This window comes from Onychomys torridus, chromosome 7, assembly GCF_903995425.1.
Source record: "Onychomys torridus chromosome 7, mOncTor1.1, whole genome shotgun sequence".
NCBI classification, from domain to species: Eukaryota; Metazoa; Chordata; class Mammalia; order Rodentia; family Cricetidae; genus Onychomys; species Onychomys torridus.
Genome location: NC_050449.1, coordinates 50,265,790 through 50,335,373, shown reverse-complemented (window position 1 = coordinate 50,335,373; position 69,584 = coordinate 50,265,790). Strand labels below are relative to the sequence as shown.

At 52.6% G+C, this 69,584-nt stretch overlaps 2 protein-coding genes across 2 annotated transcripts; one reads left to right on the top strand and one right to left on the bottom strand.

Moving 5' to 3' along the window:
• Window positions 1-11,270: 11,270 nt before the first annotated feature.
• On the bottom strand, window positions 11,271-50,393 carry Cspg4 (chondroitin sulfate proteoglycan 4). Its single transcript, XM_036192985.1, has 10 exons — window positions 50,206-50,393; window positions 30,502-30,665; window positions 25,464-29,003; window positions 23,505-23,987; window positions 23,077-23,253; window positions 20,769-20,967; window positions 20,527-20,661; window positions 20,257-20,423; window positions 16,204-16,387; window positions 11,271-15,910 (listed from the first exon to the last, which is right to left on the bottom strand). The coding sequence occupies exons 1-10, from the start codon at window positions 50,291-50,293 to the stop codon at window positions 14,076-14,078; spliced, it is 6,972 nt and encodes a 2,323-aa protein (XP_036048878.1). The 5' UTR covers window positions 50,294-50,393; the 3' UTR covers window positions 11,271-14,075.
• An 11,020-nt stretch (window positions 50,394-61,413) lies between these two features.
• Window positions 61,414-64,760, top strand: Odf3l1 (outer dense fiber of sperm tails 3 like 1). Its single transcript, XM_036191828.1, has 4 exons — window positions 61,414-61,536; window positions 62,383-62,493; window positions 63,166-63,279; window positions 64,127-64,760. The coding sequence occupies exons 1-4, from the start codon at window positions 61,416-61,418 to the stop codon at window positions 64,606-64,608; spliced, it is 828 nt and encodes a 275-aa protein (XP_036047721.1). The 5' UTR covers window positions 61,414-61,415; the 3' UTR covers window positions 64,609-64,760.
• Window positions 64,761-69,584: the final 4,824 nt, after the last annotated feature.

Below are 69,584 nucleotides of genomic sequence, written 5' to 3'. Positions count from 1 at the left end.
TCACAGGAACCTTCTATGTCCCTCTTTCTCAACTGTAAGCCTGCAGTCATAGATTCCACTGCGAAAGTACCTTCCTCGCTCTTTACAGTCAGCAGGAGCATGGATGATGGACTTCCACATGGTTCCTGGTGACCACGGACGTCCATATGTCTCCGGTTGTCAGCATGGTCTCTGGTGTCAGTAAAGATTATGACAGCTACACAGCCCTCTGCCGCAGCAGCACAGGCCAAGGACATCAACATGGGCCATGGACACCAATATGGTCTCTGGCAGTTGCCTGGCTACGGATCAACATGGCCTTAGGTAGTGGCACAGACCATGGCCACATGGGCCTTCATTGACAACACAACACACAGACATCAATTCATTTATTTATTTATCCTTTTTCTTTTCTTTTTTTCTCCTTTCTTTTCCTTTCCTTCCTTCCTTCCTTTCCTTTCCTTTTTTTTTTTTTTTCCCTTGTGATACAGGGTCTCTCAATGTAGCCTGGGCTGTCCTAGAACTGGCTATGGCTATGTAGACCAGGCCTGGGCTTGAACTCAGAGATCTGCCTGCCTCTGCCTCCTGAGTGTTGGGATTAAGGACATGAACCACACCAGGCTTTAATTTAATTTTTTTTTTTTTTTTTTTTGAGTCAAGGTCTCTCTCTGCAGCCCAAGCTTGTCTGGAATTCACTATGTAGCCCAGGCTGGTCTCAAACTCATGATAATCCTGCTTCAGTCTCCCAAGTGCTAGGATTACAGACTAGTACCTCCATACCCAACTTTGTTTTATTAAATGTTATTTTTTTGACCAGAAGTGGGAGACTAGTTATATATGGATACACTGTAAGAGGGCACCCAGTTGGAAAGTAACTACAGTATAACCTGTGGCTATTTTTGTGTAGCACAGGCTGGCTTTGGGCTCCCATTTCCCTTGCTTCAGCTTTCTAAATATGGTGACATTAAATGTATGAATCACGAGGCCCAACTTGTAACGGGTTATTTTCTCTGCTTATCTTTATTTTATTTTATTGATACAAGATCACATATAGCCCAGGCAAGCCTCACACTAACTATGCAGCCAAGGATGGCTTTAAATTCTTTGCCTCTACCTTCCAAAGCACTAGGATTACTATGAAAACCTGTTTGCCCAGGTAGGAAGCAGCATGCATGGCAACTGGGTTTGTCTAGCTTATTCACTGCTGTTTCTTGTATTTAACACTGCACCTTGCTCAGAACAAATGACCCTGGACATCTGCAGGGATGTCATCTGCTCTCAAGACAGTGCGTGTGTAGGCTGTGGTTTTCATGTCTCCTGTGGTAGTGGTGTGACTCTGCACATACATATGCACTGAGCATCTGGCAGTCCTGTGAGGATGCGTGCATGGGCTCATGTGTGCTGCCATCATTGCAGCTGGTGGCTGCAACATGCCTCCTTCCTGACATCATCTCCCACACCTCCAAGCCCCAGTGACTCACACGGGTGGATTTCCCTCTTTCTTAGTCAAGCATGAGGAGGGAGGGGCGTGTGCCCTGGTTTTTCCCAGCCCACTGGAGGCCCAGGGAGCTCACCCTGCAGAACTCAAGCTTCCTTTTCTCCAGCCTCGAAGCCCAGCCTAGTTGGGCCAGCATTGGCTGAGTGGGATTTATGGACTATTTGTAGGAAGGATGGCCGTGTCCTGTCCCATCCTGCTGGCTGCTGGCTAGCTGAGCAGCAGCATTGAAGGAGGAGCAACTGAGAGCAGAGGTCTGCCCTGGGGACTCAGCCGCACCCCAACCACACCAGTCTGCATTTTTTCTTTCCAGGACAGGGTTTTTCTGGGTAGCCCTGGCTGTTATGGAACTTGCTCTGTAGACCAGGCTGGCCTCAAACTCAGAGATCCACCTGCCTCTGCCTCCCGGGTGCAAGTGCTTGGATTAAAGGCGTGTGCCACCACTCCCCACCTTCAGTTCTGCATCTTAAAGTTTTGTTGTTGTTGTTTGTTTGTTTGTTTTCCTGAGAGTTTGGCAACAGCCAAGACCCAGTCCATCACAGATGTCTTCTGGGGTCTACACCCTGTCAGACCAGGGACTACTCACAGATTTTCAGTTGGGTCTCCAAAGTTCCTATTAAGACTCAGCCTTAGGTCCAGAGAAGAGGAGAACTCACCTAGAGTCACATAGCAACTCGTTGACAGAGCTGGGCAGAGCCTAAATGCTTGAAACCTCCTTTCCGGCAGCCAAGGATATGCCTCTCAGCATGGGGTGGGCCTCTCAGCGTGGGCTTCCCAGCACGGGAAGAAGCAGCAGCATGATGCAATGGGCCAGAGGTGTCTGACGCCTGGGTCAGGACACATACCTCGGAGATCCAGGATAACTCAGGAGGTGGTGGGAGCCCTTTGTCATGGATACTGGTAGAGACAGGAAATTTGGCCTGAAGTGAAAACAAGTGTGGACGCTAGGCAGAAAGCTGGCACTGAGTTCCCCTAGACCTGGCTCCATATTCTCTGGGCCCAGTTAGGGCATCCTGAGTTAGAACAGGCGAGTGGGCTTGTACAAGTTCTTCAGGTAGAAGCCATTGGCTACGCCCTTCCTCTTTCCATTTATGAATTCAGTCCCCTGACACTGAGGTAATCTTTGAAAAAATACTATGACTTTTATTCATGCTTGTGAGGTTAGAGGACAACGTGTAGGAGTCAGGTCTCTCCTTCCACTATGTGGGTCCTAGGGATGAAACTGAGGGGGTGTTGTTGTGTGTGTGATAGATAATTACATGTTCACACGGTTGGGCTTGCCCGGCGGACCGCCTAACTATTTCCGGTGTAGAATAGCCATCTCCGGGTCAGACATCTCGCGGGACTGGGACTCTGTGGCCTTACGTGGTTGCGTAAAGCGCGTGCAGCCATGTAATCTACGCGCATGTGTGGAGTACCCACAGGAGTCCCTGTACGCATGCGCGGCCCAACCTTTAAAAAGCCGGCGCCATCTTGCATGAGTCTCTCAGCCCCCCCCCCCCCCCTCCCCTTATCTCCTCACCCACGTGTGTGTTTCACGCAGGCCTGTCACCTCTGTCCTCTTTAATAAAACTCTCCCGTGGTCTTGTCGTGTTCGGGATGTGTTCCTAGCACCGCATAAATACTAACAGTGTGTATGTGTGTATGTGTGTGGGACAACTTCAGGTTGTCTGGCTTGGTAGCAAGCATCTTTAACAGTGGTGCCATCTTGCTCTCTGGCCAATCGTGAACAGAAAAGCTGAAGCCCTCTGAGGGTGTAGGAACTTCTCTGGGGTGTCTAGGGTCTTCCATGCATGCCCACAGGCAGAGTCAAGAGCGGTCCTTTCAGCCTCAGTCTTGCCTTCTAAGAGTGTCCCACTTTCTCTGACAGACATCATAGGGGTTTGGGGGTCCTTATACTGTACTTGGGCTTTTGAAGGTATCTGTCTGGTGCATCCCTTGTCTGTCAAATTTGCCCAGGTGCCTCTCCACCAGGAAGGGAACTGCTAAGAAATGTGATCCTGGCAGTGTTTATAGACTCGAAGAGGCCCAGCTCTGCCAGTGAGTCACTGTGGTATATGGGCAAGACACTCTTCTCTGGGCAGAAGGGTGAATACAAAGGCCCGCTGGGTAGGAGAGGTAAGGGCCCCTAGCATCCGCTCTTCACCCAAGGCTGGCTTCAGTGAGTCCTTCAGAAGGGTCAGCCTTGCTGGAACAGAGGAGGCTCATGGAACCTTGAGGTTCGGCTGGAGTACATCAGAGCAGGGGAGGAGTGTGAGGGGGTCCTGGCTTGTGTTTGCGGCCTGCAGCTCTTTATGGCCTTTGTCTCAACACGGTGGGCTCCCAGGAAAGATTTGTAAACATGTTTTGCCCATAGAGTTCAGAGAAGATAGACAGTGGGTAGGAGGGATCCACTGTAAGTACCGTGTGTGTGTGTGTGTGTGTGTGTGTGTGTGTGTGTGTGTGTGTGTGATGCAAACTCTGAGGAGAAATGCAGACGGTGGTGGTTCTACCTGCCTGGGTACTGGCAGAGCTCTGGTAGCAAAGTAGCAGCTGGAGGCCTGTGGGAGACTTCCCACTGGGCTACACCTGCTCTGGCTCCGAGTGCTAGCACCTAGCCTTAATCCACCTTTTGTTTAGCAGACACCTTTTGTTTCTCTTGTTGCCCGGTGTGAATCTTGTTTTGAGAGTCTCTCAAGGACACAAGCCTATGCAAAACCTGGCTCAGGAAACGAGAAAACTGTGGTGCCTGATGAATCGAGGAATTTGCACTTGGCATTGTATTTTTGGGAGCTTCATTCAGGTTGTTTTGAACCTATGGAAATCAACTCGCTAAACTGTAAATACAGAGAAAAATAAAAATGCCCCGAGAGAAGAGAAAGCGTGTCAGTCCTGAAAAGCTAGACCCCCTGCAGCCAGGAAAGACTAGATTCACACACTAGTGCTGCGGCAGAGCCCAGTCAATACCCCTGTGGGTGCGGGAGTAAGAGAAACCAAAGTCGCTCCCTAAGTGGGAGCTTGGGGCATCTTGGAGCCAAAGGCCTCTTGGCTTGAGGTTATCTCTGTGGAAAGGCAAGTGTTATAATCCCGCAATAGCAGTTTACTGCAAACCACTATGTACCTAGAACTGGGCATGCCAGTCACTGGGGCAGACTGGACTCTACCTTGATGGGATGGACAGAATTAAACAATGTTTACTACAAGGTTAGAAGGGTTGGGCCTCTGCCCAGGCCAGTCACTCAGCAATCCGGAGGAGAGAGGAAAGAGGAGGGTCAAGTCTCCTGTACTGGGGTGTACTCCCACCCAGATAGCACATAGAATAGGAGTCACGTAGCCTGGTATTCCCTCCCAGGGCAGAAAGGATACTGAAACAGCCTCTGTTCCACTGTTTTTTTTAAATAATTTTTTTCTAAGATTTATTTATTATGTATACAGCATGTTTGACTGCAGGCCAGAAGAGGGCACCAGATCTCATTACAGATGGTTGTGAGCCACCATGTGGTTGCTGGGAACTGAATTCAGGACCTCTGGAAGAGCAGTCGATACTCTTAACCTCTGAGCCATCTCTTCAGCCTCCACTGTCTGGTTCTTGTTTATTTTTGAGATGGGATCCCACTGGGTAGCCCAGGCTGGCCTGGAACTTGAGGTCCTCCTTCCTTCATCTAAGTGCTGGGGTTACAGCATGTGCCATTATGCTTGGCTACCCACTGTGTAGGGATGGAGAACTCTAGGTGGTCCATCCCCTCCTTCCTGATAAGTTTTATCTTCCACCTCTACTGGCAACTGCTGCTCTTCCTGAAAGAGGCCTTTCCAGGCTAGCACAGACTGGTGACTTTGGCTAGACATCTCTGTCCTTTCCTTGACAGGTGGGACTAACCCGGCTGTAGAAGGCAATGTGTTTGGAGCTGCTGCAGTAGTCAGGAACTGGCCTCTGGGAGACAAGGGTGGGACTGGACTGTTTCCTGAAGGCCCTCCACCAGATCAGACCTGGTTACCAGCCAGCAATCTCTGCTCAACTTCCTTCTCTTGACCTTGGTGGAGTGCTGCCCTGAGGTTAGCACACATTTCTGAACCCTGTCATAAGATAGGGCATGTAGGGCAATCTACAAGTGTGCAGGAAGGATATATGGCAACATGAAGTGAAAGTCAAGATCTTTTGGACAGGTTTGGATGCTATGACCCCTTCCAGCCCCGCTACTAACTGTGTGACTGTGACCTGCCTTGTTCCTGTCCCTCAGTATAATGAGTTAGCTCTAGGTTGAGGAGAGGTCTTCAGTGCACCATAAACTTTACTATGCTGTGTGAATCCCAATCGCCTGTAGCCTTGTTAGGATAGAATCTCACTCAGACATCTGGGGGAAAGGCCTGGGAATCTTTGTTTCCTTTTTTTGCAGCGTTAGAGGTTGGACCTAGAGCTTTATACACCTGCTTAGGTGAAAGCTCTTTCACAGAGCGGCAGCCCAACCTGGTTCTTCATTTCCTTTAATTAATTAATTAATTTATTAATTAATTAATTTATTTATTTTGGTTTTTCAAGACAGGGTTTCTCTCTGTAGCTTTGTGCCTTTTCCTGGAACTCACTTGGTAGCCCAGGCTGGCCTCGAACTCACATAGATCCACCTGGCTCTGCCTCCCAAGTGCTGGGATTAAAGGTATGTGCCACCACCACCCGGCTATTTAAATTTTTATTTTATTTATTTATTTATTCATTCATTCATTCATTCATTCATTTATTGTTTATTCAGAGCTGAGGACCAAACCCAGGGCCTTGCACTTGCTAGGCAAGCACTCTACCACTGAGCTCAATCCCCATCCCCCATTTCCTTTATTTTTTGAGATAGGGCCTCATGTAGCCCTGGCTGGCCTCAGACTGGAACTTGGTGTGTAGCAGAGGCTGGCCTTGATCTTCTGATGCTCCTGTCTCTACCTTCCAAATGCTGAGATGACAGGCATGTGGCCATCCTTCCTGGCTTCCCTGTCCTTTATTCCTCACAAGTGCACACGCGATGCTGCTGTCCCACAGAGCACTGGAGCAGCAAAGAAGACAACCCATTTCATTTGAGCCAGAGGACCCAGAGTCCGGCTCACATGAGCCCTCTGCAAACCACCCGACAGAGCATCAGAAAGTTATCTTGGGATTAGCTTCAGTCTCTGGCTGACAGTGCTGAGGTTTGGGGACAGGAGAACTCCAGCCCCAGCCACACTTCTGTTTATGTAGAAAGTCCTTTCTTGATTACTGCTCGATTTAGCCAAGGGTTACTTCACATCTGAAGTGGAAAGGAACACGGTTCAACCCACTCATTATCTTGGTGGCCACAGGAGGCCCTCTGAGGTGGTGACGCCCTTTATGAGGACAGCAGCCATCAGTTAGAGACTATGATTCATTATACTGAGGATGGAAACATGCTCAGTTCCTGTGGCAGCGTGCTGTTTCTTCAATGGAAATGCCCAGAAGTCTGTCAGGAGAAAAGGGAGCAGACAGAGCCGGCTAGCCCTCCTATTCTGGACCTCTGACTGGCCAGCTCCACTGGCGTGAGGCGTACATCTGTCGTGGTTAGTTACTTATTGGAGTGTCTGGGACTCTTCAGGAAGGGCTAAGTGGATTCCTATTTACATCTCCCACAGCAATTTTAGCTTGTTGTGCCGAGACTTGAATAGTCTTCGGGTAACTGCAAAGTGCATAGGATAGAGCACTTACCATGAGGGGACCCAGAGCAAGATGGACTTCAGGCCAATCTCTCCTGTTTGCCAGGACTCCTGCTATGTTGTGGACAGGAAAGGACCCAACCAGAGAATCTGGAGGTCTGCTCTGGGACCATCACTCCTTTAAGATCTGTAAATTCGGGGACGTGTGGAAGATGCCGGCTGCTCTAGCCGTTGCTATTGGTCTGAGGATAGGTGGGAGTTAGAGGAGGCACTCTGTGGCTTCTTACTGGAAGATTAGTGTTCCAACTCAGTGAGCCGCACAACTGCATAGCAACCGCACTAAAAGGGCCAGCTCTTAGAGGGCCTCCTCCTTTACACTCTAAGAGGCTGTAAGGCAATAGGCCGGTTTTCCAAGTTGGGGACCCAGAGATCTGGGCCCCTGTGGCAAACCCTCCCTACATTCATGGGTTCTCTTTTCTATGATATTGGCATAGGTCCTTTAAGGACAGGATGTCTTGACCCCCTTAGCTCCTAGGCATTTGAGAGGGCCACAGGAAAAAGGTACATGCTTCCAAAGCTTGTATGCATCCTTCATGGATTGTATATTATATAGACAGGTACTGATCTCCGTGTTGTGTGTCCAAGTGTTATGAGAAAACCCATGTTCAAATAAATAACCATGTTATATATTTGAGGGTTAAGTTTTCAACAACTTAAACATGGTGCACAGGTTAGTTTCCATCTATTTCTATTTCCACAGCTTGGAAGGAACAAACTCCTTAAGGATGGGAAGGGATAGTGTAGTGCTGTGGATATCGCTCTGTGTAAATAAAATTCTGGTTGGCCAGTGGCCAGGCAGGAAGTATAGGCGGGACAAGAGAGAAGAGAATTCTGGGAAGTAGAAGGCTGGAGAGAGACACCGCCAGCCGCCGCCATGAAAAGCAACATGTAAAGACACTGGTAAGCCACAAGCCATGTGGCAAAGTATAGACTAACAGAAATGGGTTAATTTAAGATAGAAAAAGTAGATAACAAGAAGCCTGCCACAGCCATACAGTTTGTAAACAATGTAAGTTTCTTTGTGCATTCTTGGTTGGGTCTGAGCGACTGTGGGACTGGCGGGTAAGAGAGATTTGTCCTGACTGGGCCAGGCAGGAAAACTCTAACTACAAATGGCACCCAACGTGTTGGCAAGAATTTCCACCTAAAACCTGAGAAAAAAGATTCTAAAACAGAGCTAAAAACAGCTTCCTAACTGTCTCTCTCAAGTTAGCAGCATCCTGTGGGTTTGAGCTACTATGGCGGGTTCCTGGTGGGTGCATCTGACCTGCAGTATGGTGGGAATGAGGAGTCTGCAAGCGGCACTTTACTCTGGTGCATGGTGGATTTAGCCTTTGCTAGTTTAAAAAAAAATTTAAAAAAAAGTTTCTGGGCTATGCGCTGCTTTGATAGAACTGCTTCTTATAGTTGATAGTACACATGGCTCCAGACCCAGAGCTGGCGGTAAACTGTACCACCGCCATGTTGGGAAGCTGAGGTAGGCGGAGCCAGCAGCCACAGCGGCGTTTCAATCTTACAAAGATGGATATTACACAGAGAATCTGGTTTATGTTATCTTTTGGATTTTTAACTGCAGAAAAAGATTTGATCGTAAAAACTGTTGAGTTAAACAAATATGTAAATTTTAAAGGTACCTTGACTCTAAAATTTGGATATAAGGATATGTTGCTTTGGAAAAGAGTCTCTGCTTTTGTTTCCACAGAAAGCCAGAGGCTGTGGATTTGTTCCAGATTAAGATATATCAGGTTTGATCAGCCAAGACCACCTGAAAGGTCTCCAATGACACCATGGCCCAGATGATCCAACATCCAGAATGGTTTTAAGGCAACTGGCTCAGAGGTTCACCCTCACGGACTACTCCATAATCCTAAAATTTTCTTTGTATCCCCATAAGATACAGCGCCCACCTCCAGCAGGAAGTAGTAAGAGAAACTACGCCCACATTCCCAAAATTATCAAGCTGGCTTTGGAGATGGAATTGGCTCACTCCTTCTCTAAACCCAGACATATTGCTAAAAGAAAAGGTTAAGAGATTCTTGTGTCCCAAATCAGAAGAGCCCTCTGGTGTGGGACAGAGAAAAACCAATATTTTTCTTTAAAGTAGATTGATTATAAACACGATCTCTTTCTAAAGAAGAAAAGGGGCATATGATATAGATATAGGATGAAAGGGTAGATTAGGGAACTTACTTCTAAAGAACAACAACTTGTTTAAAATGTCTTACATTGGTTTAGATTTTAGTCTATTGATACAAACTTAATTACAAACAAAGTTAATTTTGTTACACTGTATATATATTTCTACTCTCATTTGAGGTGTTATGTTTATGCAACTCATTTAGATTGTAATGGATAATTAAGAAATACAGATCAATTAGTCTTCTATGATAGTTAAACTTATAGTCATGTTAAGTTTTCTAGGTATACATAGATATATTTCAGATAGACAGGTAATCTTCAAACACTTCAAAGGTCTACAGAATATGGCATTTAAAATATTTTAAAAATTTAGACTTTCTGGACAGTGAGACATGTCTGCTCCTGGCAGCACTGATTTACTTCAGAGAGGAGGATGGGCATTGAAGACACTTCATATGGAGTTTATCTTCACCTTGGCAAAAATAGCCATTTGGGCAAGAAACTGTTCTTGCCTGGACTGCTTGATCGACTGGACATGCAGGACCCATAGAAAGGTGACCACTGAACTTTGCTTGACAAAATGGTCCTTCAGGTTCCTGCTTTGCAGAGGAAACTGCCAGACATTCTACAGGACACTGAGAGAAGTGATCGAGAGACTCTAGCCCTGTGGGCTGAAGACAAATGCCCCAACTTTACAAAGGAACATTAGGTGACTGTCCAGGCTGCCAGCTGTCTCTGTCTACCCTGCAAGACTCCCGAAAGTTGCTTGCATCCTTCTCCCGGTTCTCAGGTAATATTATATCCTTCTGAGGCCTTTGATGTGGTTGAAGACTAGATAGTTATAATTTCCTCAGTTATGATAAAAGATACATTAGATATAAAACCTTAGACTCATAAATATAAGATAGATAGGATATCTTCTTTAATATTGTAACTATAATTCTTGCTTGATAATTGTTTTGTTATATGTAATTGTACTATGTAAAAGTTAAAACCTTCCTTTAAAAAAAAAAAAGAAAAGGGGAAGTGCTGTGGATATCGCTCTGTGTAAATAAAATTCTGGTTGGCCAGTGGCCAGGCAGGAAGTATAGGCGGGACAAGAGAGAAGAGAATTCTGGGAAGTAGAAGGCTGGAGAGAGACACCGCCAGCCGCCGCCATGAAAAGCAACATGTAAAGACACTGGTAAGCCACAAGCCATGTGGCAAAGTATAGACTAACAGAAATGGGTTAATTTAAGATAGAAAAAGTAGATAACAAGAAGCCTGCCACAGCCATACAGTTTGTAAACAATGTAAGTTTCTTTGTGCATTCTTGGTTGGGTCTGAGCGACTGTGGGACTGGCGGGTAAGAGAGATTTGTCCTGACTGGGCCAGGCAGGAAAACTAACTACAGTGTAGTTGTGTTTCTTCTTCTTCTTCTTCTTCTTCTTCTTCTTCTTCTTCTTCTTCTTCTTCTTCTTCTTCTTCTTCTTCTTCCTCTTCTCCTCCTCCTCCTCCTCCTCCTCCTCCTCCTCCTCCTCCTCCTCCTCCTCCTCCTCCTCCTCCTTCTTCTCCCTTAGTTTTACTAAAGATTGAACTTGGGGCCTTATGCTAGGCAAAGTTTTGGGGTTTTGTTGTTAAGATTTAATTTTTTGCTGGGCGGTGGTGGTACACGCCTTTAATCCCAGCACTCGGGAGGCAGAGCCAGGCGGATCTCTGTGAGTTCAAGGCCACCCTGGACTACCAAGTGAGTTCCAGGAAAGGCACAAAACTACACAGAGAAACCCTGTCTCGAAAAAAAAAAAAAAAAAAAAAAAGATTTAATTTTTTTTTAAAGTGTATGGGTGTTTTGCCTGCATGTATGTTTGTGTACCATGTGTGTGCCTGGTGCCCAAAGAAGCCAAAAAGAGGGTGGTGGATCCCCCAGAACTGTGAGTTTGTTGTGAGCAACCATGTGAGTGTTAGAAATCAAAACCTGGTCCCTTAGAAGAGCGTTCAGTGCTCTTAACCACTGAGACATCTTTCCAGCCCTGCATTCTTCCACTGACCAGTATCCCATTCTTGCTGAGTTATTTAGCAGAGTGGGATGGAACCCCCATCCTTAGGTTTTAGGAGTATATTCGAAAGGGTTAAGCACTGCCCCGTTGTGTTAGGTTCTCAGCTCAGCTGTGTAGTGAAAGAATCTCTCAGGTCCTAGCAGGGTTGCAGGCACGGTGCCTGGGCACCAGCTCACCACCTAGCCCAGGCTGGGAGTCAGCCTGTGCTGTGTCAGCCTGCGCCAGTGTCTGGGGGCAGGGCCGGGCAGGCTGTGTGAATAGAGGGTGTTGTCAGACCTCTAGGGGAAATAGGAGATGAGGGCAGATCCCGCCTGGCAGGTCTGTCACCTACATCTCTGCTTACACTTTCAGGGAGCTGGTTACTCTGGGTGGAGACTGGCCCCAGATATCAAGGCCCTGAGGATCCAGCCTTGACTTCCTGGGCGTGGCAAGGCAGAGCTGTGAGTGTGGTATAGGGACACTCTTGGTTTGGTCTTCCTAACCTGGGGATCAGAGACATGAAGTTCATAAAAGGAAAATAGTATTTGGAGCTTAAGATGTAGAGTATTTCTGGGGGCCAGAGTTAACTCCCAGGCTACAGGCCCTGGCCCTCTTCCAGGGGCCAGTGCTTTGGGGGGTTAGTGCTTTTCTGTGAGGCACCACTGAAGCCTTGCTGGGCTTCAGGGGTCTCATCTACCATTACTTGGCTGTGTAGCTCTCTGATACCCTCCCTGATTCTGTCTCCCTGTCTCTCCTATTCCTTTGGAGACCCTTATGTCAGTGATACACCTAGATTCCAAGTTTCCTGTCTGCAGCCTCTGAGGGTAGAGACTCTTGGGGGGTGGGATGGGGGGACGACAACACGGACCCAACAGATGTTATCATGCCATGAGTCAGGGTAGTCTGGGGGCAGGATGGTGAGGAGTGGGGGGGAGGCTCCTCTTCTGTCCTGGTTCCTGGCTCAAATGTTACAGATGCCGGGACACATCAAGATATCCCCCTGGTCCCCAGATGCAGGTCAGCTGCCAAAGGCTGGTTACAGTTCTTCACCTCTAACCTGCCTGTTCTTGGGCCCTAAGAAATTCTACATTCCCCCTGGAGGTCAGACACCTATTTTCTCCTTCTTGATCTCACTCTCTCTGTCAGGATCATAGGTCGCCCAGATTAGCCTCGAATTTTCTGTGTGGCCAAGAATGGTTTTGCACTCATTTCCTTACTTCCCCTTTCCAAATTCTGGGCTCACAGGCAGGTGACACCGGTTCAGCTTTGTGTTTCTTTTCTAATGACTTCAGCCCATTCTCAGGACCCGATGATCCCCTGGGCTAGACTTCGTTTCCATTACTTCCGATCTGGCATCATCCTCTTTTAGGAAGGGCCAGAGGATTCTGTCTGCCTTGTAACTCACACAATGGCCTTTCTTTTGGAGACTTGGCATTTTAGGGCCCATTGCTGGCTGAATGGTGTGCTCTAGGGCCACGCACAGGCCCATCAGCTTTCCTGGGCCAGCACTGCTTCCTGTCCTTTTAGTGAAGCACCTTGGTCCTCCTGAGGAAGGATGGAGATAGTGAAAGGTTCCACATTCAAGTCTGCATGCCCAAATCTTTCCTTTGTGCACCGTGTCCCAAGCTTTGGCATTCCCAAGCTCCCTCCACCCCCACTTTGCTGTTCCAACCCCAAGGAAAGGATGTAGGGAAGGATAGGGCTGTGGAGGCCAAAACCCAGGCTAAAGTCTACGGCTGGGAGCATTTATTTTTATTTTTATTTTCCCTGAAGTTCCCTGTAGAGTAAGGGCTTTGGTCCCATCTCAACAAACAGCCCATCTGCCTGTACAGGTGAGAGTGGAGGACTTTGGGAAGGCCCCAGGAGGTGGAAATTCAAGAGCTTGCCCAGATCTGTCCATCCCCACCCCCATGAAGCTAGGCCACGTGGCCTGCCTGCCCCAGGGGAGTGAGGCTGCCATGGATAAAAGCCCAGTGCACACACACAAACAATGCACAGCTGTCTGGAGCCTCTGAAGCACCATTTATCAAGGCTCCATGGAATCAAGTGCCCCGGTTTGCCCGCTCCCTAGTCTTGAGGGCATCATGGCCACCAGAGTGGCTTTCGCCCCAGTCCAAGCGTTGCAGATTGCTCACCAGTGCTTCAGTGCCTTACCACAGGGCTCTGTGGGTAAATGGCTTTAGACCCTTCTCCATCCCACATACTCCAGGGCTCCATCAGGCCTGGCTAGCCCAGCACCATGTTAAATAGCTTTCTTGCTTTAAATTAACCAGAGCAACCCACCCACTTTGCACCTTGAATATATTAATCTATTGACTAATATTCCTCCCCATTCAGCTTCAGGAAAACACCAGAGAGGGAGAGTTTGTTCTTCAGAGACAACAAATAGCCAGAGCTGGGGTGGAAAACCCAGGGTGCTCTCTTCTCCTGACCTTCTAGGCAGCCTGGGTCAGGTATGACTTATCTAAGGTCACAGACCCAGGACCCAGAGTTGTGACCTATCTAGGCTGTTACCCTGTTTTCCCCACAGTGAGCCGAGTTTAGCTGCCTCTCACCTTGGCCCCTGCGGTTCTCCAGGTCTAAGTGAGCAGAGGAAGGTTTCAACTCTTGACTCCACCCACTCCAGGATCTCCAGACTGTCTCCCAGCTCCCTCCACCCCTGGCATCTCAAGGTCTTTTTGGCCCTGGGGATCCTCAGGCCAGACCAGGGTACAGAAGCAGTGGGCCTGGAGGGTGGGCAGCATCTGGGCACAGGCCAGGTCTCACACCCAGTACTGGCCGTTCCTGAGGGCAGGATTGGGTGTCCGGCAAAATTGCAGTAGCTCTGGGTCAGGCTGGCCTCCTGGTGGGGGCCCCTGGCCAGGCACAGTTGTGAGTGGGATGGCTTGACCTGGCTCTACCTTTCGAAAGGTCTCTGTGTCACCAGCTAGGCCATTGCGGGGTTTGGCGGTCAACACCTGGACATCATGTTTGCCTGTCTTGTTGCGTTTGCGGAGGTAGAAGAGCAGGGGCAAGATGAGGGCCAGGAGCAGGAGGACCAGGCACACAGGGATGATGACGCTGAACATGTTGGCCTCTAGGAAGCCCAGGAAACCGCCCCTGGCCACAGTGGGCATGGGACTGGATGCTGCTGGGCCTGGCTGCCCAGTGGGTGTGTTTCTTCCTGGTTTCTCTGTGTCTGTCCGAGCAGCCTCGGGTACACTGAGCAGGGCCACACTGTAGGATTTGGCTGCATGGTAAGGTTCGGTGGCAAAGTCCAACAAGGCCACTGCAGGTGGGACACCCCTTGCCCACAGCTCCAAAGTAAGACTGTCACCCGCAGGGTCAGTGGACCTACCCTCTGGCCTGCCCACCTCTAGGGCCAGCCTTCCCTCTTCCACGTCCTGCTGAGTGAAATGTTCCACCAGCCGGTTGCTCCTAGGTTCTGTGCGGGCTTGGGACACACGGACCAGACGGCCATATCGGGGTCCTGCCAGGAGTCGGAAGTGGGGCATACTGCCTGTGCGGTTGGCCAGCTCACTGGCATCTAGCACAGTGGGGTCTAGGCGCAGGGTGGTACCCTGAGGCCATGGCCCACCTGCCCACACATGCAGCAGCGCCTGCACTGTGACATTCACAGTGGCTGATGCATTCACACCCCTGGCCAGAGCCAGGACTTTGAAGTAATCTTGAGAGGAGGAGAAGTTGGTGAAGGCAAAGACCACTTCCCCCTGGTCCACCTGCATCTGGCTGAAGGCAGAAGCAGGCTGCCCGCCCACCAGTAGCTGCCCATACAAGGGCCCCTGAGTGAGGCGGTATGCTACGTCCGGCTCCTCACGATCTGAAATCACCTGGAGTTGCTGCCGGCTCAGTGAGGAGCGCCCTAAAGCTTGGGGCACCTCCAGGGGTGCTCGCAGCTGCACCTCAATGGTGGATGGCAAGACATCCACAGCCAGGGACATGGGTATTGGGGGGCTGGCTCCATCAGACATGCTCAACTGGAAGATGCCGGCCACACTGCTCCCGTTTGCCACGAAGGCCAGCCGCCCTGCATCCACGTCAGCCTGTGTGAAGTGGGTCACAGGCCCTGTGTTGTCCCCAACGAGGCTCAGGAAGCCATTGTGGGGTGCCCGCTGTACTTCATACTCAATCTCCCCTGGAGCTGAGTCTGGGTCTACTACACTCAGCTGGGCTCGAGAGACAGGGGCTCGTGAGCCCCTGGTGACACGGAGTGGAATGGAGGCCTGTGGCTGAGGGGGCCGCTCATTCACATCCCGCACGGTGATGGCAAAGGCCTCAGAGGTCTGGGGTCCTGCCACAGAAGCTCCCGTTGGCCCCTGGAGGTGGGCACGGAAGCGGAAGCCATCCTGCTGGGTGCCCCCACCACCATGGGCATATACCAGCTGTCCTGCAGCCAGCTCAGATTGCAGGAAGTGGGGCCTCCCGGCGTGGAGTGGCTCCTCGGACACCAACAACTGGCCCCGGGTGGGGAAGTGTGTGACCTGGAAGAGCACATCGTGCCGAGTGCGCTGAGAGGCTGGAACACTGGCTAGGAGGTTGGAGGCATCAAGGGACGCCACGGTGATCTTGGCCCGCTGGCCCTCAGGCACCCAGAGACCTGGGGGTGAAACATAGGCTATGAAGGTCCAGTCCACTGGAGGAAGAGCCATGAACCCTCAGAAAGAAGACCCCAGGGCAAGTCTGCCTCTCTCTCCCTTAGACCAGTAACTCCAGGATGGGGCTCATGGTCTTGGGAGAACAAGGACTGTGCCTTCTTCTGATGTCAGTGTTCCCCACACACCATCCCCGTAACTTGCTAGGTCCTGGGAAGAGGACAGAAGCTGTTATCCCTCCCTCTGTTTGAGGCATTCCTCTGCATCCTCACCCTTGCCATCCCATCATGCTATTCACCTTTGTTTCTCCAGAGGCGGCTGGGGCGCTGGGGACAGGCAGCATCAAAGGACACAATCACAGCAAGGGTGGCAGCCACATCTCTGGCAGGTGGTGAGGACAGCAGGAGACCAATGGTGTCATGGGCTTCCCAGAAGGGCTCAGGAGACATCTCATGCTCGTATAGAATACTCCTACCATTCACCTGGGGGAGACATTATGGTTGGGTGTGGTGGGTAGGCTCACTCTGGAAGCTTCCGATCAGGCTGGCAGAACCTCCCCAATATCCCAGTGCTCAGCCTTACTCTGAGTTCTGGTTGAACATGGGTCCCTCTGTGTAGCCTGCTCTCTACCTCATTGGTTCAAGGGGTCGCCATTAGGCGGTAATGTGGCAGGGTGGAGCTGGGCTCTGGAGCCAGAAGCTTAAGTTTCAGCCCCAGCTCTAGCTAGTTTCCACTTAGAGCGTGTGGGGGCGGGGAGTGTGTGTGTGTGTGTGTGTGTGTGTGTGTGTGTGTGTGTGTGTGTCCTGCCTCCTTTGCAATGGCTTCCACCCTCCTTGATTCCTGCAGACACCACTTCTATTCTGTCTCCTCTTACGCCAGCTTTCCCCGCAAATAGATCCTCTTTTTCCTTGCTAGACAACCAAGTACTTTTTTCTTTCATCTTAAAGAAAACTACTCTTGAATTGACTTTTTTGTTGTTGTTGTTGTTGTTCTTGAAAGAGGGTTTCATGCATCCTAGTCTGTCCTGGAACTTGTTAAAATGCCAGTTTTATGTGGTGGCTGATGACTGAACCCAGGGCTTCCTGTGTTCTAGGCAGGCACTCTTCCAACCGAGCTACATCCCCACACCTCAGTTCACATTTTCTGCTGGCATTTGCTACCTCCCCCTTTTCATTGTTTTTCTTTGCAGCAAAATTCCCCAAGAATAATCTCCACACACCCTCAGCCCACCCCACTGGGGATTTTGTCCCCATGATGTCACCAAATCCATTCTCTTGACGGGTACTAAGGGTTGGGTCTCAGGTCTCAGTGACTGCTGAGCATCACTTGACATAAGGAAGCTTCTGGGATGTGATGTCCTGCTTTGGGTGTCCTCATATCTCACAGACTCTGTTGGTCCTGCTCTTGTGGCATGGTCTCTGTCTTACATACTCATGCAGTCTCAGGGCCTCAAATAGCCCTTATCATGATCTCCAGGGTACTCTTGCTCTCACTGGTACCCCAGTCTCAGATTTCCACCTGTGTCTTTTGCTCCACAGAGATTTCAAGCTCCCTAGGCCCAGATGTGCTCCAGTGGCCTCACCTCCTGAGACTCCATCACCATGACAGCAGCTCTGCTGGTGAATGACTCAGGGGAAACCCCAGAGACCTCCTTGGCTCTTCCCTCCCTTGCTACCCAGGTCCTGCCTGGGTTACTGCAAGTTTCCTCTCTTGTGCCCCACCCCAGGCCTCTGTCTTTAGCCTCTCCAGAGTCCTAACACAGAGTTTCCTTCCCTTCCCTTCCCTCCCCTCCCCTTCTTCCTTCCTTCCTTCTTTCTTTTAAATTCTTTTTTTTTTTTGGTTTTCTGAGACAGGGTTTCTCTGTGTAGCTTTGCGCCTTTCCTGGAACTCACTTGGTAGACCAGGCTGGCCTCGAACTCACAGAGATTCCCCTGGCTCTGCCTCCCGAGTGCTGGGATTAAAGGCGTGTGCCACCACTGCCCGGCCTGTTTTTCTTTTGAACCAGGGTCTCACTATGTTGCTCAGGCTGGCCTTGACCTCCTGGGCTCAAGTGATTCTCCTGCCTCAGCCTCCTGAGTAGCTGGTATATGCCACTGTGCCAGACTCAGCATCTAAGCTCACTCCTGGTCCAATGCGCAGTTGCTCACTATCTGACCACAACGACTCCATCATGACCCTGTTATCTGTGAGTCCTCTACTCCCTGTCACACTGACAGCAGCACCAATTGTTGTAGGGCCTCATGTATGCTGAACACCAAGTACTATTCTTTGTTTCTATAAAGAAATCTGTTTCCTCTACCCTCTAATCAAGACATATCCTTATGCTTTATCTTTGTTTTTCCTCTTTTAGGAGACACAGAAAGATTTTGCTTTCGGCAAAACAGGAGTTGTGTAATATTAAAATGGAGACCGAGTAGGGTAGCTGTGAGCAAGCGGTCTGAGAATCCCAGAGGATCGCAGTGGGGCCATGCTGTCCACACTGGGAGCAGACCTGTGTTAAGAAAAGGGCTCTTCCTCAGGGTTTTGCTACAAGAAGGGACACAGGCCTTTGAAGAATTGGGGCATCAGGTTTGTGCAAAATTTCCTAAGGCTTCAATGCTGATTGACAACTAATGTTAAAACATTAAATGTAATGTGTATTCAAATAAAACACATCTGCGGGCCAGATGTGTCCTAAAGGACTGAAGACTGCCAGTTGAAACCTCTGGCCCGGGCTGATGGTGGGCATGGTAGGAAATGGAGACCTCCCACAAGGGGCTGTGGAGATCAATGTGACGCTTGCCTATCAGTGCTCTTGTAGGAGAATGCCTGGATGAGACCAGGGCAGACTCAGGCCAGGTGTGTAGGGATCTCCCCAGCTGTGGGAAACCATGTTCTCAGGCAAAGGGAACTGGGGTGAGCAGTCAGAAGGCTTAGTCTTGGTTTGGCTTCTTACTAGCCATGTGCCCTGCATAGTCACCTGGCTCCCAACAATATCCTTGTCTGCAAATTGAGCCCTGCCCTGGTGAGCCCAGAGTCTTGAAGGGCAATGGCACTGTCAAACCACTGCCGGCCTTCTTCAGTGGAGGAGGGTGCCTGTGCCACGTAGCCTCTTTCCCGCCTCCTTGGGTGGCACTGCCAGTCTGGCCCCCTGGTGGCCATTCAGTCTGGTCCTTCGATGTTGCTGGAGCGTGTGGGGGTGGGGGTGGGGGGGAGGGAGGGGAAACTGCTGGTGGGGGAGGGGCACTTGTGGCCTCGTCCTATTCTCCTCTTTCCTGGTCTCTGATGACAAGGCTCCCAGTGACTTAGGGCACACAGCTGCCCTAGCCTCTGGCCGAGTGTGCTGTGGGGAGCCGGTGGAAAGGGGTTATGGTAGATGCCAGGGCCCAGGAGAAGAGAGAACACAAGCCTCCTCGTAAATGACGTGACAGACCCGAGAATCTTTCTTCACCCCTAGCTAAAGTGTCTCCTCCTCCTTGGAGCTGCCGGCTGGGTGGGAGTTGCTTTCTCTCTGCCAGCTCCTCCACCTAGTTCCTTCTCAGGGGGAGCACACAACCTGAAGGGGCGGAGAGGAACTTGTGGGGCCCAGGAGGCTTCTGAGAAGAAGGGGTGCTGGAAAGAGTTCTGGGGGTGGGTCCTGCCATTTTCAAGGGCCAGGGTGAGCCCCTCTGGAAAGTTGTTGGAGCAGCACAAGGCTGCAGACGGAGGGGCAGGGTCAGCCGTGTCCTCTTGGATCCTGCTCATACAGAAATAATCAGGACCACGCCCGAGTTTCATGAGCCCACATGGCCTCTAGGTGGGAGCACCAAGTGTGTTGTTTGCCCAGAAGAGCCTGTCCTCCACCGTGGCCCGGAGGAGCTGCTCACAGTGCCTTAGACCCCGGTGAGTGATGACTGCTGGCCCCCACTGGTTAGCACAGACACAGCCCTGACCTATCAGCACCTCAGTCAGCCTCTACTTGAGGCTGGGAATTATAATTTTGATTGGTGGCCCTTGTGTGACCTAGGAACTCTGCTCTAAAGAGTGGATAACAGTGTCCTTCAGCTTGGCCCACTCTGCCTGTGACTCATCTGCTCCCAGCTTGCTCTGTTCCTCTCTGGCACCTGCCCTGAGCCCCGAGCTCAACTCTATCCCGAACTCTGTCCCACTGAAGCAAGCTCGGCCCAGCACCAGCTGCTGGAGTACCACTGCTCTTCCTTACTGTGGCCTTTTTTAGTGTCTAGAATCCAGCTGAAGCTTCCTTCTGGAGGCTTAACCCTGAACTAGGGCAGGGTCCAGAAAAGCTCAGCTGCCAGTGATGTATGTGCTCTGGCTGGCAGCCACCTGAGGTAAGTTGGGGGTCTGTGTCTTGGCTGAGGAGTGAGGCCCTTACCTCAGCCTGGGTGAAGTTCACCAAGGCCTCCTCTGCACTGCCTTGCTGGGCATGGAAGAGTCGGCCAAGCTGGGGGCCTCTTACCACCCGGTACAGCAGTTGGCGGGGGTCAGTGTCTGTGCTGGAACTGGCTCTCAGGCTCTGGCTGCTGAGTGATTGCACAGACTCTGAAAAGCACAAAGCAGCCCGTCAGCTTTTGCTAGGAGCCAAGGCCAGGGTCTTGTTGTGCTGCCCTCAATTCTGCCCCAGCTACTCAGCATGCAGACCTACCTGGACAGACAGTCAACTTCCGGCTGCCCTCCAACGAGAGAAGCACCTGCTTCTGGGCCACCACTCGGAAGAAATGTCCAGGAGACTTGTGGGCACCATCCGAGAGGTCGAAGTGGAAGCCTCCTTCCAGGGCTCCTGAGCACAAGGGGGTGGATCTGGATCCTGCTGGCCCAAGAGCTCCCAGGGTACCTTCCAGGGGGGGGGGGTGGGGGGGGGGGATGAAAAACACACTCAGCACCCACCTCTGTGCGAGAACAGCACAAGTCCGCTGTCCAGCTGGGCCTGCGTGAAGTGGTGGACCTCTGTTTCTGGGGCTGCCCTCAGCGCTATCTGTCCATTGCTGGGTTGCTGGATGGTGTAGACCAGGTCTTCCGGCCCCGAGTCATTGTCTGTGCCCCTGAGGGCTTCAGGAGGGATAGGCACAGTGGCCCCTTCCCAGATCTGGGGACACAGGCATGTGAAAGTTCTGTCCACATTGTGCCCCCCACCCCCCTTCTTCCTGGCCCTGGAACTGCCACCAGGGCTCCACCCTGCTCTACTTAGCTGCCGTAGATACCTACGTCATTCTGGGCTCTACCACAAAAAGGGCCTCCCATCCCATTCTCCTTCTCAGTCACCTCAGCCCCCGTTCCTCCTCCTCCACCTGTCCTAATCTTTTTTTTTTTTTTTTTTTTTTTTTTTGAGACAAGATTTCTCTGTGTAGCTTTGCGCCTTTTCTGGATCTCACTCTGTAGCCCAAGCTGGCCTTGAACTCACAGAGAGCCATCTGCCTCTGCCTCCTGAGTGCTGGGATTACAGGCGTGCGCCACTACCGCCCAGCTTGTCCAAATCTTAATTGTACCTCAAAGCCAGTTCACAACTCCCTGCCTAGAAATGCTCCTGTTTGATTGACCCGTACAGAGTTCTTACTTCCCAGAGACCCCATCCCTGACCATCTGTATCTCACTGGTGGGCAGGGACCTCTGTTCCCTCCTGCATGGCAGGCACCACCTGGCAGGGGTGGGCACAGGGCGGAGGCAGTAGGGTTGGCCAGTGAAGGGTACATAGAAATAGGCTCTCCTACCAGCTGAAGACTGGGAGGGAGGTGGAGAGCAGAGAGGAGAGCTGAGAATTTCCTTCCCGAGGAAGGAACCTACCCGTGCAGAATTCAGGGGAGGCCCCGGAGGCTACCTTCCCAAGCAGGGCAAGAGCCTCTTCTTGGGCCCTCTTCCATGTGGCACAGGGCCAGTCACCGGGGCCATTCTGGGTAGGGGTCCCCATATCAGAAAACATCCTAGCATCCATGAGCTCCTCCCTCCTCGAGTACCAGTAAGAGAAAGTTTCACTGTAGGGCTCCAGGGAGCTAACGTGGGTGGATATTGCCATCTGGCGGCCAATTTGCCACACAACATTTCCAATCTGGGTTAGACAACCCTTAGTTATCTAGACCAGCGCATCCTTTAGCCGCTTCCCACAGGCAACATTATACCACCTCTCCACAGACAACCACAAAAGACTCAGACCCCATGTCAGAAATAGCCAAAGTCACCTCTCTTCTACAGCTAATCCAAATGCTACTCCTGATGGTGGTCTATGCTCTAGAGCAGGGGTTCTCAACCTTTCTAATACAGTTCTTCACGTTGTGGTGGCGCCCCTCCCAACCATAAAATTCTTTTCATTGCTGCTTCGTAATGGTAACTTCCCTATGGTTAGGATTCATGATGTAAATATCTGTGTTTTCCAATGGTCTTAGGTGACCCCTGTGAAAGGGTCCTTCAACCCCAAGGGGTTGAGACCCCAGGTTGGGAACCACTGCTCTAGACGCTGTCATCCAAAGCCTAATCCAACCTCTATTGTTCTAGGTGGGCCTGCCAAGCTGCATCCTGTGGTCATGGAGTGCTGTCCTTGTCTGGACGTCAGCTTCCATTTTTATAGAACAGGGGGTACCTCTGCTCCACAGCCTATGAGGGAGAGAAGCTTGGCAAGTCTTGCCGTGGTCTTTAATTGTGGTGGCACTTGAGCCTCCACCTGCAGCTCATCATACAGAGCTTATAAGAAATTTTATCAGGTGTTTTGGGTCTGAGGCATGAGGGGAAGCTTCTGCTATAGGTGAGTCTAGGGAACAGCAAGGCCAAGCATGGCCTTTTGAAAACAAGACTGTGCACTGTATTTATAAGTGCCCAGTAGCAAAACCTCATGCCTGTGTTGTTTTCAAGGCAATATCACATTCTCTCCTTCCAATAACCTGGTATGTGGCAGCAACCCCCCCTTTTTCTTTTAAAAGCTTTATTTGTTTAATATATATAGTGTTCTGTCTGCATGTATGCCTGCAGGCCAGAAGAGGGCACCAGAGCTCATTACAGATGGTTGTGAGCCACCATGTGGTTGCTGGGAATTGAATTCAGGACCTCTGGAAGAGCAGTCTGTGCTCTTAACTTCTAAGACATCTCTCTAGCCCTGGCAGTGAACCCTATTACAGAGGATGAAACTAAGCCTGAGAGAAGGGGAGAAGTAAGGGACCCCAGTCTCTTTCCAGAAGCAGAGACGGCGTGGTCCCAGGAGTGAACTCACCTGCAGGCCTGTGTTTGTGGTGAGGACAGGCGGTTGATCATTAACCGGCAGGATGGTGATGGTGAAGGCCATGGGTTGGCTCTGGCGATCCATCTCTGAGGCATTAGCCACCAGGACAAAGCTGTCTGTCAGTGTCTCACTTCCATCGTGCACATAGCGGATCAGCTGCTCTTCTACCTGTAATCAGACCCAGGGTTGGTTGTCCGGCTTCAGCTAGCCCAAGACTTACCAGGGATCTCGGGACCAGCACCCTTAACGTTCTGTTGTTGGACACAGGAGAAGACAGATCCCTTCAGAACCCATTTCTACAGGCGAGAAGTCAGGGGGCAATGGTTTCCAGCTCCCAGAGGGAGACAGGAAATGAAGCATAAAGCAGTGCCAGCAACCAGGCCTGTGCTGTGGCCCTGGGGTCTCTGGAGCAGCCATACCTCTCTCCAGGAGAAGGTGCTGAGGCTCCCATCTCGAGGCTGGTCCTCCTTCTGCAGAGCCCCATGCTGGGGTGGTTCTAGCACCTGTAGGAGGAGGCCTGGCAGTGTGGGGAAGTAAGGTCCAGTGATTCGGAGCAGTGGAGGGGCCAGAGTTTGGGTGCCGCCCTCGGGAACGCTGAAGTTTTGCACTTCCAGAGGGATGACAGTGGGCAGTACTTCCAGCTCCACGAAGATGCCCTCCAGAGGATCACCCAGGCCTGAGGCCACATCCAGGGAGAAGGAGTCCCTCCAGGCTCCAGGGCGAGAGTGCAGGTAGAGAACCCTGCCCGTATTCACTGCCTCCTGGGAGAAGCTCTGCACAGGGTCCAAGCTGGGCGGCTCATCTGCTGAAGCACCGTGGGACACCATCACCAGGTGGCCGGCGCTTGGGGGGCTCCTCAGCGAGAACATGATGTCTGCAGGGAGCACTGCTTCCTGGGCTACCTGGTCAACAGAGACCGTGGAGACATACAGGGTCACAGGCTGTTGTGGATCTCAGCTGGCAGAACAGGCTTGGGCTCCACATGCTGCTGCTCATCCTGCCAGGATATTGCTGCTCACATGCATTTGGGTGGACACACAAAACATCCAGACTCATGGCTGGTCAGAGGGGTCACCACCAGATTGAGTATCAAAGGCATAATGTTATCACACAGTGACCAAGTTCACACACACACATACAGACACACATACACACACAGACACACACACATAGACACACAGACTCAGAGACACATGCACACACACAGAGACACAGAGACACAGACACAGACAGACACACACACAGACACACAGACACACAGACACACAGACACACACACACACACACACACACACACACACACACACACACACACGCGCGCGCGCGCGCGCGCGCGCGCGCGCGCGGGCACTCCTCTGCTGGGGCTCTGCTCAGGCCTGTGTTAGGTGGATTTGCCTAGGACCTTCAGCCACCAATCCTGTTATTGCCGCCACTGTGTACCACTAGAGGGCACCCCCACCATTTCTAGAAGCACAGGCTCCCAGACTCCAGGTTTTAAGCAGTTTGCGGGAGCTAGGTCTAGCCCAAAGGTGCCTGAGTGCTCCCTCAATGCCTGATCTAGCCACATAAAATGCCTAAGTGCCACCCTCAGATTTACACTTCTGACTCTGTGCCTTTGCAGAGCACATCCCTTCTGCCGGGAACACCACCCCTGGTTTTTGCTGTCCATACTCTATACCCCCACCCCGACCCCCGCCTTCATTTGAGCCTTGGCTGGCCTGGAACTTACTGAATAGACCAGGTTGGCCTTGAACTCACAGATCTGCCTGCCTTTGCCTCTCAAGTGCTGGGATTCAAGGTGTGTGTCACCACAGCTTGGTTCATACGCTACCTCCTCCAATATGGGCATGTTTAGTTGTAGTCTTTCTCAAAGTTCAAACACTCAGCCAGAAGGGTGTCAAGATTTGAAAGGCTGAGTTTCACAACCAGGCCGTGAGCCTGCTGGTCAGTGTTATACTGTGACCTCCCCGAGTGACTAAACACTTCCTAGACACTCACAGTCCCCGAATGGGGTCTGGGAAAAGAGCCGAAGGCCTGGGGAGCTGAGGCGCAGTACTCCTCAAAGCTCACCGCCCATGGTAACCTCCCAGGGAACTTAACAGAATACATATGCGTAGGCTCTACTTCAGAGATTCTGTGGGTCTGACGGGAGCCCAGATTTTACGTGGTTGGCCAGAACAAGGACACATGTGTATGTGGCACCTGGAGGTGCGTACAACTTACAGGTGGATGTACATATAACAGATTCCCTAGGAGCACATATAGGTGATACTGAAGCGACATAACACTCCTAAGCCCTGCGTCGCCATGGCAACACCCCCTTTGTGGAAGTGCCCCTCTGCTTGGCCTGTGGCCACACTCATCTCCTTGCTCCTTACCTCTAGCTGGTCCCTTCTAATCTCTGCTGCTTCCCCCTGGAAGACGTAGATCTTTTTGTGCTGAAGCAGCTGTAGTGGGGCCAGGGGACCCTCTAGGGCAATGGTTACTTGTAGGATGGTGTTGGTGTGCACTGGCCCCGCTGCCACCGCAAGGGCCAGGGTGTCGTGGGGGCTGAGGCTGCCGTTATGACTGTAGAGAATGGCTCCATCCAGCAAGTCCTGCTGGGTGAAGGAGGTGACTGACTGGCCGTCCCGGAGCAGCTGTCCCCAGTGAGGGCCAGCCGTCACTTGGTAGTGAATCTCATTTCCACTTCGGATATCCAGGTTGGTGTTGAGGTGGAGCACAGCTGTGTCAATGGTGCCCTGGCCTCCTTGAGGAACCACAAGACCGGAGCCATTGACTACATGAAGATAGGGTTCTGACGCCTGCACCTCCAGCATGGCAGTGGCCTGGTGTTGCCCATCAGACACCTGCAGCTGGAGCCAGCCGTGGTCAGCCCCGGAATGCACAAACAGGACCTGCTTCTTCCTGAGATCCTCCTGGGTGAAGCGGTAGATGGGCCGTGTGGGTTCCTCCATAGCCACGATGCTGCCAAAGAGGAGGTCCTTGCGGGTCAACACTAGCTGAGCATCGGTGAAGCCCGAGTCGGCATCGCTGAAAGCCACGTCGTCTGTGGTCAGCAGCCGCTGTCCACCCCGGGCCACATGGAAGACACGGCTGATGGTCTGCACAGGGGCATGATCATTCACAGGCTGGATGGCCACTCGGAAGACACCACGGACCTCCTCCCAGGCCATGTCACCACTGCCCTCGCCCTGGCGTGTGGCCACAAATGGGATGTCATCCTCTATGGTCTCAGAGTCATCGTGCTGGTAGACCAGCCGGCCATGCAGTAGGTCCTCATTGGTGAAGGATGTCACCGGGGTAGTCTTACCCTTTGGTTCTTTCCAAGCCAGCCTGCCATGGTGGGGCTGCTCCATAACCTCATAGAGATAGCTGGCACTGTTGAGACTCTTGACAAAGAGGTGGTCAGCAGACAGGACTCCCTCTCCTCCCTCGGGTACCATGAGAAGGACGTTAGTGAGAACAGGAGCATTTGGGTCACCACCAATGTGGATGGGAAAAGTATAGAGGGGGGAGAAATGTGGGGGAGATGTGACGCGAAAACGGAAGGAGTCGTCAGCCGCCTCAGAGGTCCGCATTGTGGCCCTGTAGGTTACACGACCAGCCTGCAGGTCGCTCTGGCTAAAGCTCTGGCCGTCTGACAGCCTTGTACCCTGGAGTTGCAGGTTGCCTTTCCGGGGGGCCTGAACCAACTCATAGTGGAAGGTATGAGGGTTTGGGCCTACCTCCCCCTCCAGGGAAGCCTCGAGGTGGGCTGGGGTGAGGGTCTCCTGATGGGGGTTCTGAGTATGCAGAGGCTCAAGCCGCAGCATCCATACTTTGGCTCTCTGGATGGTCACTGGGAAAGACAGATTGCTCAGTGTCTCCTGACCCACTTGTACCTCCAAGGTCAGGTCCTCCACTGTGTCTTGGGTGTGGTGTTGCGGATCAGTGCTCAGGTACCTCACTCGGCCTTGCTCTACATCGCGCTGGTGGAAGGCCAGCGTCTCCCACCACTCAGTACCCTCCACCCCTCCTGCCCCCTGCTTCTGCAGCTCCCCAAACTGCAGGGCTCCAGTGACGCGGAACAGCACACTCACATCCTGTCCTACGGCATTCGTTTCTACTGACAGGTTGGCAGGCAGGATGGGTGCAGCCGAGCCCTGGGCCAGGTGCAGCCCCGTGTTGTGGAGGATCTGTATGGCTGGCCGGACAGCCACTACCTTCAGTGTGGCTGGAGCACTGGCCTGCATCCCATCACTGACCCGGAACGTCAGGTCCTGTGCAGGCCCACCACGGTGCACGTAGACTATGTTGCCTGCCTCCAGTTCCCGACAGGAAAACTCAGTTGCTGCCTCTCCAGGCTGGTCTCGGTGTTCCACGGGGACAGCAGTGGAGGCACCAAGGAGCTGGATGGTGAGACCCTCGCAGGCAGAGTCTGGGTCATAGGCTTGGAAAATCTCAGGTCCCAGAGGTTTCTGTGTGTGTTCCAGGATCACCATGAGGCTGCCGTGCGGGAAGATGATACGGGGCGGGTCATTGACAGGGTTGACCTGGATGGGCAGAATGTAAATTTGGCCTCTTCGAAGACAGGAGGGGACAGGTGCCCGAGCAGTCACCGACACCTCCAGCATGAGCTGGTCAGAGGTGTCCTCAGAGCCATCGTGAACAAAGCGGGCCTTACGGTTCACCACATCCAATAGAGTGAACATTTTCCGGGTCTGGGCTCCTGGGATGTCTAGCTCCAGCTCGCCATGGCGTGCGCCCTGGCTCACACTGAACAGCACCTGGGACTTGCGAAGCTCTGCCTCTGTCAGGTCCAGTGTGGGCTGCACGTGCCTCCACTCAAGCCAGGCCGTGCCACCCTCGGCCACCACCAGTGGGCTGATGGTAAGCAGCTGGGTGAAGTTTGCAAAGACAGGAGGCAGCCCAGGCTCAGGAATACAAGGCTCTGGCAGTTCCATGCCTGGCCAGGCTTCCGGTGCCAGGGTGGAGAAAGTCTCATATGGGCCATAGGCCTCCTCTTCATATTCATCTTCCTCAGGCTTGCAGCCTGCTGCCATGTCACGGGTCAGCCAGGCATCCCGGAGGCCCTGCCTCCTGCCGTTAATACTGAAGTCTTCTATGCAGCCTACCAGGGAGATATTGACAGCCCCTGGTGCCAGGCCTAGACGGTGTTCTTGGAGGTGGCGAGAGGCCTCTGTGTCCAGCCCTCCAAGGAGGAGACTGCCACGTGGTTCCAGGTAGCTGAGGACCCCGCGGTTGAAAGTACGCGTCGGGTACTGGTCCACAGAGATCTCCAGCCGATGAGCATCTATGTGCACACTGACCTCATGGGGCTGCCCATCAGCCACAGGCACGCTGTTACGAAGCAGCATGGTGCCTTGGCCCTTTTCAACCACGGCCCGCAAATGGCCCTCAAATATGTCCACGTAGATAAAGTTGCCACGTTGGTCCCCTGCTTGGAAGGCCAGGGGTGCTTGCTGACTCCGAGTAGTGAGTGTAAACTCCAGGGTGCCTTCCTCCTGAGTACTCCAGGCAGGGAAGGCAGCCAGTGAGTGGGGTCCAGAGAAGCCCAGGCCCATGTCGTCACCAGCAGAGAATTCTTCAGCACAACCCTCCAGAACATCAGACGTCAATGGACGGAGGAGGTTGCGGCCATTGAGAATGGCTGAATGGAGGCAGCCCCTCAGGGGTCGGCTGATGCCCTTCAGATAAGGCAGGTCGAGGCTTCCAGAGGACCCCACAAAGAGTCCATAGGTGGCCTCCAGGTGGGCTTTTGGGATTGGGGCAGAGGTGTTTAGGACCCCGTCAACAGACAGCACAGCCCAGTTGTTGGAGACAGTAAGCACTACCGTGTGGGGGGCAGCGTCGCTCATCACTATGTCTGCTGGGGTCTGCAGCATCAGCTCCTTTTGGCCCAGGACAAGTCTGACCTGAAGAGAGACAGGGAGATGAGGGGTGGGAGTGGGTGGCGTTTCTAACCCACAAAAGCACAGTGGGTCTCCCACCCTGAGCCCCCTGCCAAGTGGGGCCAGGACTAAGGCTTTCAAGATGTCACTCTTACCTCTTCACCTGTCTCTAAGTACTGACCAAAGCGAACGGGGTAGAGTCAAGGTCACCGTGTGACTTGTGTCAACCCCTGATCTCAGTTAGGGATTTACACAAAGCCAGGCTCTCTCCTGAAGCAGCATCTCCCACAATCTCATTCTTCCTCTCTTTCCTTGGGTGAGTGGTGCCAGAAAACCTAGTTTGGATTCTAGAAAAATTACTTCTGGAGGAGTAATGAATGGGAACACTCTAGAATTCCCCAATGAACTCCCTAGTAAGGAAAAGTAGCATGGCTCACTGTATAGGATAAGAACCCAAAGGAATGGTTTGTGTGTTCTTTTTAAAAATTGGTGTGTGTGTGTGTGTGTGTGTGTGTGTGTGTGTGTGTGCGTGTGTGCGCGTGTGTGCGTGTGTGCGCGTGTGTGTGCGTGCGTGTGTGCGCGCGCAGACAGATGCATGTGGAAGTCAGAGAACAACTCTCAGGAGTCAGTTCTTCCCTGTCACTTCGTGGGTTCTGGGTTAAACTTAGGCCTGATGAGGCCTGCACAGAAGTGCATCTACCTACTGAGCCATCTTGCTAACCTGGGTGCTGTTTTGAGGATCCAGCAGAGAAGGCTCCCTCCATGACATGGACACCTGAACCGGAGTGGGTGGTGGCAGAGCCCAAGACCTTAGGGATCCAAGCATGGAGTGTTGCCTCTGTAGGGTGATGGGCACCTCTGTCTACTGCACCAGGCCCATGGCTCAAAGTGACACCTTGTGGCCGTGAGAAGCCATGGCAGCCGTAGGATAATAGGGCCACAGTCCCCATTGCAATGGGGCATGAAAGCAGATGGGCCCAAGCCTAAGACCCTAAACTCTTCATGGTTAGTGGGCAGATTCAAGAGAGAGCCAAATGACCCCTTGCTAATAAAACTGTCTTAAAGCATGAAATAAGAAACAGGTGGTGATGCACTGTTATTATCAGAGTGCCCCACCATACCACAGGCGAGCCTAGGACCTGAGCCAGGTGAGTAGCAGGGGACACTCCCTGGGAAAGGGGGTGCTCCTCACACAGAGAGGGGACTGTTTGGGCACAGGGGAGAGGAAGACGGGCAAAAGAGAAGAGCAGGGATAACAGTGAGAAAGCCTGTTAGCCAGATACTGTGAAAAGGTGGACCAGATGACCAGCTAGGGGCTGTGGAGAGAAGCGAGGTTGGAGTCAGCTTGCAGGCAGAAGCGCTGTACCAGGAACTCACTCTCGCTGGAATGTTGTTGTCCGCTCACAGTGGACAGACCAAGACCCCAGGGCAGAGGTGACTGGCATGAGGTCGCACAGCCAGAAGCGAGGCATTCTGAACCGGAGAAGGAGCTCCTAGCCCTGTTCCCAGGAGTGCCCCTCACCTGTAGGCGTCCGGCGGTGAGCTGGAGCAGGAGGTGGTCAGCTTGGCCTGCTGCCAAGAGAAGCAGGGCATCGGGCTGAGATGTAGAGAACTGGAGCAGCAAGTCCACTCTGGTCAGGGCTGTGGGCACGGGCACCTCCAGGTGGTTCTCCCCGAAGAAGGAGGCTGGTGAGAGAGGGAGCTGTGGTCAAGGCCAGGCTCCTGCCAGGAGGAGGCTAGGGATCGCAGAGACGGACAGCTGGGCTGCAGGAGGCGTTTCCAAGCCAACAAGCCCCATAGCTCTATGCCGAACTGTCTAGGGGCCTTGTTAGGACTACTGCTGTTCCCCAGGTTTCCACCACCTCTGGGTCCAAGAGAATGCCCATCCTGGGTCTGGTCTCTCCCTGTCTTGTCCTCATCATCTATCTTGGTGGGCACGGTCCCCGGGAACAGAGTTCCAGGGGACTCTCACAATGAAGGGGTTCCCTGGTCACATCCCTTCTCCTAGGGTGGGCTCTTCATACTCCTTGCCATGACCATGTTTCACCTCCGTGGTTGGCCAGAGCTGGTGCCTGATAGCGGAATGCAAACAGGTCATTTTTTTCTCTCATGCTATTTTCCTAGTGCCTGTGGGGATGGGGTGGGGTGAGGTGGGGCAGCTTATAGCTCAGAGTCTGCCAAGGAGCAAAGGCTCTCGGGCCAGTTAGAAAGCACGTGCCGTGTCAGATTCAAAATGGGCCAAAACTTCCTCCATCACGCTGCGATTGCTTCCTGCTGCATCGCTATCACCGGTCTCTGGTGAATAGTCACATCCGGCCTCTCTCTTTCCAGACTTGCCCAAGGAGCCAGAGAAGACAACAGTGGAGTTCCCCTTCTCTAGGCCAAGCCAGGGCTGAATCTGAGCACAAGGGTAGGATGGACCACAGGTCTGCCAGCAGGACCGAAGCAAGCCTCCTCAGTAGCAGGACAGATACGGTCTACCCAGGGTTAGTGACTGCCATCCAGGCCCCCTTTGGCCCCCACTGAGAACCTTCTCCCTTGAAGCAGCTTTAGTCTTGGTCTAGGCAGTTTCCTAAAATTAGCTTTCCTCTGTCTCCTGCCCGCCACCACAGTTTCTGGTCCATGCCTTTGTGGTGATTAGAACCGTGAATGCTGGCAGATATCAACGTTGGGGAAAGCCCGCAGGAGGAGAACAAGAGAGTCATCCCAGTCAGGCTTCTCTGAAACTTCAGGGCCCAGTCAGGCTGATGCTTCTGATAGAGATGATCCGGCATCAGCCGCACGACTGCTGGGCCCTGGCCAGCCTGAGCCAGCTGACATCCGCCTGAGAGCAGCATCAGCCACTGCAGGGGCCTGTGCCTTTTCTGCCCCTGGAGGGATGGCCAAGAAAGATAATGCTGTTCTCAGGGCTGAGCTGAAATCTCTCTGGTGGCTCCTGGTGCCTCGAGTTAAAAGGACAGAGTGAGCACAAAGCCACCTGTCCGGGTGTGGCTGGCACGCTCTGCAGGCCCAGCGTATCTTATGCCTGTGAACCTCAGACCAAGAACCTGGCAGGCTGTAGGTGTGTGTGTGTGTGTGTGTGTGTGTGTGTGTGTGTGTGTGTGTGTGTGTGTGTTTGCTGTATCTGCTTGAGCAAAATGCAGCAGGCTAAACCAAGGGCCACCACAGAAAGAGGGTGGGGCACACAGCCCCCACAGGATGGAGCCACCACCCTGGTGGGCTGGAGTGGTTTGGAGCAGCTGGTGAGATCCGAGCAGTAAATCTTCAGGGATTTCATAAGCCAGGTGATGCTGCCCACTCTGAGAATATTTATATCCTGCAAAGAGGTAAACATCTCAGACTAAGGCTGGGCTGCTCACCACCCACAAAGGAAGAGGGCACACTTCCCTTGGTGAGAGGGATCCCACCCAAACTCCCTTGCACAGACAGTATATGCCAACTTCCTAGGTCTTAGATGAAGCTGGGGCTCTGGGTCAGGCACCAAGGTAGATGGCTGGCCCTAACCACTGAACCATCTGCCTCCACTCCCTTCCCACAGGAGAGAGCAGCAGCCTGTTTGGCTAAATGGGAGGGTGGCAGGAAGCAGAGGTACTTTCCAGAGAGCTGGGGTCTGAATAAGTCCATTGAGGGACTGGGCCCTGCTGTTTCCTGTGTGGAGAGGCTCACACTGGCTGCCTTGTGCTGCTGGAGTGTGCAGGCCAGGCAGCCCCCTTGTCGGAACAGAGGCCTCTGAAGCCAAGCTGGCTGGCTGGGTCTTTGGAAACTCTGACAGGACTGCCTACCCCTCACCTCCAATACGTGTGCTTCTCTTACCCCTCCTGATAGGCTGCATCCAGAATTGCTGTCATTAGGTAGGGGTCAGCTGGAGAGGGCGTCAAATACAAAGAGGGTACAGGATGAAGAAATAACAAGCTGGAAGTCAATCTCAGAGGACTTCTTGGAGGAGGCGAGGGTGGCGTCACGGAGGAAGGGGAATAAATGATCTCAGAGACAAGGATCAGTGAAAGGCTAGTAGGGATGCACAGATCCTTCTGGGTGGGGCAGTGGAGGCTTCTGCTCCCACACCCCCTACTGGTTCTAGATAACTTACAGGCAGAGGGAGTTTGTGGGCTGAGGAAGGGAGGGGGGGAGTTTGTGGTAGTAGTGTGTTTAGGCCAAGCCCTCTGTGTGGGAGGGGCAAATGCCCCAGGCTCTGGGAGACGATCTGGAGAGGGCAGGGAAGGCTGCTTGCTGCCTGTGTGGGCTTTTTTTTTTTTTTTTTTTTTTGGGTGGAGGAAGGTCACAGGTGAGTGTCCAGGGCTACGCAGATGTGCATGAGTATGTGGGTGGCTGCTGGGGTGTCTTTGGGGTTTGTATAAGGCTATGTGTTTGTGTATACGCATAAGGGCCCAGAGCTGTTAGGACAGAGGAGCCATTGTGCTCAGCCCAATGCCCCCCTTGCCTGCCTGCCATTACTTGGACAGGCCTGGCTCCCTCAAAGAGGGCATGTGTTCCTAGAGGGCTCCTGCCCCTCCTATCCCAGAGTTCTGCTGAAGGTGGAGAAGTCCGCGTGGCTTCCCACCCTTCCTCTCTGAACAGGGAGCTGCTGTCTGGGCCCCAGGGTGGGGTGGCTCCATGCTTTTCCTGAGACCCAGCGTTAGCAGACAGAAAGAGCTTGTGTCCTGCCATGCTGGTCCCCCTCACAGATGGTCAGGGGAGGCTTTGGTCAGTCTTCTAGATGGCTGTCCTTTGGCAGGTCTTGGATTGTCCTGGTACTTCCTGAATGCCTGGGATGACACTCCTGGGAATTGTGTCAATGGGGACTGGCTGGTCCTTGTCCCAGGGAAGGCTGAGTAGCATTGAGTTTTGTTGAGGTAGGGTCACTGTGTAGTTAAAGTTACCCTTGAACTCTGCATCATCTTGGTAGGATTACAGATGTGCATTAGCATGCTGCACCTGGAGATGCTTGTTAGGATGCTCAACCTTCTGTTTGTCAGCAGGCTCTGGGGCCAAGGGGTCCCTAGGTAGGGAGTACCTATGTGCTTTAGCATCTCTCTGCCTGGCTGGGAGCAAGGTTTCCAGTTTAGATGCTTTCCCTAGTCCTGCGGGACTGCTGTAGACCCAGCTCCTCACAGTCCTTTGAACTCTGTGCAAGCCAACTGTCTTTCTGTCTGTCCCCTCAACACCTCTGCCTATGAGGCTCAGCCCACGTCAGGCCTCTGACCCTCCTCGTCTCTCTGCCCCCACCTTTGTCTTTGACTTCCCTTATGCCCATCTTCTAACTGGGAGTACAACTCCATGTCCTAGGAAGTACTGGAGAGTCAGGTCTCTGGCTCCCCATGTCCTGGGTCCCCCCCACAACCCTGGAGAACAAGTTCCACAATATCAAAGTTCTCTGTAGTACAGTCCTTAGAGAGGTTACAGGGGGGAAGCTGTCAGACTTGGTCTCAGAAAGGTAAGCTTCAGGTTTCAGCTCAGCCACTGTCTGAACCCTACCCCAGCTCCACCCACAGCACCCTATTCTCCAGCAGTGAACCCCTGTGAGCTCTGTGCTGCCCCTCGTAGCCTAGGGCAGTCAGGCGGGCCCCCACAGCTGGCTTGCGTCATGGGCAGTGGCAGCATTCCTGGTTGTCTGCCGTCGCCTGACTTTATAAGGGAGAAAATGGGAGCCCAGAGCTGCTGGGCAGGATGGGCAGTAGGAGAGCCTGCTGCCCAGCTGAGTTCAGGGTGGGGGTGGGAGCCCTGGGTATGTGAACACGGGGGTGATGCCCAGTGCTGCTGCAAGAGATCTTCACCGATCATTCATTCATTTATGTGAGTGCGCGTGCACGAGCATGCACACATACATACACATACATGCAGAGAGATTCACACACACACAGACACACACAGACACACAGACACACAGACACAGACACAGACACAGACACAGACACACACACACACACACACACACACACACACCCTAGTGCAGCCATTGGGATGGAAAAGGAGAGCCAGCCTGGGAGAGACAGAAAGCCTAAGAAAAACGCTGAAAAATGAGACACAGTGACCCGTCCTCACAAAGACTGAACTCGAGGGACACAGACTAGAGTTAGTCAAGGGGAAGCCAAGGGAGAAAGTGAAGACAGGAGCCTACTGCTGTGGGTTGGAATGAGGGGTGTCCAGTGAATGGGGAGCAGAGGTCCTGCCGTGGGGAAGCTGGATTTCTCTATCACAGCCTGTGGGGTTTGCCATCAGGGGTAACACATCCTGGTTCCAGGTCTGAGAGGCCAGGGAGAGGCTGCAGCTTTAAAGGGAGTCTGAAGGTCTGTGGGGTAGACTCTTGGGAGGGCTGAGGCAGGGATGAAGGGCTCTCTGTCTACCACCACGGGTGTAGGGGGCCCACCTGGGGCTGAATACAGCCTTTGTAAGAGCATTGCGTTCTCTCTGAGGTCACCCAGCCCACAGGCCAGCTTGCCTTCCCTTGGACCTCCAAGGACTCTCTCTCTTTTCTCCACCAGAGTTCTGCCCCCAAGCCAGGGAAACCTGAAAGAGGCTAGGGGTGGGCAGAGCCTAGAGGCTGGTGCCCTGGCTACTGAGTCTCCCTGCTCTGGGATGGGGGAGCAATGATAGGCTGACCAAAGCAGCCAAGGAGTTCCCATGGACCGGTGTGTGTGTGGTGGTGGGTACGGGTCAGCATACCTGGATAGAACATGTAAGTGAGTGTGGGGTCAGTCAGGAGGCTGTCCAAAGACTATTACAACTCTGTTCTGGATCCTAGTTGGCCAGGACTGAAAGATAATCTACCATACCTGTCCCTTCCTTCGACCCCTTGGCAAGAGCAAATCTGCCTAATGGGCCTAGCTTGGGGGGATATCTGCTCCCCACATACCCTCCATCAGTACATCCCACCCCCTACAAGGCCAAGCTACCACCCTGATCCTGGCTATCATCTTTCCGTACCTCTGCTACTCTGAAGGTACGGAAGGAGAAGGTGAAATGGAAGAGATTCAGGCCAGACCAAAGGGACAGCAGCCTCCATGTGCATGACGCTAGGGTGACCAGCCACGTCTACGCCTCTCACTGTTAAGAGTTGCCAACATCCCTGGAGACTGCACACCGCTGCTGCTCTTTAGCTATCCTCACCTGATTCCAGGCTTCTCAGCCACGGGAACAACCATAGACTAGTTCAAAATCACATGGGACTGGAATTTAGAACAGAAATTGTCCTCCCTCTCAGGAGACAAAAGCCTCATCCCACGGCAGTGCTGGACCACCAAACACTGAGCCTCACCAGCAAATGACCTCCACAAATGAACACTAAAAGACTTCTGCCTGGCCGGGCGGTGGTGGCACACGCCTTTAATTCCAGCATGGGAGGCAGAGGCAGGCGGATCTCTGTGAGTTCAAGGCCAGCCTGGTCTACAGAGCGAGATCCAGGAAAGGCGTAAAGCTACATAGAGAAACCCTGACTTGAAAAAACCCGGGGTGGGGGGGACTTCTGCTGGGGTCACCGTGGCCTACTTTCCCTCACCCCAAGAACTGTGAGGCCACAAGAATCACATTTGGACCTTCACTCTCTCATTGACTTTTGGTTCCCTGAAAGTTCAAAGAAGCAAGAACAGAACACGGTTTCCTCAGTTATTGCCTGAGCGCAGGCTGTGGCACTGGCCTCAGCTACTGGTCCTCTAAACAACTAAGGATGATTCCAAAGTAGAGGCCCATATGAAGGATGAGTGCTCCCGGAGAGAGAGCAGGAACGCGCTGGGAGATGCCCTGTGAGCTCTCTAGGGGCAGGGCTAGTGTCCCAGGCTTCCAGCCATATATCCCAACCCTGGGGCCATGCAGAGGAAGTAGGGAGGGAAAATAAGGGGTTTTGATGGAACCAATGGCCCAGAGTCCACCCAGGCTGGAGGCTGGGACAGGGAGGAAGCCCGCCTCAATGGAGTCTTTGTGGAGCCTCACTGCTCCCCTGCCCCAGGCAAAGAGGGCGGGACCAGGGTGGTGGGGAGCAATTCCAAGAGGCTTTTCTCTGCCTTATAATTTTCCTCCTTGTTCAGATGGGTGGATTTCCAGGCCCTTTTCCACATTCCCTATGCGTGGCTGGCCAGGCCCTAGCGGGTGTGAGATTCTCATCTCAGTGGGCCCAGCCTGGGATAAGGTTCTGGGCATGCAAAAGAAAAAGAAGGGGCTCCCGGGAGCCCTAGCAGGATCTCTCTGAGACACCTCCCATCTTACAAGTGGGGACACGGAGGCTTAGAGAGGACACTTCTCTGTGCAAGGGGTTCCCAGGGGCCGAGGCCCTACTGGGACGGAAGCCCCCGTGGGTGTGGCTCCAGAGCCGGGTGCTGTGGGTGCTGGCAGGGAGGTGCATACAGACAAAAGGGGTGGCTACAGCACGTGAGTCGGAAGCGGAGCATCTGCACTGGCCGGGGTGGGAGGAGGGGTGTGAGGGTTGGCATCTCGCCCGGGGAAGACACACTTTTTCCCTTCTTGTCCCCCTGAGGCTCCCTCTGTCAGGGTCGGGTGGAAGTGGGAGGAGTGGAAGGCCGGAGGGAACACATCTGCTTGGGCTGGCAGGGTGAAGCGGCCTGGCTTCTCCTGGAGCAGCTGCGGGTGGGCTCTGGGAGCTGCTGGGAGCGGGAGGGGCTGGCAAGGGGTGGCCCAGTCTTCTCAGAAGCCAGTGATTAAGTGCCAGTCCTGCCCACTGGGGTCTTGGAGGTTGGGAAGGGTGGAGAATGGGGGGGGTGTCTAGGAACTAGGCATGGGGGTACTCTGAGGTTGTCTGTTGGGCCAAGCCCTCTCACAGGCAGGGCTAATATAGACACAGACCACAGTGCTGCAGACCAGTCGTGAGAGGGGGGTGTTGTTACAGGGCGGCGCTGGGAAGGTGTCTCAGGGCTCCCTCGCCTGGCAGGCTGGGTTTGGAGACCGGGTGAGCGAGCTGCGGTGGGAAACAGTGACTGTGGGCCTGAGCAGTGCTGAACTCACAGCTTGGTGGCACTGTGTATGCAGAACGGGCCATGTTCCTTGGAACAATCATGTCTAACATTTAGGGAAGAAAAGGGGAGACCTACAGATAGATGCTCCTCATCAGGAGCTGCATTAGTGATCATCTGTCTCCTGTAACACAGACAGACAGACAGGCAGATGGGCAGACAGAGTGTGTGTGTGTGTGTGTGTGTGTGTGTGTGTGTGTGTGTGTGTGTGTGTTTGTGTGTTAGATTAAACTAGAGCCTTGCTCATACTAAGCATATGCTTTACCACTGAGCGACAGCCTCACATGTTAGAAGCTTTTCAGGGTAGGACCCAGGCTTGTGTCCCTGCTTAGGGCACTTGCACATCCACAAGGTCCATGGGCATGTAGATGGAGGATGCGTCAGTAGATAGAGAAGTAGAAATCAAAAGGAGATGACATTTGGCATTTGGCCCCATTCAAGAATTTTCTTTTTCTTTTTAAAAACCTTGCCAGGCGATGGTGGCACACGCCTTTAATTCCAGCACTAGGGAGGCAGAGGCGGGTGGATCTCTGAGAGTTTGAGGCCAGCCTGATCTACAGAGTGAGTTCCAGGCTCCAAAGCTACACAGAGAAACCCTGTCTCAAAACAAAACAAAACAAAAAAACAACCAAACAAAAAAACAAAAAACAAAAAAAATCCCAAACAAACAAAAAACAAAACAAAACAAAAACCCCAACCAATCAACCAAACAAAAAACAAACAAAACAACAACAACAAAAACAAAGCAAACAAAAAACCCTTTATTATTTTTATGTGTATGGGTGTCTTCTTTCATTTATGTCTGGGCACTACATGCATGCAGTCCCCGGGGAGGCCAGAAGAAGGTGTCAGATCCCCTGGAACTGGAGGTATAGCCAGCTGTGAGCTGCCATGTAGGTGCTGGAAATCAAACTCATGTCCTCTGGGAGAGCAGCCAGTGCTCCTAACCTTTGAGCCATCTCCTCAGTCCTGAGGATTTCTATCAAGGAGCTCTGTCTTAGACAGGCAGAGCAGCAAAACACCACACTGACCAGTGCCCAGCCACAGGAGTCTGTGGCTAGAAGGTTTGGCCCAGAAACCACCAGGCCGAGGGCGAATCAGGCTGTCCACAGAGCCCTGACTGAAGCCTCACATCTCATGTGGACCTGCCTCCTTGCTGGAGCTGGCTTCCACTGAGTTTCCTGTCACCTGTGGCTCCCAGGAACTAAACCCTATTCTTTTTCTTTTGGTTTTTCGAGACAGGGTTTCTCTGTGTAGCTTTTGTGCCTTTCCTGGATCTCGCACTGTAGACCAGGCTGGCCTTGAACTCACAAAGATCCACCTGCCTCTGCCTCCTGAGTGCTGGGATTAAAGGCGTGAGCCACCACTGCCCGACCCTAAACCCTGTTCTTACCACCGTGTACTCATCTCTTTTTCTTCCATCCTCCGGCATGGTCTCCTTTTCTGGGCTCCCAGGTCCACTGCCAGTGGTTCCTGGCAGGTTCCTCTAGGCCAGGAACCCTCATGTCCAACCTTACTCATAGCAAACAAGGTCATGTCATCCCAACCTGCTCACTGGCCCAGTAAAGTTCCCACTACCCAGCCACTATAGACAGAAATCTGGGTTCTGGGTCCACTCCTTCCTCCCTCTTCGTTGTCAAGGGATATCCATTTTCCATCTATCCTGCCTTTAAATTCTCCCTGAAATTAACCTCCCTTCCCACTGTGCCATTCTACAAGGCAGATCACCACCATCCTGTGCCCGCCTTAGTTAACTTCCTGCCATCCACTGCAAGTAATAGCCGCAGTTAAACTGATTTGCCCAACATCCTCCCTTGTCTGGAAGCTTTGGGTGGCTCTCCATCCCGAGACCAGGCTCCAAACCCCAAGCATGGTGCGGAAGGCCCTGAGTGACTTTTGCCTGTCCACAGCATTCTCCCTCACCTCCCTTGAACTTGCCATGCGCCAGCCTTGCTGAACCTCAGGCTTTTCTGCCCAAATCTAGCAGATACCCATCCCTGTCTTGGATCCAGCTCTCTTCTTCCTTCTCTCTGAGGACAGACCTCATGCCTCCCTTCCCTTGTGTTATAGCCAAGGCATCCTTCTTTCATTTGGGGTTCAAAGACACTCGGGCTTGGGGAGCTGTGTGCCTGTCACTTCTCTTTGCTGACACTGTGAGTCTCAGGCACAAGACTGACCTCGTGTGATGGAGGGAGGTGGCGGGGAGGGGCATATGAAGGGTGCCCACATGCCCTCAGGTGGCCCAGGTGGTCCAGGTAGCACCTTGGAGACTGCTTCGGACATTCTCCACCGTGTCTCACCCCAGCCTCCTTTCCAGCCCTGCTAACCATTTAAGGGGCCTGGACACAGTGGCTGAGGAAGAATGGGAGACGGCTCCAGCCAGGGAGTGCTTTTCTGGCCATGGTGACCCAGTCTGATGCTTGTTTTTAAAGAAAATAGACTACGAGCCCCTATTTATAGCTGGAGGCATAGCCACAGACAGAGGACAGGGTTTGAAGTTGTGCAGGCCCCTGCTCCAGCAGAGCTCAAGGAGGGGCCATTCCCAGGCCCCCTTCCCATCCCCCAGGCTCTAAGGAAGTGCCTGTGGGGTCCTGACATTCTCTGGGACAGGATGTAGCCTATGTATTGGGCTGGGGGGACGGGGCCTGGGTGAAGGGGGTGGAAAATTTCTCTCGGGATTATTGGTCTCAGGGGCCCAGACTCCCTTGTGGGAATGGGTGGATGTGGGTCTATTTTGTCTACCTAGCGGACAGAGGAGGGCCTAGGGGTACCAGCTGCAGAGAGAGCACTTCAGACTGTCACCCAAACTGGGTAAAGGATGACAGAAAGAAAGAGCAGGACGAGAGGGGAGAGGCAAAGATGTAGAGCTAGCGATGGGAAAGGAGGAGACGGAGAGAGAAGAGCCACAGATATGGGAGAAGTGGAGCCAGCCAGCCAGGGACAGGGATGGTCAAGGTGGAGAAACAGATGGGACAGAAAAGAGTCCGGGAGAGAGATGATGGGACAGCAGCCCAATGGTAGTCAGGATCAACGGGAGGGGCGTGGGCAGACGTGGGCATTGCAGCCTACAGGGAGTCTTCAGGCACAGTGTGGGGCCTGAGCTGGAACCAAACAGGCAAGGCCAATAGTAGTAGGCATCTCTGTGACCCTAGAAGCCAGGCCTTCCTATTCATCCCTAGATCCTGGGCTTGGAGACCCCTTCCTTTGTAGGTGTGTAAGCCTAGGTCTGGTGGAGGTGCCAGAAAACGCCACAGGTGAGGCAGGACCTTTGGGGTCGGCTCCATCTTTGGCTTTCTAGGGCGTGAGCTTCCCAGTTCTGAGAGGTTACAAGCCAAGGCAGCAGGAGCATTCATTCACCTGCTGCCAGTCACGATGCAGATGCTGCCACTGTTGTGCTTATTAGGGGCTCTGGGCTGACTGTAACTTGGGCCTGTGTCAGGCAACCGTAGCCACAACCGGTGACTCAGACAGTTAAAAAAAGGAGCAGTCCCAAGCAGTGACTCAACTTGCTCTGGAGGGGCTGGGTGGGTCTGGCTGGGACAAAATGGGGTGGTCTAAGTTTATTTTTGGCAGGGTGGAGCCAAGCTAGGGGGTGGAAGACGGGAACCGGGGGTGGGCGGAAGATCTCCTCTTAGGAGAGCCCCAGAGTCTAGGGCTCACTTTGGGAAGTGATTCCCATTGCCAGGGAACACTGGCTCACCAGTGCCCTTAAGCCCATCTTACTGTGTGGCCCAGGACAAGCAGCTAGCTAGAAGCTGAGCTCCTGCCCTGTTCTTAAGAGCGTGGACTCAGAATTCTAGAGCTGACTTGGGAGATTAAAGTCCCTATGCAGAGGCACAGAGAGGGACAGGGGTCTGTTGAAGGCCACACAGCAGGGTCAGATATCTCAACCTGTCACAGGGTAAGCATAGGCTCAAGTTCCCTACCCCTCAGTTTTCACTAATTGGAGGAAGAAACCTCCATCTCAGTCCCTATTTCTAGAAGCACTCAGCTGGGCTACAGATGGGTGATCAGAAGCACACGGGCCCCAGATGCCTGGAGACAGAAACAGCCAGGGTCAGGCGCCTGGATTCTATTAGCACATCCGGGGAGCTAGCTGAGTCCTTCCCAGTATGCTATGGGGTGAAGGCAGAGGTATCTCAACCCGGAGGCTTAGGCTTTGGCTAGTATTCCATCCTAAGGGTTCTTCTAGAGTCACACTGCCAGACTGCTCACCCTGTAGCCCTCTCTGGAAATTCACTTCTTGCATGTCCTCACTGGACTCACACATAGACATCACCCACATCCCAGAGACTTCTTGTCAACTTCTCTCTGCCTGAATTTCTGCTCCTTGTTACACAGCCACCATTGCTGATTACAAATGGTGTTAGTGGTCCCATGGTCCTCTTGACATCAAACCACGTTATGTCAAAGTCATTGGGCTCTGGTCAGAGTTGGAATATACCAAGAGAAGGCCCCATGGGGCTGGCAGAAGGCAAGAAAAAGACAGGCCTCTGGGTTCCCCTGCTCATAAACAACAGTACTGGGGCCCATCTTTGCCTCTCTACTTACTTCTCTGGGCACAGGGTTCGAGTACCTTTTGGTTACTCACTTGGCATCCTCTGACTGAGTTTCAGCGTCATGCCAGCTCAATGTGCCTTGTTGAGGGCTGTCAGCTACGGGGAAGTGGGTTCTGGGCACCCAGGAGGGGCCTTCGGCTTCTGTTAGTGAGCAAGGTGAGGCCTCAGCCCTCAAGCAGGACAGATGCGGGATCCTGTCTCCATTTTGTAAAGGGTCCTGGGCTGGGGGTGTGGTGGGTAGGCAGCAGCTGGTTGATAGCTTTCACAGTGTCCTTGCCTTGGAACCTTTCCTGAGCACCCCGTTGCTGAGCCACCCACCCCAGAAAAACAGTAGGGACAGAGTAATAGCAACCTTGGGCACACGTGCTCCCAGAGCTTTTATTCCAGGCCGCCGATCTGGCTCCGTGGTCTCCAGCACATGTGAGAGGGAGGAATTATTCTTTCCTGGTTTATGAAGGACTAGCTGGAGGCTCAGAGGGGGCCAAGCCAAGGTCACACAAGGAGCGTTAGAGCTGGGATCTAATCCCAGATGAGCGCTCTAACACCATGCTTGTAACCGCTGTGCCTAGCCTCTTGCCTCCTCATAGACGGTCTTGAACCCAGGGCTGAGGGCAGGAAAGGTGGGGGCTGAGTCAAAACGAGAACAGGAAAGGAGCTCATCCATAGCCCAGAGACTCCCAAAATGGTGATTTGTTCTCCCTCTGCCAGGAAGGCGGGTAGACGGGTGTGGGGGGAACGTGTGTGTGTGTGTGTGTGTGTGTGTGTGTGTGTGTGTGTGTGTAAGCCTGCCTTGCCCCAGCTGCAGCAGAACTTCTTGGTCCCAGTGCCTGTGCACTAGCAAAGGGGGCAGGGAGGAGCTGAAGTCGTGGGAATCAGCATCCTGGGCCCATTGATATTTATAGCTGCCCCCTCCTGAAATGTGGGCGGGGAAGGGTTTACTCTTAGGTGGGAACGGAAGTTGGTCTCCTCTCCCCAGTCCTCTCTGCTCCCCAGGGAGCAGATTGGCCTAGACTTAGCCAGGGGTCCTTCCTGGGCCAGGGTGTATGTCCTGAACTGGGGGGCTTCCCCTAGGGCAGCTGACTTGGGGGCTGGGCATTGTTCTTGTCGAGCCCCGGAACAGCCCAGTGTGTGTATGTGTGTGTGTGTGTGTTTGTGTGTGCATTGTGTATATGTACGTGTGGGCACACACATATTCATGCATGCACACCTGCTGAGTATCTTTTTTTTTTTTTTGAGACAGGGTTTCTCCATGTAACAGCCTTAGCCGTCCTGGAACTCGCTCTGTAGCCTCGAACTCACAGAGATCCACCTGCCTCTGCCTCCCGAGTGCTGGGATTAAAGGCGTGCGCCACCACTGCTGGCCCTGCTGAGTATCTAATCATAGGTAAGGAGACAGAGGGAAGGCGAAAGTGGGCTGTTTTAACAGGGCCCCAAGAGAAAAGCTGACTAGGCTGTAGGTCTCAGAGCCAGTAGAGGTAAAAAGACTCCCAGGGGCTGTGGTGCTTGAAGGATTGGGGAAGGGAAGTCCAGTTGTGGAGCCCAGCTGGGACAGTTGTGGAAGGGTGCTGGAAATAGCAGATGTTAACTGATGGCAGTGCTCAACCAGACACTAGGATGTGATTCACCTTGACCATGGAGGCTGATGCATGGTAGGCAGAGAGGGGCACAGCATAGCAATGATGGTGTGGTAGGGTCTGCTGGCCAGGAGACATTGAGGCATTTGCCCACCTGAGTGCTCAGGAATCCTTTTTGATGGTAGGAGTCGTAGAATGGGAGTCTGGGACAGGAGAAACCTCAGTTTGGGTGTGAGGAGACTGTGTTCAGGGGCTACTCCCTGCCTTCAGGCTTCCTGCTGAACCACCTAGAGAAGGACACTTTACAGGAAACCCTGCAATCAGTCTTGAGTGGGATTCTTTGAAGTAATCTCTCTCCCTCTCTCGCCCCCCCCCCCCTGCTACAGAATCCTCTTTAAAACAGTATATTTTTGTTGTTTCATTTTTTTGGACACAGGATCTCATGTAGTCTCACTATCGAGTCTGGAATGTCTAGGACCCTTAGACTTGCTATTTAGCCAAGAATGACCTTGAACTCCAGATCCTCCTGCTTTTGCCTCCAAGTCCTGGGATAACAGGTGCATGCTGCCACACTCAGTGTGTGCTGAGGACTGAACACAGGGCTTCACACATGCTAGACAAGCACTCTTCCAAATAAGCTACATCCCCAGCCCAACATTTATTATTATTATTATTATTATTATTGATTTTCAGACAGGGTCTTGCTATATAGCCTAGGCTGGCCATATACTTGCAATTTTGCTTCTTCCTCTCGAGTACAGGGATTACAGTAATGTGCTATCACTCCTGGCAAAAAGGACATAAAACTCAATCTACAAACATTTGTTCAGGAAGCTGCTACACTCATACTGGGTAAGACAGGCATCCCACATTCCCAGAATCATATACCTCTAGACGGGATGGAGATGACCCCTGGGAGCACTTTGAGGCACATTCTGAAATCCCTGGTCAGCACAGTGACCTCTCCAGCTTCCAGTGGACAAACCCTGTGCTCATCTCTGTGGTGTAGAGTCAGGAAAAGGGAGATGAGACATCTGTTCCCGTGGGGCTGCGGCTCCTGTGGGTGAGGCCAGGGCCCATGTCAGGGAATAAGGACAAAGGGCAGGGAGGCCTGGCCCCCAATCCACTAAGGAAGCACTGTGTGACTCCAGGGCAAGCAACTTCTTGAGCTCTGCTGTGACCCACTTGGGGCTGGTCTGGAGTCAGGGTTTCTGCTCTTAGGGCTGTGGAGGCAGGAGGGTGAGGGGTGGGGGTGGGGACATACTGAAACGTTTAAGTAAGCATGAGCCATGGCTGGCAGCCTGGCTAATGCACACCAGAGTTGGCAGAGCTGGCTCCTCCACAGGCTTCGAGCCGGCAGGCGTGGGTAGGCACTGAGCGAGAAGGACTGGTCAACAGGACAGGCAATGTTCTTGGCCCGGCCCACCCACACTACCTCTAGAACATGGGTGATCCAAGCCACCAAGCCACCTTGACAGCAGGTCCAGGTTACAAACTGCATCAGAGACAAATGTGTGGCGTCCTTTGCTGTTCTAGCTCAAAGGAGGTGGAGGTTTTTTTTTGTTTTGTTTTTGAGCTGAGGGCCTTGCACTTGCTAGGCAAGCGCTCTACTACTGAGCTAAATTCCCAACCCCTGATGGTTTTTCTTTCTCTCTTTCTTTCTTTCTTTCTTTCTTTCTTTCTTTCTTTCTCTCTCTCTCTCTCTCTCTCTCTCTCTCTCTTTCTTTCTTTCTTTCTTTTTTGAGGTGGAGGTTTTTAATGGAGGTTTGCTACGACGTAGGAGGGCTTGGAAAGGTGGGAATCATTACTGGAGGGACAGGGACCTGGATTTCTCTAGAGATATCTCTCTTCTTGCGGGGTGCGGGGCTGAAGCCACACTGGTGGATGCCCCTACCCTGCTGGTCTGATCTGGGATGGCCCACTCTGTTGGGGTGAATGAGAATGTCTAGAGTGATTGGGGGAGTCCTTATTTCACTCTGAGCCCAGTTTCCTCCTCTATAAAATGGGACTATTTCCTCCTGCCTTGTACTCCAGCACCCACCAGGGCTGGCTCTGGAAGAAAGCGATCACACTGAGTGATGAACTGGCTTGACCTCTCTCCCTGTTAGGAGATTTGTATTCTCCAGGAGGCCAGAGAGCTAGGGAACCCTGCCCTAGAAAGGATCTAAACTCTCAGCTATTGGTGCTGATCCAGTTAATCCCAAGATTCCTTGCAGATTCAGCAATGAAGGTAATATGGTGCATCCAGACCCACTTTGTCAGCACTTAGAACAAGAGTTTTATCTCTAGAAGGTTTTGCAGAATTAACATAGGCTGGGGCAGAGGGCATGCTGGAGAGGCTCTGGATGTGGCTGGCAGTTGTCAGGGAGTCAGTGAAACAGAGAACCAAAGAGGAAGCAGGCCAAAACCCCCAGCCCACAGACCCCTAATTTATCTTCTCCTGGTCCTGACCGGGAGGTGCAACTCTGCACCCCACCCCACCATGTCCCCCAGGGCACCACACAAGTCCAGGTCTGTCAGGCTGAGGACTGAGGATGAGGCAGCGGCCACTCCCGCCCTTACTGCCTCTGTCAGGGTCTACGAGAGCAGCTGTATCCCAACCACCATGGCCTGTGCCTGTGGGTTCTCATGTGCGTGCTCCATCTGTGTGCGCCAGTGAACAAGCAAGCATGGACGTCAGGGATATCCAAGTCCCCCTCCCTTACCCTATCCTGGGCAGCACGCCCAGTTCCCAGACAGCCTATACACTTCCTGCGTGAGCTCCACACATGCCCATTCCCTTCCCTGTGGCCCTCTCCCTTCGTGGTCCCAGCAATCAGCAGCTTGGCCCACCTGGCATGGCTCACCCTCCCCCACATCCCCACCCCCACCCCGGCAGGCACTGCTAAAAGGCTCTTCTTGTCCTGCCTGGGCATGTGGACCCTGTGAGGGGGAGCTCAGTTATGTTTAGTTCTGGGGCAGCTTTTTTAGAGTCTGGGTGGGCTGTGCTAAGGCCCTGGCCTCTGCCCTGCCTCAGAGATCCGGGGCAGCATGCACAGTGCACACACACAAGGTTCATCTGTCTCCACACCACGGATGCCCCTGTAAATCACTCTCAGAGCCAACAGGAACTACTCTGGTTCTCTTTCTAGTATCTGGGGCCCTGGAGCTCCACTGTCTTAAAAACTCTGTATCTACTGATCCCCATCCAGAAAATCCTGAGAGCTTCCCTGGGAGGCATGCTGTGTAGGTCCCACCTCAGTCCCTTATACCCCAAGAGAGGCCAGGCCAGAGAAGGGGTATGGGAGTCAATGTCCTCAGTGCTATACTCTGACACACCCCAGGTCCTGAGGTTACAGTCAAGCCTTCTTTTTTTTTTTTTTTTTTTTTTTTTTTTTTTGAGACAGGGTTTCTCTGTGTGGCTTTGCGCCTTTCCTGGAACTCGAACTCACAGAGATCTATCTGCCTGGCTCTGCCTCCCGAGTGCTGGGATTAAAGGCGTGTGCCGCCACCGCCCGGCGCAGTCAAGCCTTCTTGAACTGGAATGCCATCTTCTTTCTCCTCATCCTGTCCCTCAGACCTCGCTCTCACCTAGCCTTTCCCTCTGTTCCTCTACCAAGGGCCTCCCACAGAGCTCAGGCGGAGTGGACTCCCTTCTTCCTTCCCCTGGGTTTTTCTTGGGCAGCTGGGGTTCTGTAAAGGCCTTAGACGTTTGCTTCCTCTCTGGGGGCTCATTTCTCCTGTCTGTACAGTTGAGATGTTGCCCCAGATGGTTGCCAAGAAAACTTGCCTCCCAGACCCTATGACCTGGGTACTCTGGAATGCTGATAGGTACAGGGGAGCCTCCCAAGTGTGCCGCAGCAGGGACAAGAGAACCCAAGTGCCCTCCAGGAGAGGTGGAGTGCAGCTTTCCTGAGGCAGAGCTCAGGATGGGTCTGGACAATTTGACTCCACGGGTCAGACAACATGGGGTAGCTGGAGACCCCACAAACAGAAATCAGCCTGGGAAAGAGTACAGACACCCACCTCCCCTGGATTCCTGATGCTGGGCTGTGAGTTCAGCCCCCACAAAAACCCCGAGACTGTGTTGGGAGTGACAGAGTTGGGTGTGCTGGCATAGGGGAGAGTATCAGCTATTTCATCCCTTCCCCATGCTCAAATCCTTCCTGAAATCCAGGGTGGGCTTATTGTTAAAACACGGGCGCCCCACTGCCCACCTGCTCTGTACCTGCAGCCTCTTCCCGTCACCAACAGTGCCTAGGCTGTGGCTTCGTGTTCTGCCATTTAAGGGTTTTGTGTCCCAGCCCAATGGCTCTTCCTGTCCTGTGCTCAAAATACGCCTTCCAGCCAGGCTGCTGCTCTTTCTATTTCAACACCGTGTTACACCCACCTAACTGGCCCTGTGTCTCACCCATCTTGCTTCTGATTTCCTCCACACTTTTCACATGGCTCTTTCTATACACAATTAGACACTGCTCTTTGCAGCGCAAGGCTCTGGGTTTGATCCTCAGCTCTGGAAAAAAAAAAAAAAAAAAGAAAGAAACTGCTCTTTGAATTTTACTTCACTGTTGGACCTCCCGAATTAATATGAGCTCTCTCCATTCCCCCTTCATCTTCCCCCTCTCCTCCTCTTCCCCTGCTTTTTTTCTCTTTTGTTTGTTTTTGAGGCAGGGTCTCACTCTGGCTGAGGCTGGTCTGGGACTCATTCTGCAGCCCAGGCCGGCCCTGAACCCACAGTGAAATCCCTCTACTTCAGCCTCCTCAATGCCGGCATTACAGGCACACGTTGCCACACCCTGATTCAGCCCTGCCCATCTCTACGCAGCCTTAGTGCCGTGTCTCATGTTGTCGGTGCTAAGATGGTATCTGGGAATTGCTCTCAGTTAAAGCCCTAGTAGGTAGGGGCTGCTGGGACCCATCTCTTGGCTGGAAATTGGGGGTTGGATGAGCTGAACTCCCAGCTACCTCAGATGCTCCCTTTCATATCTTCCAGGTCTGTTCACCACTGGGGCTGTGAGGTTTTAGGAAAGGAAGTCTGTGAAGCAAGGATGGGGAGCCTGGATCCATCCATGAGTCACCTTAGTGCAGGGGGTCCTTTCCTGACTCATTTCCCCTCTCGGTGCCTTGTGGTCCCCTTCTTTAGGACCAGTTTCCCCCATCTGATGACAAGGGTGTGGCCAGGGCCCCTGGAGGCGAGACTCAAGTTCCTTCTCTGCTCTTAGTTGCTCTTGGAAATGGTCCTGAAAGATGTAGGCTGAAGGCCTGATTCATACATGGGTAGTAATGACTGATGGACCCTGAGGCTACAGATCTTATGGCATAACCAGCCCTTGTCTCCAGTAAAGGAAGAATGCTGTAATGCTAGGATTCCTGGCGCTGTGACAGGCAATGGATGCGCATTAGCACCTCTGAGAAGGTACACTTTCGCTCAGGCTCTGCTGCTCAGGGACCGGGGCTTGGGACAGGGGGTGTGGCACGGGCTGCCCCAGGGCTGAGATATCTGAGGGGTAGCAGCCTCTCCTCTGGAACCTGAAGACTGGGTGGTCCTGTGTGTCACCAACCAGGTCCTCTCAATGAGAACAGTAATGGGGGGGGGGGGGGCTTAAGGGGGGGTGGAGATAGAGGCAGAAACCAGCCAGCCAGCCAGCCCCTGGGAACGAAAAGAGAGGTGCAGAGCTTCGACAGGGTACAGAGGCCAGAAGGCAGTTAGAGGAGGCCATGGCAGAGGTGTGCTGGGTACACACAGGGTGGGGCATTGTGCCTTCTCTCTACTTCCCATCTCACGGTTCTCCCCATTTCTGGCTCAGGGTATTTGTGTCCAGGATGCCCACGTATTACTGCCATGGGTGTCCTTTAAGTACCACTATGGTCACTCCAAACCTGTCTGGCAAAGAGACTGGAAAGCACTGAGGTGACCCAGACAATCTGGGTGGGCAGAGCCACGCCCTTGGCAATCTGACTCCAAGGGGCCCCTTTCCCAGGATCTGACTTTCTAGGGTCAAGAAAGCCAGACAACCTGGAGTCCTTGGATAGCTGAAGTCCCCATAAACTGAGATCAGAGGAGCAGTACAGGCCTTTGGACTCGATCCTGGCCTGTGAGTGCAGCCCCCACTAGATCCCCTAGGCTGGATCTGGGTCTCAGCCCCTCACTCACCAGGAGATGCAGATCTAACCAACAGGACCAAAGTTAGAGCCAGGGCCAGGGCTGGAGCTGACAGCCCGTGTCCTGGGCCGGGAAGCATCGCGGCGGGCTGGGTGTCTGGACTTGTAAGGCGAGGGAACAGAGTGTGCAGGAGTCTGGACAGCAGCAGGAGTCTCAAGTCGTAAGTCAAGGGAGCAGGGCTCCTCGCAAGGGCTAGGACGCAAGGGCTGTCCGGTACTTAACTCCGGGGGCGGGGCAGGCGCCGACCCGCGCTTGGATTTCGGGCGGGGGCTCCCTCTGTCTGCTCCCACCCCCAGCTTTCTTAAAGGGGCCGTTCTGGGCTCCTGCTCCTGGTCAGGGTTGAAGAACCTTTATTGCCAAGTCAGACTCATGCCCCATTTTAAAGATCTGGGACAAAGTCTCTGAGACTTTAGATCCCCAGAACTCTGTGGGCAGGATCGCTTGAGAATGGGAAAGGAAGTGTGAGCTGCGGGCCCTCTTCTGCCCTTGCGGGGATGGTGGGGGGTTTAGGTGCCCCAGTGGTCACAGGTCTCTAAGGACTCCGCTGGAGCAGAGCGCTAGACAGGACTCTGAGTTTGACCTTCCCTTCCCACAGACTGTACTTTCTCCGCCTGTAAAGACTAGAGGTCTCGACCTTACGTTGCAGCTCAGTCCTATGATAACATGTGCTTCGAAACAACCCTCAAGGCGAGGGCTGAGCACCCTTCCCCTCATTTTGTGTAGGAAGAGCCCAGCTCAGAGTCCAGGATCAAAGGCAGGTGCCTGGCCATTTCCTGTCAGGAACCCAGGCCTCCTGACCTAAGAACCTTGGTGTTTTCACTTACCCACTGCCTCCTGGAAATCTGGCCCTGGATTTAGCTCCTACCTAACAGCTTCAGGCTGGGGCCTTCTCCTCCTGGCTCCTTCCCAGGCAAAAGCCTGCCTAGTCCCAACCAGGAGCTGGAAAAAGCAGAGTTGTTGTGGCCTTTCCCAGTGCCTGTGTTCCGCCAGCCCCAGCTGCAATGGGATCTGGCCTGGGTTTCTCCAGTGATTGGATGGAGCACCTCTGTACCTCTCTTCTCTCACACAGAGCCCTCCACTGGGCTCCCTGCTGCAGCCCATGCTCCACTGTGCACCCTCTTCCCAATCCTTCCCCCTAGCAACATGACGGTACATTTCATAACTGTCGACAGAACTGAGCCCCATTTGGATGGAGAATCTGAGGCCGAGAGAGATCAAAGGGCTTGAGTAAGTTGATCCAGACAAGGGGTAGCCAAATCATTGAGCCCAAGCTCGGTGCTCTTCTCGCCATGCCTGGTTCTCTATCCCAATTTTCTCACCTGACTGTATGACCTTTAACTGGTCCCTTCTCCTGTGTTTCAGCTCCTCGTTTACGTTTGGATTTATAAGGATGAAGTATTTTAATATGTCTCAAATGCCTACCCCAGGGGCTGGCATGCAGTAGGTGCTCGACATATATTTGTCTTGTATCCCCTTTTTATTCTATACATTCCAGTACCTCAGTTTGTCTACAACTTACTCACACACGCCCTGCCGCCCCCCATGGAGTGCCATCGGTGAACCTTCAGCTTTGCCCCCAGAGGCAGTTGCATGTAGTAGGTATTCAGTAAGTGCCTGTCTAGGTTGACTAAGACGCCATTTGTTACTATTCTGTAGGACTTTGACAAACTTAAGAACTATCCAGGCACCCTAGGCAACTGAAGCACTGGGTCCATGACTTGTTTCTTATTTTCCTTCTTCTGAGTCAGCAAGACACTTGATCCTCATTAGGAGCCAATTACTGTCCAAATATGGATCCAGGGTTGGGGAGGGGAGGCTTCTGGGAATGTTGGGGGGATAGAGTTTTCTTTTTTAAGAATGAAAGGGAGAGGAGGTGTTTCTCTTTTTGTGAATTAGAGATGAGAGTGGAGATTCCTACTGGTTCCATGCCACCCATCTTCTCCCATCTTCCTTGGCCCCTACCCACAGATTTATTTGCCCACCACCACCAGGAGTCATTTGCCTGTCTGGGGAGCCTCCAGACAAGTGGCTGCTGCCCATCCCGCTGCTGAGATTTAAGGCAGAATGAGCTCAGAGCCTTCCCCAGCCTTGTTGCTGGTGGGGCTGAGAAACACAGACCTAAAGAAGAATGTAATCAGCGCTGTGTTCATGACCCAGCTTGCGCATCTCTGCTGGGGGTTCCCAGTTTGTGAAACATTCACCAGGAAAAGTAACTGGGCAGTAGAACACTTGCCTAGCATACACAAGGCCCTAGATTCAATCTCTAGCATTGGGGTGGTGGGGAGGGGAATGTGGCTCAATTGGTAGAGCTCCTGCCCAGCATCTAAAAGCCCTGGGTTTGCTCTGCAACAGTCATAAAAACTGGGCATGGGGCTAAAGAGATGGCTCAGCAGCTAAGAGTTTGCAGAGGACCTGAGTTTGGTTCCCAGTACTTGCATTGACTGGCTCACAACTACCTGTAGCTCCAGCTCCAGGGGCTCTGATAACCCTTTTCTAGCCTCCGTGGGTACCTGCATACAGGTTATACATTCACATAAACATACAAAAAATAAAATTCAATTAAAAAAAAAAATGGGTGTGGTGACACAAGCCTTTAATCCTAACACTCAGGAGGTAGAGGCAGGAGAATCAGAAATTCAAGGTCATTTGCAACGACAAAGTTAGTTCCTGGGTTGAGGGGCGGGGGTGGAGGAGTGGGGGAGAGAGATGAAGGATAAGAATCATTCACCTGAGATCTTGACGCCTTTGGAAATAAGTGTGTTCTCAGATGAAAAGAAAACCTGAGGCTCTTTGAAGGGTCACTGGGGCTCTGGGCACACAGGCTTGGCTTCTGTGAGTCTATTGCATGAGACTTGAACCCTGGGCTGATGCCGAGCAATGGCATCAGAGTTGAGGCCCCGGGTAGCTTTAGAATGACAGATCATCTCCCACTGACTCAGAGCAGTGCTGTTGGATGGGGGTTAGTGCTGGCTCCTTGTCCTCACCCCAGCATCGAGGGCATGCCTGTCCTGAGCCGAGCTGACCTAAACCTCCCTGGCATCCTCAGGGTTGACTCTTGCCTCCATTCTGCCTGCTAACCTTTGCCATGGCTTTCCTCCAGTTGGGCTGACCAGACACCCACAGGCAGGTCCTGTTGCCCCCACTTCCCTGCTCACGTCTTACCCCCTCAAGAAGCCCTAGCTGCTCTCTTCCCCCAACAGACTTTTTCTGTGTACACTCCCATAGAGTCTTCTCTGTAGCTAGACCAGAGCAGGGGGTTTTCACTCAGTGCTTTCAACACCCCCTAGACTGACATCTCCCCTGGGACAGGACACTTGGGGTGACCGGAAAGAAGATGGCTCAGAATGCTCCCACTTGTAACAGAAGTCAGAGGGTTGCAAATCCTCGGAAGTTTTAATGACTGTTAGTATCTGCCGTCTCTGTTTCCCCAAGAACTCTAGGGAATGAGACAACAGACACCCACTGACTCCTACTTCCCCACCAATGTGTAGCCCTGCAGCCTGGCCAGGTTCTCCTGGTCACTTTGACTGGCCCCCATTCCCAGTGTATCTGGGAGGAAGCATGCCAGTGCTGGCAGTGGCTACAGCCCCACCCTGCCCTCAGCCTGGGTGTTTTGCACCCTGACCAACTGGCTCCACCCAAGGAGCCTGTGGCCAAAGCCAGCCTGCTGGTAAATGGCATGTGCTTGTGCCCTCAAAGGGGTGGTGTCTGAGCTGTGCTGTGCTTCAACTGCTTGGGCCCTGCCCTTAGGGAATTGGCCCTCTGCCATGAAGGACACAGAACGCCGACTGCCCTGTGCAAAGGGGGCATGGGTTTTAGGCATTAGTTCCTTGGCTCTATAGTTTCATAATTAGGAACTTCTCTGCAGAGCCTCAGGCTAAGCCTCTGTTAGGAGTGGTCTTGCTCCGGCTTCTGGCCCAGGAGCCTGTGGTACTCCTCCAAGTGCAGGCAGCCAGACTCCGGCGGGCAGGAGCAGCTAGCCCCAACAATTACACAATTCAGAAGCTGAAAAGTTGTCTTTGCTGCTTTGGGAGCAAGGCTGTGGATGGGAGGCCCATGTGGAGCTTTGCCTGTCCAATCCTGGGTGGGCTCTGGACCCCACTTATGCCATACTGGCCCTATGGGTTGGGGGTAGGGGAATCTACCCTCTCAGGGCCTCTCAGGTTCCCCAGAGCAGGCTCTCCCCTGCCATACCATGTCCACAGAGGCTTGTGACTTCAGTGACTGTGACCAGCTGGCTACAGCTGACTCCCTCTGGGATGTGCTATTTCTAAATATTAGTTCATGCTGTTAACCCTTGCTGTGCTGTTCTGATGGACACTCACCACCTGCAGAGACAGCCTCTCAGAGGGGTGGGTAAATGGGCCCCAGCTAGGTGGAAAATCTATGAGCGTACTCACTCAGGATCTGGCATGAGTTGGGCACCTTTGAAAGGTTCGGCTGGGTTTCTTGGAAGGATGAAAAATACCTGCTTAGGCCTGGGACCAAGGCTTGTAATGGGCTTTAGATGTGGGTCTGAGCTGGCGGCCCAGGCAGGGCAATGGAAAGAATGTGGGGTGAGGAGCCAGGAGTTGGGTTTTGCCAAACCTCTTCTGTGTGCCTGGGATGAGTCATATCACCTATCTGTGCCTTTCCCTCATCTGTACAGAGCCACCATGATACTGGAATGATGGCCTCTAACTGAGACACAGAGGCTTTGTAAACTGAAGGACAGAGCCTGGAGGTTCAGCCAGGGTCTCATTCTTGTTTATGACTCTCAGGATTCCTTTAGGAAAGGCACCTGGAGCAAGCTGGTGAGGCTACCATCAGCCAGTCTGGAGCTTGAGGAGTATGTATTCTATACAAGCCTTCACAGCTTGGGCTGTGGCCATTCCTGGCCCATTGACTGCTTATCCTTATATAGTAAAAACCTCATGGTGGGGCTGGGGGGATGGCTGAGTGCAAGTATGAGGACCTGAGTTTGTATCCCCAGCACCCATGTAAAAAGCTAAGCATGGCCTTATTTATAATCCCAGATCTGGAAAGTAGGTATAGGTAGTTTCTGAGAGTTTGCTAGCTAACCAGTTTGTCTTAAAACTGTGAGCTCTGCATTCAGTGAAAGACCCTGTCTTAAAAAGTAAATAAGGTGGAGAGAGGGCTGGAGAAATGGCTCAGTGGGTAAGAATGTGCATTATTCTTCCAGAGGATCTGAGTTCAATTCCCAGCATCCACATCAGGCAACTTACCACTTACCACTGCATGAACCCCCAGCTCCAGGGATTTGATGCCTCTGGCTTCCTGGGGCAGTCTCTTACACATGCACACACCCACAAAGACAAACGTGTTACAGGATTAAAATTAAAATAAATCCTTAAAAAGAATAAGTTTGAAAATGGTTAGAGAAAGGCAGCTCACATTAACCTCTGGCTTCCACACCCACAGGCAAACACACCTGCACATCCATGCATGTAACACCCACATACACAGCTTGGCAGGGACCAGTCTCTAAGAAGCCCTCGGCAGTGCCCATCTGCTGGTATTTACATTCTAGTGCAGTCCCTGCCCTGGATGAACAGAGCTGGCCAAGAAGGCAGGTCAGGAGGGTGATGCAATCTCCAAGGTAAGGTCACAGTGGCTTCTGCTTTGCTCCCTCTGATCACTCGCTGTGACTGGCCATGAATAAGGACCAACTCACCTGTTAGGAGAACAAGCCATCTTTGGGTATGGATCTGCCAGCTCTCCAAATACCCTTTCTGATGACTGCAGGCTCTACTTCTGTCTCGACTGCCCCCTCCCAAGAAATCTAGAACCAGAATCTCCAGCCAGATCTCTCCCAAATTCCTAAACCCCAGGCCCTGTGTGAGACCGGAGGTTTCTGTGGTAAGCTCTGTGTGTTTTGTGATACCAGATAATGGGTGTAATACTACACAGCTGCCTGCCAAGGGTAGGCCGGTGAGTGAGATGGGCAGGTGTCAGCACTCAGAATGTACTGCTTCTGCTGGTGGAGTGGCATCCCCTGATTAACCAGAGAGACAAAGAATTACTCAAAACTGTTCTCCTCTGTCCCCTCTGCTAAGGAGTGAACTCAGACCTCACGCAGCTAGACCAACCTGAGCTGCACCTTCAGCCCCTCAAAGTATTTTTCTTTCAGTGTGTATATACATGTTGTGTATTCATGTGTCCATGTGAGTGCATATGTGGGAACGTGTGTGTGTGTGTGTGTGTGTGTGTGTGTGTGTGTGTGTGTGTACGTACATGTTTGTGCACATGTCTATTGAGGCCAGAGCTCAACATCAGGTGTCTTCCTTAATTGCTGTACATCTTATTTTTAATTTGTGTGTGTGCATAAATACATGTTAGAACACACATGTGGAGGACAGAAGACTACTCTTGGGAATTCTCTCCTATCATTTGGGTCCCAGAGTTCAAATTTAGGTCTTCAGTCTTGGTGGCAAGTGCCTTTACCCACTGAGCTGTCTAGTCAGCCTGTCACCTTAGGTCTTTATTATTATTATTGTTGTTGTTGTTATTGTTATTATTAATGTGTGTCTGTGTGCATGTATGCCACATGTGTGAATGTATTGGTAGAGGCCAGGAGAGGATGTTAGATCTGCTGCAGTTGGAGATACAGGCAGTTGTGAGCCAATGACATGGGTGCTGCCAACTGAACTTAGGTCCTTGGGAAGAGTTTAACTGCTGAGCCATCTCTCCAGTCCTTCACCTTAGCTTTTAACTCAGGGCCTTGTCCCTGAACCCGGAGCTCATTGATTAGACTGACTGGCCAAAGTGGTCCAAGGATCTGCCCCTCTCTGCTCTCAGGCCCTGCTCCTTAGCTCTAGAGTTCTAGAGGTGTACCATGGCATCTGGCTTTTTCCAGGTGCTGGGGATCTGAACTCAGGCTGTCATGATGTGTGGCAAGCACTTTATCAACAGATTCATCACCTCTCTGTGCCAGGCACTATGCTTTGGGCACACACTGGGGACAGAGGGATGACTGATATATAGAAGCCTGACTTTGGGGGACTTACAAGCTCCCCAAAGTGACTTGGTGATTGGTTGTGAAGTAAAGACAAGAAGGGTGTGCAGGACAAGCCCAAGGCTCAGGCACTAAGGTGGATATTAGGGTGACACACTGAGATGAACTTGGGGTGGGGAACATCTCACAAAAAGTTCTTTGGAGGCTAGGGGGCGTAGCTTAGTTGGTAGAAGGCTTGTTTAGCATGTCTAAAGTTCTAGGTTTGATCAGATGAACCGAATAAAACGAGACATAGTGGTGGGTGGCTTCCACTTGCCCTCTTGGCACTTGGGAGGTAGAGACAGGAGGATCAGAAGGTCATCCTCAACTACAGAGTGACTTGGGCGTGTTGGTTTTGCCCCTCATGTGAAACCCAAGTGGCATGGTGCAGGCAAGAACCTAGTGCTGCTGAGACTATAGGCATGTTGGGGAACTGTTGATGTGACACTAGGGAAGGAGCCTCAGGAGGAGAGGGGACTGCCTCGGGCAGATGAAGAATGACATAAAGTGAGACAATGATCCAGGTCTGGGCTTGGAAACACCAGAAATTGACAGTTTTTTTTTTTTAAATCTCTCTTTTCTTCTTCTCTTTTCTCAGTGGTATGCACATACCCATACAACACAAAATAATAGAATAATAATAATAAACAGCTTTTGTGTGTGATGTATATATATGAACACCTGTGTGGAAGCCAGAGGTCAGCCACCATTGAGTGTCTTCCTCCATTGCTCCCCACCTTCTTTTTTGAGGCAGAGTCTCTCTCTGCACCTGGAACTCTCTGATTAGGTAAGCTGATGGCCAGGCATTCCTCCCCAGTGCTGGGATTACAGGCATGCATTGCTCCACGCAGCTTTTTTGTGGATCCTCTGAGTCGGAACTCAGATCTTCAGGCTTGCACAACAAGCCTGTTACCCACTGAGCTATCTCCACATGCATCACCTGGCTGAGGGAGAGCCCACCAGACTGCTTCCAAGTAAACTTACTATCTTTCCATTCTGTGATTAATAAGCATTTGCCAAGACTGAAAGGTCAGGGTGAGGAAGAAGAGCCAGAAGAGAGCCTGGAAAGGGACCACCAAAACCAGGGAAGGACAACCAGGAGAACATCCTGGAGTCAGGAGAGGTTTTGAGGGGTGCAGGGAGTGGTCAGCCGCGTTGGCCGGTGCTGCCAAGAGGCTAAATCAGAAGAAGATGCTAAGAGCTCACTGTGTGCAGGTCTGCGGGCATCTAGTCCAGGCTAGCATGGGTGAGGCAGTAGGCCTCCAGCCAGCTTTCCGTGAGTCAAGGAAACAGAGGCAAGACTGGCCACCACAGGAGAAAACACCCTTTGAGTAAACGTGTCTGTGAATGGTGGAGAGGGACAGTTGGGTAAAGACAGGGTGGGTTCAAGGGCAGAGTTGTTTTTTACTTTTAAGAAGATTTATTTATTCATTTTGTGTGTATGTGTGTACGTTTGAGTGTATGTATATGTACCGCATGCACACAGAGCCCTAGAGGGCCGAAGAAGGTACTGGATCCCCTGGAATGGCAGTTGCAAGAGGTTATGAGCCACCCGATGTGGGTTCTGGGAATAGAACCCCAGTTCTCTGGAAGAACTGCAAGTACTCTTGCCCCTCCGAGCCATCTGTCCATGCCTCAGAAGCACAGATTTTAGGAGACAGAAGGGGCCCTGGATATCAGAGGTGCCAGAGGTGCCAGAGGGCATGTGGAGATCTGAGGGGAGCAGCCACAGCTTCCGGTGGGAAGCAGATGGGCCTGGCTTCTGTCCTGGTTTTGCTTGGTGCAGGTGAGTAGGAAGTGCATGAAGCCCTAGTCATGTAGAGGGGAGTAGACATGTGGGACAATGTCTGGGCACAGGGGAGCAAGCTGCCCAGAGGTGAGGCTCATCCAGGTTGCCAGATCCAAGGATGAGAGCTCTGAAGGCAGGAAGTGCCTGCAGCAGGAGGAGGTACAGGCCCAGCATCCAGGTGTCTCATAGAGACTGCCCGGGAGTGGGAAATGGAAGGCTGGTGTCCAGAGGGAGGCAGCAGTGGAAAGCCCAGGACCACTGTTGGGAACTTGGCCCAAGAGGGAGTTGGTAGAGGTCCTCGCACATGAGGAAGACCAGGCACTGACTGGGGAGTGGGCCCTCTGTGGGCCCAAGCTACAGGGTCACGGCAGGAGTTAGGAGACAGGCAGAGGCAGTCCTGAACCAGGGCCACCAGGTTGTAGGTGAGGGACTCTAGTAAGTAAGAGAAGCTGAGCAGAGTTACTTCTGGACACTGGAACCCATGTGACACAGAGGGGACTCGAAGATACAAGGAAGGGGCCATGCATGGAAGAACTATCAGCAGGGGAGGGCCAAGGGAGGTAGGGAGTAAGTGAGGATATGGAGCAGGAGAGCAGCCCTGGCCAGATGAAGTTGGGGGGAACCCATTTCCTCAAGAAAGCTATGTATAAAGACACGTGACAAGCATAGAACAGACCCCTGGGAGGGAAGCGTTTGGAGAATCCCACCAGGCAGGGGAGGGGGCTGCCTGGAGTGCTCACAGGGTGGGGTGAACAGGTCCCCCAGAAGAGGGGCTGCTGCTGCTGCCTAGGAGTCTGCTCTCTGTTCTGAGCCTTTCAGTGCCCAGGAATCTTGATTTTCCAGCATGCCTGATTGTGACTGTGCTGGGTGGCTGCCACGAGTTCAGATCACCATCCCAATGGCTGTGAGCAGTGAGACTGTGACCTGAAGAGATTCTTGAATTTTGTGTCCTGGTATTCCTGCCACTGATGAAGTTGGGGGCTCTAGATTAGTCCTTGATTGTTGTGGATGATTCCTTTACAGTGTGAAGGTCTGTCACCGGGATCGGTTTAATAAAGAGCTGAATGGCCATTAGCTAGGCAGGAAGAGGTTAGGCAGGATTTGTAGGGACAGAGAGCTCTGGGAGGAAGAAAGGTGGAGCCACCTGCTAGAGGGAGAGGGAGCAAGACATGCAGGAGGAGAGGTAAAAGCCATGAGTCACACGGCAACATGGAGATGAGTAGAAATGGGTTCATTTAAGTTCTAAGAGCTAGTGGCACGAGCCTAAGCTATAGGCTGAGGTGTTGTTTTGTTGTTTTGTTTTGTGAGCTGGTGACCCCAAAGAAAAGCCCGTCCATACTCTATCCCTGTGTGGTCTCAGTGTCCACACTGGGGTGGTGACAGACCCCACTGAAAGGCCGTTACCCTTCATCCTTTTGCTCCTATGATGAAGACCTTTCTTAACCTGGCTCAGGTCAAATCCCACTGGTGGATGAGCCCTGGATCCTCCTAAGCTCTTGGGGGTGAAGAGGTTTCTGGGGTTGTCCCAGCCCTGGGGCTCATCTCTTCATCACGTGGAGCCTGCATAGAGGCTCCGACCCTCAGTATTTCCCAACATACTCCGTCAGAGGTGCTCTCTACCATACCATAGCCATGGGGTCATGCTGCTGCTGTGAACATCAGTGGGAGCCCCCCACTCTGTTTGTCCTTCACTCTGTGTCTGAAATGCCACCCTGAGGCAATGCCACTCTTTTAGCTAGGTGTGGCTCTTTAAAGACATCATGCCCTGGCAAAGGAGTCTGGGAAGGGGCTGTGAGACAGTTACACCTTAGTGGGAAATACGTTCGCTCAAACAGCAAGACTGATAGAAGATAGGACTTGTCTGGGAGAGGTAGGTGGAAGGGATGGAGGGGTAGAAGGTCCCAGAGGATTGTGGAGGTGGACAGGAACCCTTCACCCAGGACCTACTCACCCTTTCTGTTCCTGTCCCCAATCATAAGATACCCCCTGGTAGTGAGTCACTGGCTCAAGGCCCGTGTCACTCACTACTCCCTTCTTAGACCTTAGTTCCTTCTTACTGAGGAACGCCCAGGGCATGCAGCCTGGTTGGATGTCAGAGAGGGCCATGGAGTTGAATTTTCCTGTAGCAGGGCTCTCCGTAGAGAGCTGCCATGCCTCTGTTCAGGCACCACGGCAACGGGGGAAATAAACACTCCGGGCCTCAGAGTACAGGTTCTGCCGTGATGTGATGTCATCCTGCTGGCTGAAGTGCCTCTGTGGCTTCAGCTGCTGAACCCAGACTTCTTCCCCACAGACCCCAGCTGTTTGGGAGTCTCCAAAGTGGGGTGGGTAGTGGATAGAGGGGCCTGGGCGGGGGTCCTGTCTCCTGGTCTCTCAGGCACTGCTTGTAACTGCTCATATTTCCTCTCAGCCTTTACCATGAAACTGCCCAAGGGAGCCAGGAACTATGTGTTCTATGCACAGCACCCAGAGAAGGAGGAAGAGGTGCCCTCATGGCAGGAGATAAAGCAGACCCCTGTCGTCATGGCCACAATCAAAGGTGAGAGCAGCCCTACCCTAGGGCCTAGTGACCTAGTGGCTAGGTCACTGTCAAGGGCCTAGCCTGCCAGCGCCCCCTCCTGCAAAGCCCCACAAACACCCCTCAAGTCCTCAAAGCAACCCGCACCTCCAAGCTCTGCCCACTCACTGGCTCTGTAAGACCGGGAAGAGAGTTGGAGCGTGGGGGTGTACAACATGTTTTGGGGAAAAGATTAGAGCATTTAGCTTGGTTTTTCACTTTTCAAGGTGCTAGGGATTGAACCCAGGGACCCATCCATTATAGGTGAGGACTCTACCACTCAGCTGCTTCGCCAGCCCTACCTTTAGTGATTTCTATTTCTTTTTAATGGAGACCAGGCAAATGAATTCTCACTAGGTTGCTATTGACTGATTATTACCCGGGAAGTGTTTTAGGGCAGTGATTAAATGTTTGGGTTCTGTTGATTCTCACATCACCAGTTACTGTAGCTGGATAGATTACTTTAAAAAAAAATTTTTTTTTATTTTTTTATTTTGCCTCAGTCTTGTCTGTAAGATGGAAAAGACAAGAGCGTCTGTCTTAATAAGGTTGTCTAGAGGCTCAACTGAAATAACAGTATCAAGTGGTTAGCATGAGTCTTATTACAGACCAAGTTCTCAATGAACTGTGACTGTTGTCTTTCTACAACAGGCCGGGATCCACAGGAAATTGCATCTTACTCTGCATACTACCTTCCTTGTAGGGAACCAGCTCGATGCCCAGCTCTGTGGCAGTGTGCCATCAGCCAGAGCAAAGTCCCTTGTGTTCTCATGCTACATCGATCACACTGGGGGCTGAGTCTAAAGATGGTCTTGTCTGTCCTCACAGGTCCAGGGCCTGCCAAGTACCTCCGGCCATCCTGTACTGGCTATGTAGCCCATGACATCTCCATGTTTCAGGAGCCAGCTTACACCCTACACTCGAGGCACACGGAGAAACGTGAGCAGAACCCACGGTCAGGGCGTGAAGGGTCAGGGCGACTGTCTAAGATTGTATCCACAGGCCGCTGGGGGCTTGGGCTGGTGAAGGTGGAGACAGGTGGAAGCCAGTAATATTTCCTAAGTGGACCTCCACGTGTGCAGCCAGTCAGGCAGATCTCCCCAGGGAGCTGTGGGGGGCCTAGAACTGTCACCAGCAGAGCAGGACCCTCTTTCCCTGGGGCTCTTTGGCTCTGGGTGTCTCATATTCTGCTGGGGATGCTTGCAGTAGTCAAAGATGACCCGTGACAGACAGCCGAGGCCAATGAGATGAGAGGTGGAGTGGGGATATGGTCATGTGTTTGGGGGCCTGAGGTTTAGACTGCCCCCCATCCCCCCGACAGTCACATCTCCTTGGCAGAGGTTTCTTGGCTGGGACTGAGCCCTTTCTCAAAATTCACGGTAGCTACAGTGGGTGTCAAGGCCCTTGGCACCAACCCGGAAGTGTCTGTGGTAGGAGACTAACCACACTGTGGTCTGCCTGTCCTTATCTGGTCCTTCCAGCAGTCTCCGGCAGCCATGCACGGAAGGTCCCATTTTACAGATGAGGAAATCAAAGTACACAGACCCCCAGAGGAATCTGAAGAGAGTCCTCGGTGGGGTGGCAGCTGTGGCCCCTCTTTGTCCCCCGCAGGGATCATAGACACATACAGCCCCGGGCCTTGCTATTTCTTGGATCCCAAAGCGACTCGTTTTGGAATATCTACCTGCCCCCAGGTCCCCATGGAGGAGCGCATCTCCAATCTCCGTAAGACGGGCTGGGAAGATGGGCCGTTGGGAGGACGGGGTGTGGGAGGCATCCAGTCTTAGAACCTGGGAAGGGGCGAAACGGGGGGGGGGGTACCTGAGAATGCTGACATCTGCCCATTGTCACATCAAGATACCAGTGTTAGCCAAGTAAGGTGGCACACAGTAGTAATCTCAGCACTTGGAAAGCAGAGGACAGCCTGGTCTGCACAGCCTGTTCCAGGCCAGCCATGTTATATTAAAAAAGAAAAAAAAAGACAAATATGATGCTGCCACCCCCACCCACGTGTCACTGTTTTTATGCACAGAAGCCAACGTTACGATATACATTGTGCTATGATGTCACAGGGTCATGTCAAAGTGGCAATATTGTCATGCTAATGAGCTCACAAACTAATGACCTAAAGAAAATTTCCTGGTGCTGTCATGGGACACAAGGCAATGCCATCATGTTGACTGCCAAGGAGTCACGGCCACAACGGCAGTGATGGCTTTTTTTTTCGAGACAAGGTTTCTCTGTGTAGCTTTGCACCTTTTCCTGGATCTTAGTCTGTAGACCAGGCTGGCCTCAACTCACAAAGATCCGTCTGCCTCTGCCTCCCGAGTGCTGGGATTAAAGACATGCACCACCACCACCCGGCGGTGGCTTTTGTTTTATGACAACAATGTCTCTATCGTGGTGACTGTCTTCCCTGCCCACAGTGCCATGTAGTCCTAATGTTCCCACCCTGCTGCTGTGCTGTTTCGTTTTTTAAGCCCCCAGGGCTGGGCAAGAACTCAGCTCCCTCTGTGAGACGCAGCAGCTGGTATTGGGGCCTGCGAGGTTCTCCCATCTTCCTCCCTTTCAGGCCTAAGCACCACTCCAGCCCCCTGCCACTACAACCTTGAGAGGACTCGGCCCCCTGGGGAACGGACGGCTCCCCAGTACTCAATTGGCTACCGGTGTCCATGCAGAGTGATGGATCCCAACCCGGCCTCCAACCAGTACCAGCTGCCACTCTCACTGGGACCCAACACCCCCATCTTCCGAGCCGCTCCCTGCTATAGTCTGGGTTCCTCCAGCAAGAACTGGTTCTACAAAGAGAATATAGCGGGAGGTCCCGGACCTGCTATGCATGCCCGACCTGAGCCATCCGTCTACCAGAACCGCAGCCCTGTGTTTAGCATGGCCAAGCGCTTTGCCTATCCACTGGACCACACACTTCGGCCTGGCCCTGGCTCCCACAATGTCCAGCCGGTCACTGTGCACAAGCCCCGGATACCTGCCTTCACCATGGGCATCAAACATTCGCCCCACTTGTGCCCATTGATTGTGGACATTCTTGACTGAGGCCAGTGCTGGTGCATGCCCCTCCCTCCTCACAGATGCTATTATTTTCCTATACCACATTGAGCAATCTGATAATGGTTTCCCTTAGCAGAGCTGGTACCTGCTGAAGAGCCAGCACACAGAGGCATTAGATAAATATTTTTGTTTATTCATTCCTTTGTTTTGTAAACATTTTCAGCTACTTCCTCTGGACCCTGCTCTGGGTGAGGGGCTGGGGATCCTTGGTACATGTATCCTGTATACATGGGGTTCGATGCTGGCCTCTAGGGGAAGCCACTGTGTGATTTCCGGGGAGCCTGGGCAGGCCCACCTTAGAGTGGCCACTGACAAGCTGTGTGGCCTTTCCCTGTGCTGCTTCTCTGGGTCTCGCGGTCCCTTTCCGATAGTGCCAGGGATCGCCCTGGATGAAGTTTAAATTCCCCCCAGTTCTAGGGCTGTATCTCTGGTCCCTGCCAGGGTCATTGCTCAAGATAGGAGTGGGGATGTGGGCAGACATGGGAGGGGTCATCTTGGTTTGGGATCGGGAAAGACAGGCTCCTGGAGAAGGACCCAGATGGATATGTGGAGACTGTCGGGGGCAGGTAGAGGCAGTGACAGCGTGCAGGGAGCTTGCTGGCTGTGCAGAAGCTCTTGCAAGGAGTTCCAGCTGAACCCGAGGGCTCTAGCTCGATAGGACACAGTGGTTTGGTTTGTTTGTTTTGTAGTCCAAGCAGCCCTCAGCCTTCCAAGTGTGGGATTAGCACACAACACTACATTCAGTGAAGACAGTATTTCCGGAAGACTTTGGGCAGTTAGAGAGAGGCAGCCAGCATGGGAAGTGCTGGAGGTTGTGGTCAGCCTGCAAGGGGGGGGGGGAGCTGGGAGTGGGGTCTGAGTGTCACATGCTATCTTGGAGAGTCATTTGCTAGATTCCCAATCTCAGCAGCTCAGCCTGGCGAAGGACATCGGTGTGACCAGGGGAGGGCAGCATTGCCTCAGTCCTCAGGGCCAGGCCTGACTCCATCTGCTTTTGGATGGTACCTGTGGGCTGGGGCCTTCCAGGCAGGAATTTGCCACTCCTTGACTCTTGATTCCTACCCTTCAAGACCCCACTGGCTCAGCCAGAGGGGGACATTCAGAGCCAGAATCAGTGTCTGATGGCTTGTCCCCTCTATTTTATTTTATTGGGACAGAGTCTCTCTTGGTGATCCTGGCTGTACTGGAACTCTCAATGTAGATCAGGCTGGCCTTGCCTGCCTGCCTCTGCTTCTCAAGGACTAAAATTAAAGATGCATGCCATCACACACAACTCCCTCCCTTATTTTAAAACAGGCTGGTTTTAAACTTACGTTGCAGCCCAGGCAGGCCTTGAACTCAGGATCATCCTCCATCAGCCTTCAGAGTAACTGGAGTTCTAGGCCTGCACCACCAGGCTTCCCAAATGATTCATCCTTGTAACACCAAGAAGTATTCAGGATTTTTTAAAAACTGGTGTGTGTGTGTGTGTGTGTGTGTGTGTGTGTGTGTGTGTTAGGTGTTCATGTGTATGCACACCCATGTGTGTATGGGTACACATATATGTGCATCCTTTGGCCAGAGTTAACATTAGGAGTCTGCCTCAATTCCTCTCCACTTTAATTTTTTAGACCAGTGGGGTTTTTTGTTTGTTTGTTTGTTTTTGTTTTTGTTTTCATTGAACTGGAAGCGCCTCAATTTGGCTGGACTGGTTTGCCAGAGAATCCCCCCAAGTCCTCTGTTTCCACCTCAGGACTGGGACTACAGGTGGGCTGCCACATCCAATATTTTTTTACCAGGAGCTGGGGATCAAACTCAAGTCCTGTGCCAGGCAGTTTACTGAGGGAGCCCCCCGCCCCGCCCCACCACTCCAGGATTTTGTTTCCTTTTAAAAGACAGGGTCTTGCTGTGCAGCCCAGGCTGGCCTTGACCTTGTGACCCTCCTGCTTTAGTTTTGAGGGCTGGAATTTCAGGTGTGCACCACTACACCTGGGCTAACATTTGAGCTTTTGGCTGAAATGAAAAAGGAACTGAATAGATCTAAGTATGGATGGTAAAGAACGGAGATCACTGTAGTACTATTAAAAGAGACCCAGCAATGTTTAGGGAAGAGGCTTGTAGCAACCACCTGCGTTCATACCTGGCTCAGAGCCTTGAAGTCTCTTTCTCCCAGTCTGTGTCTGTCCCATCCTCTCCATACCTGGGCAAGGCTGGCCTGGGCAGGCTCTCCAGAGAGTGAGAGAGTGAGAGAGAGAGAGAGAGAGAGAGAGAGAGAGAGAGAGAGAGAGAGAGAGAGAGCGAGCCTGCTCGGGGACCCATCTGTCTTGCAGCAGATTAGAAAGATGTCATTTTGCCGACAATGCCATTTATCACAGCAGCTGCAAAAATTAGTGATGCTTGGGCTGAAAGTGTTGGATGGGGATGGGGGTGGCAGGTGGCAGCCGCTGAGCTCCCCTGTGTCATCAGGTCAGGTGAGGCTCACACCAGTCTCTGAACAGGCCTTTTTTGATGGAGTGCCTAGCCTAGGCCAAGACCACTGTTGGAAAGATGAAACTGAGTCTCGGGGCACAGAAACAACCCTGACTACATAACGAATGTGTGGCCTGTCTCCAAATTGGTTTCGGTATGTGACCAGGATTAGGGTTCAGTGTAGGATTGGAGGTTTTACTCATCCTGGGACCAAGTCCACTTTTCTTCACTAGACAGATCAGCAGGGCCCTAGGCTCACCAGACATGAGTAGGGTTGGATATGAGAGCTAGAAGGGAACTTTGAATGGGTTTGGGGTTCTAAAGGATGGAGAGAATGAGGAAAGAGGGTCACAATGAGTCACTCACAGACATATGTCCCTTAGTTACAGGTCCACTAAGCCAAGATATCTCCCAGAGAAACGGAAAACCCACCTTTACCCTCTATCTTATACCAGCTACCCCCAAACACACACCTTGCCCTGTCCTCCCAGGAAGAAAGCAAGAACCTCCCCTAGATTCTACAGCAGATACTACCCACACCTTGTGTCAGTCCAGGTACTCCAGGTATCTCCCCATCTTACACACCTGAGCCTGGTTCACAGCTGCACCCCAACTCCCTCAGAAACAAAGGACATAAGGGTAGCAGGGTATGTGCATACACACACACACACACACACACACACACACACACACGCACACACACACGCATGCACAGATGGGGGTTTGGGTGGGAAGTGAGTGCTCTGTGCTCATGAAGAAATTGGGGTGCTCTGGGTCAAGGGAGTCACATCCATCAGGACAAGTCGGGGCGGTCTCTGCCAGTCTCCAGGGCTCAGAAGAGGCACTCAGGGAGGCAGCCCTTCTGTCCTCTTGCCTCAAGGGGCAGGGTGAAAGCTGATTGGAGAATGTCTCCCTGAGTCCTAAGGGTGGAAAGAGGACTTCCTGCTGTTCCCCTCCACCCTCTGTGTCTGCAGCCTCCCATCTGGTCCAGCTCTTCCCCTTCCTGTGGTCCTCACCACTACTCTCCTTGATTCCTGTGTCCCTCTGCCCTGTTTATATTCTAGAATAAAGATGGACATTTTCAATTACCCCCGAAATAACACAGCTGCTCTTGTAGGCTACAGCCAGAGGGGGGATTATGTGTGTGTGTGTGTGTGTGTGTGTGTGTGTGTGTGTGTGTGTGTGCCTGTGCTTGTGTGTATGTGTGTGTGTATGTGTGTGCCTGTGCTTGTGTGTGTGTGTGTGTGTGCCTGTGCTTGTGTGTGCTTGTGTGTGTGTGTGTGTGCCTGTGCTTGTGTGTGTGTGTATGTGTGCCTGTGCTTGTGTGTGTGTGTGTGTGTGTGTGTGTGTGTATGCAGGCATGCACACGAACATTTGTTTGTATTTGGGACTCGTGTGGGAGTGGGGTGTCATCATGGCCCCAATGTCCTCTGTGTCCTCTCGTCTAGAGCCTTCATTTCTTCCTGGGAGATTGGAAGCACATTTCCCTTCAGGGGAGGAAGGGAGACAAAAGGGAGAAATAAAAAACTGTCATCGCTGTCTTGTAAACACAGTTGCAGTGCACAGTAAGCGGGGACTCAGCAGGAGATGGGCGAGGGAGAGGCAGGGCTAAAGAGAGGGGGCTGGGAGAGACGGGTGGGCATCGGAGAGGAGAGAGGTGCCGGGGAGAAGGTGGGCGTGGGCAGAGGGAGGAGAGAGATGGAAGGGTTGGCCCAGAATTGTGGAGGGGATCAGGGAGGAAGACCCTGATGGCAGGTGCCAGGTGAGTAAGATAGACTCGCCGCACTCTGTGGAGCATGGCATCTACCAGAAGCAAGGCAGGAACCTCATGCGCAGTTCTTGTCGTGTTCCAGGCACTGACGTAAGCAAAGGACCAGAGACGGTCGTCCAGCGGTCCAGCAACACAGCTGGATGTGAGGTGGAGGTTTCCAGCCAGGTCAGTCTGGCTGCAGCTCTCCTTTCACATGGCCTCTCCCGCAGGAATGGCAGCTAGGGTTGGGGATTTAGCTCAGTGGTAGAGCGCTTGCAAGCACAAGGCCCTGGGTTCAATCCTCAGCTCAAAAAAAAAAAAAAAAAAAAAAAAAGGAAAGGAATGGCAGCTAAGAAAGAGGGTTGAGGAGCTGGCTCCAGGGCATTTGGTTGTAGGTCTTTGTGCAAGTTCTCCTTTCTCTGGTCTGGCTCCTCATCAGTTTCCCCATCTGAAAAGTGGGGAGAACACTGGCTGCTTCAAACATCTGGATGTGATGGTCTTCCAGCTCTGGTTCTCTGAAAAGCTGGCTGGAGGCGGAAGGGAGTTGGAGACCCCATCAGCACTGGCAGAGGGACTGGCCAGCAGCCAGACTGTGGCCTCCTCCTCTGCAGCTGGAAGGAGGCCGAGCTCCAGTTCTACTCCCTGCTGCCTCCATGTGGTAATAATTGGGTACTGCAGGAGGTGGGTCTAGCTGCTTCCTAAATAGGCCCTACCTGGTTTTGTCTTGATGGTCAGAAATGGGAAGAAAGGCTTGCTCTCAGGT

What these genes read in the sequence shown, in the direction of transcription:
- Cspg4 (XM_036192985.1), bottom strand. Translation starts at nt 50,293, where the DNA reads ATGCTTCCCGGCCCAGGACACGGGCTGTCAGCTCCAGCCCTGGCCCTG. An exon ending in GCACCTTCTCCTGGAGAGAG is followed by an intron (nt 23,254 to 23,504) that starts GTATGGCTGCTC and finishes GTCTGATTACAG; the next exon opens with GTAGAAGAGCAGCTGATCCG. An exon ending in GAAGTTGACTGTCTGTCCAG is followed by an intron (nt 20,424 to 20,526) that starts GTAGGTCTGCAT and finishes TGTGCTTTTCAG; the next exon opens with AGTCTGTGCAATCACTCAGC.
- Odf3l1 (XM_036191828.1), top strand. Translation starts at nt 61,416, where the DNA reads ATGAAACTGCCCAAGGGAGCCAGGAACTATGTGTTCTATGCACAGCAC. An exon ending in CTCGAGGCACACGGAGAAAC is followed by an intron (nt 62,494 to 63,165) that starts GTGAGCAGAACC and finishes TGTCCCCCGCAG; the next exon opens with GGATCATAGACACATACAGC. An exon ending in GGAGCGCATCTCCAATCTCC is followed by an intron (nt 63,280 to 64,126) that starts GTAAGACGGGCT and finishes CCTCCCTTTCAG; the next exon opens with GCCTAAGCACCACTCCAGCC.